This window comes from Crotalus tigris, unplaced genomic scaffold, assembly GCF_016545835.1.
Source record: "Crotalus tigris isolate CLP2741 ecotype Arizona unplaced genomic scaffold, ASM1654583v1 scf7180000023599.357617, whole genome shotgun sequence".
In the NCBI taxonomy this organism is placed as follows: Eukaryota; Metazoa; Chordata; class Lepidosauria; order Squamata; family Viperidae; genus Crotalus; species Crotalus tigris.
The window spans coordinates 1-72,089 of record NW_024100069.1 but is presented as its reverse complement, the minus strand read 5'-3'; the positions used below and the strand labels follow the sequence as shown (position 1 = coordinate 72,089).

The 72,089-nt window shown below is 39.1% G+C and overlaps 1 protein-coding gene across 1 annotated transcript; it reads right to left on the bottom strand.

The window, feature by feature from the left end:
* Positions 1-48,537: 48,537 nt before the first annotated feature.
* On the bottom strand, positions 48,538-66,112 carry LOC120297211 (E3 ubiquitin-protein ligase pellino homolog 2-like). Its single transcript, XM_039319571.1, has 5 exons — positions 65,643-66,112; positions 63,887-63,988; positions 60,054-60,251; positions 57,891-58,079; positions 48,538-56,350 (listed from the first exon to the last, which is right to left on the bottom strand). The coding sequence occupies exons 2-5, from the start codon at positions 63,893-63,895 to the stop codon at positions 55,784-55,786; spliced, it is 963 nt and encodes a 320-aa protein (XP_039175505.1). The 5' UTR covers positions 63,896-63,988; positions 65,643-66,112; the 3' UTR covers positions 48,538-55,783.
* Positions 66,113-72,089: the final 5,977 nt, after the last annotated feature.

The following is a 72,089-nucleotide window of genomic DNA, read 5'->3' as shown; positions in this document are numbered from 1 at the left end:
TATGAGACACCCTGCAAAGAAGAGACTGTGAATTAGACCTCTTCATCCGTATCAACACCGCTTGGAACCAGCTCTGAAAAAAAGGAAGAGAATCAGCCCAACACAGTGCAGCCCAGTCCCATCCCCAATCCAGGAGGTTATCATAGTTGATGGTCCATATCAAAGGCCAGTGAGAGATCAAGGAGAGCAAAGATGTGTGTTCCTCTCCTATCCCACTTTTGCTACAGATTATCCACAAGTGTGATTAGTGCCATTTTGGTCAGATGTAGAGACCTGAAATCTGACGAAAATATGTCTACGTAATCTAATTCCTTCAGGTTCTCTGAAGTTGCTATATAATAGCTTTCCATGGACTCCATGGTATTCACCGAGCCTAGTTGTTTGCTTGTACACGTTTCAATACCCAACTAGGTAATATCATCAGTGCTAGTGAATGTGAGGTTCACTCCCTGTTTATATACAGTATATTTGTTCTGCCAGAACTGGGGTTGTTTTCTTCTTGGTAATTCCTGTGATTTGGATATTGTTTTCTGCTTGTTTGTCTGCTTGCTTGTTTCCTTGGTAGTTCCTTGACTAGGGTATTGTTCTCTGCTTGATTGTTTGTCTGGTGTTAATCCCTGCTTGCCTGGGTGTTGGTTGCTGGTGAGGATGTGCTCTGCCAGTATGCTGGCTGGGTGGATTCTGGGAGTTGAAGTCTATTCATCTTAAAGTTCTCAAGTTTGAAAAGCATTATTCTAGAACAAACTTGAGTTTGCAAGGATTCCAACATTTATAAATAGACTAAAGCAGACATGTCAAACTCGCAACGTCATGTGACGTTGCGCGACGTGTTGAGACTGTTTTGCCATTGCCAGCAATGGGGTGGGTGCGGCTTCCATGTGATGCATCCAGCCCATGGGCTGGCAGTTTGACACCCCTGGACTAAAGCAATCAGGCAACTGTGCAAGATCGCAAGCATGCTTCATCAATACTTACCCTGTACACTGTCTAATTTATGTAAAAATTAAAAGGAGTAAAATTGGGAGGCAATTATGATTCGAAGCTACTTTGTGTCCCAAGAATATGTTCTCACCCAACAGGTTAAGCTATTTGTTTTTCAGAATGTCTTAGTTTTAATGTTGTAATTCTGCTTTCATTTCTATTATTGTACATTTTTAATAGCTATAGCGATAAATTATTGCTATGGAGTAGGAAAAAAATAACTGCTTTGCACTAGACTGTGACACTATCTTTGCAGTGTCCTTTGCAAGATGTGTGTGTGTGTGTACTCTATATCATACAGTACACACACATAAAAAGCATGTGTTAAATCTTGTGCAACAATCAATTCAACTCTTCAAGTTTGGCTATTCAAATTACTTTTCCAAAAGTACTTTAAAATGCATTAAGTTATTAATTGCCTGCTGGCACTTTAATCAAATGGGGAAATTGACATAGCCAGAGGCATGTGTCTTTTTGCAGAAAGGAAATTTATTTAAGAAGAACAGCAGCTCTTACTGCTTAATTTAAACAGAGAAAACTGTGGAAAATCAACTGCTATAGAAAATTAATAAAACATTTCCAGCTGCAAACAGTGACTAATTGTACAAGATGAAGACTGTCTGGAATTAATAACTTGCAATCTTCTGTGTGAAGAACCCCCTACCAGTTCAATTTACTGGGAGATTAAATTACTTCTAAGTTTGCCATATTAAAACAGAACATGAATCAAATGTTACTGAAAGCACATCTATTATTTACTGTCTGTGATATGGATATAATTATTTCCAAACAACTACAATGTAACGTGACCAGTAATATTTAAATGATGCTCAAGCAAATGTGATATGTGCCACCAAGGTCCTGGACAATCACCGCTCCAAATGGACTGCCATAGATTATTTTTCCATCTTGCCCCAGAAAGTCATTTCAAGTTTTGGAACTGTCAAGAGGACGATTTGTTGATCCTCATTACTCTCACAACAATAGAAACATAACAGAATTAACAGAGTTGGAAGGAAACCTGGAGGTCTTCTAGTCCAACCTCTGCTCAGGCAGGAAACCCTGTACCATTTCAGACAAATGGTTGTCCAATCTCTTCTTAAAGAGATTAAATTTTGTCTTGGTTGCTGGCTTGTTCCATAATACCTGGTTGATTTCAGATTGTGATGCCAGGTCTAACCTTAAGAGAAGCCATGGCATCATTGATGGATAGAAATAAAGCAAAATCAGACATTGATGAGATTATTGAGTTTGTTGAGTTACTTTGACACTGTTCCCCTGACACACACCCATGCATTTATATAATCATAATTTTCTGAATAGATCCCATTTTCTGATTTTATATAACAATGAACATTGATTTCACTCAGGCTGAACTCACAAAATCTATCAAGTTAAAATGTATTTGGCTAGAGTTTCCAAATATTAAGTGAACCCAACCATTGGGATTAGAAAAAGTAATAATTTATGATTCTCATCATGGTATAGGCTCTCCTGCTTGAGCAAGGGGCTGGACTAGAAGACCTCCAAGGTCCCTTCCAGCTCTACTCTATTCTGGTAAATTCTGGTAAATCATGGCTTATTTAATAAATCATAGTTAGTGAGGAAACTCTGGTTGAGGTTGCCTGATAGCATGGAGTGTACATTGATGACACCCAGTTTTACACCTGCAATCTGGGCTGACAAAAGGGTGTTGTGGAGGCTCTTTTTTGATGTCTGGAAGCTGTGGAAATTTGGATGAGAAAGAACCAGTAAGACTAAATGATGCTGGTTTTTAGCGTCCCCTTCTTTTGGATAGGGTTCCATTAACCCAAATTTCACCAGTGCACAATTGGGGGGGGGGGTGTCTTCCTATATCCAGGCTCTGGTTTGAGGAACAGGCAGCAGATTGGATCCTGCAACATTATCCTGAGACACATAGATTTGCCTTCATTTGTGGGTCGCAGTATCACTTATTAGTTAGACACTGTTCTGATTGTTCACTGTACAGTACCTGTAGAGGCTCTTGTTCCTGGACATTATAAACAAAATAACATTCATTTGCTCTCAGACGAACACCCATTGAATAACTGGGTTACCTGAACTAATTAAACAGGCATTTAGAAACATCAGTTGCTCAAGATCATGGCTTTATTTTCAAGTACAATTAGTTGGCTTTAAGCTGGCCTCGAATTGCCCTACAATGTGGAAATGCATCAAAAAGAAAGAAGAGTGCTCAGATTTGCATACTAATTGGTAAATACTTATTACAACGTGACTTAAAATATGTTTAAAAGAGAATCTGCAAATGTACCTGTATAAGTTGCCCATTCAGAAAGTGCACAATTGACTGAAACTACAAAAAAAAAACCCTCAATGTCTTTCACCACAGAAAGAAGCTTGTGAGCAAGTGAGCCCATCTTGGTGCCACTATGACTTTGCAGGTTGGCACCGTTGAAGGTTTCGCATTCTCTTCCCATCAGATCAGACTTGAAAGGAAGAGCGGTTCACAGATGAAACTGTCCTCATAAAGGATTCTCCTTCATGAATACATGGCCACTCCCTTTTGTAATGCTGTAAAGAAAACGTAGTCTGCATGGTCTTCTACCTGTCCTCAATCAATTTGATGCACCAGAACATGATGTCAAGGTTCCGACAGATTAAACTCTTCAAAGAACTTTGAGGCATTGTTTACCTTAAAGAATCTTTATTCAAGTTGCATGGCATCGGCACATATATGGTCGAAGCTGAAATCTGAATTCCCCTCCCCTGAGCACATAGTATCAAAGCACAATTCCCTTCTCCAATTAACAGTCATAAATCATATTCTCCAATTAGTTTGAATTGCAGGCTTTCCCTCCTGATCTCTAACCCGCCAATTCTTATCATCTCTTATTTCAAGCTCTGAATTCACATACTAGTACAATATTGTTATGTTTAACTAACTCTCACCACATTCCGCCTCTTCCCCGGTATCATCTAATTCTAAGAGTAAAGCATAAGAAAGAAAAAAGGCTGCCTCTTCATATGTCGTCAAAGCAGGGACATCCAATATTAGCAGGATTGACACGTGCTTTGAAATGTCTAAAAAGAGAAAGAGAGGAGACAATTGTGTTGGAACGCTCCTGGAGGTATTGTTCCGATACTTATTTAGTCATGGGATGGCCATGGGGAGTGTTTTATTCTACAGTTTTATTTCCATCAATTAATTAAAATGCCAAGGGGACATCCACAGGGGCAGTAAAGAAAGCCATACTGGCTGCCCACAACCACATCCATGCCCCACTTTAAATGCATCACATCATGGATGCCATCTTAGCTTTTTGATACCTCCCCCTCCTCTCCTCCCCAATGCCCCAAATTGGCTTTTTCAGCCATTTCCAACAATAAACTTTGATGAATATTTCTGCAGCATTTGAATATATTTTAAAAGCTTGAATGTTAATTCAGTAATGTGTTCCTGAGAGTTGCTATGTGCATGAGCACTTCAAATCATATTTTATCATTTATATCCAGATCTTTACAGATCACAGTGAATGCACTCAGTGTTCCGTACATCTTTGATTATATACTTTTATCTTAATGTATAAATAATCTGTCTTAATATGGATATGATTTTCAGCTGAGAATTAGGTTGCCAAATGTAGATTGGATTTGTGTATGGGTAGTTTACACTGACTAAGCAACAAATGGCTGCGTTCCCACACCAACCCCAAATCAAACTCCATCATCTTATGTTTAGCTCAATATACAAACCCAGTTTTAAAAATGTAATTGTCCTTGAAAGGACAATTGCATTTAAGTCTCTCCCCATTATTAGCATATCAAGAAAGCTGGTTTCACAGTGTCAATTGAATGAGGGTCTTGAACATCACTGTCCATTCCCTACAGGTGAGCCTGAGAGATGGGAGAATGGCCCAACCCATTCCCCATGCCAACATAATAACTAATGAGAACAAGCAGGATAAGCCCAGTCTGAGCTTTTGAACATGAAGGTCTTTCCCCTGAGATACCTTTGGAGTTCAAAAATCAAGAGAAGCCTCTCACTTTTTCATCCAACGAGCACACTGTAATCCACCCGGTGGTTTACCCAGAGGCTATGCCAGCAAGCTACTTCTCTTTGTTTCAGAAAGGACAAAATCCACCTTTGAAGCTTCCTCCCACTTGTTACAAGGGGAATTTCTTTTTTGTTTAATCCCATTTAGCCTTTAATATCCAACCTGCATTAGATCTCATTGCTCAGATCACATGGGCCTCATGCTGACCCAGGGTTAGCCTAGAGGTGCTTTCTACCTCCTGCCCAGCCTTGTTGCTTGATGTCATCCAAGCTAGAGCCCTCAGAATAATCACTTTCTCAACGTTCGGGTCATTCTTCCCTTTGAATTCACAGCCTGCCTTTTTCACGGAGTGAAAACCTGTCCAAATATCAAATGGGTATAATCTGCTTTCAGGAACCTTGGGTGGGACTTTTCTCTGTTTGATTAAAATACCAGGAAAATGTTCCGCATCCTGTACACACAGTCTCTCTCCTGGGTCACCTTGCTTTGTAATTACAGACTCAAAGTAAAGTTCTTGGCTACCACTCTCTGCTTTGGGTCCAAATCCCAGCACAATTCATTCTCAGCTGCATACTGTTGCATTTTAAGATGGTAAGAAAAAAATGGACGAAGAAAGTTTCTAGAGTTTATTCTGGAAACCCCACTTGGGTCAAAGAGATGTGTTAACGCACCAGAAGCATAAAGCTCTCACTGAAAAACCGAAATTTTAAAATATGAATTTTGGCATCATCAAAACATAAAAGAAATGTGGCTAGAGCAATATAATATGTATGTATGTATGTATGTATGTATGTATGTATGTATGTATGTATGTATGTAGGTCTTTGGTTGTTCGGGTTTTCTCCCGCGTAAAATTGGAAGTGTCTTGGCGATGTTTCGACGAAGTCCCATTCGTCATCTTCAGGCTGGTGTTTTCAGCTTCGTGCTTCCTCGAAGCACGAAGCTGAAAACTAAATATTCTATTTAGATTTTAGTGCAATGCCTTTCAGGGCAACTGAAAATGTCTATGGAGATTTTCAGTCCTCCAGGTCATGGTTGTCCCAAAGGTGACGGCTTCTTGGATGAGAAGTGAAACGTCTTCAAGGAAAAACAAAGAAAGTCCAAGAAAGCATCTTTGGAGCAATTGACAGTCCAAGAAAGCATCTTTGGGGCAATTGAAAATGTTATAAAAATGACCACAAGGTAGTTAAACCTCTACAGCAGTATTTCTCAACCTTGGGAACTGTAAGATGTGAGGACTTCAATCTCCATGCTAAACTGAAAGCTATGGGAATTTAATTCATATAACTTAAAGCAAGGCTTTTCAACCTTTTCACCCATTGTACCACTTTTAGGATATGCTAACATCCGAGTACCACCAGTCGCCTAGCAAGGTGTCAAAAACTTGATGATCCCCCCCCCAAAAAGGAAAAAAGTGATAAAGTACAGGTAGTCCTCGACTTACAACAGTTTGCTTAGTGACTGTTTGAAGTTACAATGGCACTGAAAAAAGTGCCCCCCTCCCAAGTACAGCCGAGCAAGTCACCTTCCTGCCCGCCTGGTGGCACTCTTCCTCCTGTCCGAGATTTTCATCGTTGTGAGCATTTCTGTTGAGGATTGGGAGTGGGGGTGGGGTGGGAGGTGTTTGGTTTTTATTCCCCCCATCTGCTGGGTGGTTGCAGCAAGTTTTGGTCACTTCACATGACCCTGGGACACTGTGACCATCATAAATATGAATCAGTTGCCAAGCATCTGAATGTAAATCACAAGACCCTGAAGATGCCGCAACATTCCTGCTGATTGGTGCTACTTCTGGGCTCAGCAGAAGCACCAAGATCAGCGCCGAGCTCCAGCTGGAGCCTGGCACTGATCCTGGACTTCCGCTGAGCCCTGACAGCCCTGCAGCTCCAGCCATCTCTCGCTCAGGCTTGTGCGGTGCTGCCACCAGTTCAGCTCATTTCCCTCCCCCGCTATCACTTTTCTATGATGGTCGCATACCACCTGTCAAGTGCCAATGTACCATAGGTGGTACCCATACCACTGGTTGAAAAGCCCTGACTTAAAGTTGCTAAGAGAAGCATTGATGTACAGCAGGGGTGTCAAACTCAATTTCATTGAGGGCCGCATCAGCATTGCGGTTGCCTTCAGGGGGCCGGGTGGGTATGGCCTACTGGGTGGGTGTGGATGGAGTGGGTGTGACCTACTGGGTGGGTGTGGCCAGCTCTACATCATTCGCGTCAAGGGTGCCTGTGGGGGCCTGGGCAGGAGTGGGATAGATCTGAGGGTCTCTGGCAGAAGGGGGTGGGACCAGGGCAAGTGCCAAGGCATGGTCCACTGGAGGAGCCTCACTGTTCCTTACAGGCCATGCAGGGGAGGGGCTTATGGAACTAAGACTGAATGCCTTTCAACATAGAGGGCTACCACAAAATTGTACATTGGCTCCCGGGTGGCCTGGGCCAGGGCCAAGGCAATGGGGGCCGTTCTCTCACTGTTTCCAGGATGGTTTCGCGGGCCACATGAAACCACTTTGCGGGCCGCATCCGGCCCCCGGGCCGTGTGTTTGACATGTCTGATGTACAGTATTCCATTGTTTCCTGAGCTATTATACTGACAGAGGAAAGAGGGGTAAAAGAGGGACATATACAGGGTAGAAAGTATATTTTTAAATTTGTTTATTATAGTGACCCAAGAAGTAATGGAACATCAGGAGATATTACTCCTTTTTCACTTTTGAGTCAGTTTTGATTCCTGGTGACTGCCTGGAGAAGTTCCTACGTTGTTTTTAGCAAGATTTAAAAAATTGTTTGCTATTATTTTCTTGCCTGGACTGGGAGAAAGTGACTGGCCCGAGGTCATCCAGTTGGGTTTGTGGCTCAGGCAGGATTAAATTATGGTCTCCCAGTTTCTAGACTAATGTCTTTAGACTAATACACAAAGTTTTTTTTCACTATTTCTAGGGCGTTATTAAAAGTCTTTTATTATTTCAAGCATCTGGGCATTTGAAAATCATCTGATCATATATTTTATTTTGTCTGTTATTTTATATTCAATGATTCTATTTTTTTAATGTTTATTAACATTAAATTTGAATGATTCCTTGTGACACAATCACGTAGTTTTCTCAGCAATGATATAGAAATCATTTGGCACTGCTACCTTCTGGGATATTTTTCAGCCTCCCCGTCTAATGTGTGGCTCTGGATTTCTCGTACAGTTCCCCATCCAAGTACCAGTCAGAGCCAACTCTCTTTAGCTTTCTAGGTCAGCAAAACCTAACCAACTACTGCCAACTGAAGTGGGCTTGTCTATAAGGGAGGCTTATAGACTATGAACTATGTGCAATGATACTCTCTGAAGGTGAGCTAGGCTGTACCTAAATTCCACTAAATACATAGAGACAGAGGAAAGTCGTTTGGTTGATGCTAGTTTGCCTATTGTCTGACCTGTAGGAACTCATCAAGTACAAAGGATCATTCAAGGCATTTGAGCCCACTTCTCCAAGATGAAGTTCGGATCCCATTTAGCACCGGCTGCAAAATGAAAGAAGTTAGTCCTAGAATTTCCAATGAAAAATCAGAAACCCAGTTAACTGAGTTTCAAGCCAAACTACACAAAACTTTATTTTGCCGTTGGGCTTTTGCCCTTTCCTTTCCATTTGTAATTCCAGCAGAATTCTACATCAATTCTTCTCAAAAGGAGACGTGACCGCCTCTGTTTGCGTTCTTTTAAGTCCCTCAGCTTGGCCTGCAGGAGGCATCATAAGTAAATGAAGAAGCTCCTTCTGCTGCTGTGAAATTAGTAACCCTCCATTAACTCCAGAAATAAGTCTACGATTTATGAGGGTCATTGCACCGGCATTTATCAAAATGAGCTTTTCTTCAAATTAGCATCCCCAAGCCTCCTTGACAATTGGAATTCACAACTACCGAAATAAATTTAGTAGCCACCCAGAACTTGCCATTCCTAATGCATTCTTCACAACCTGCTGGCTCATTTAAAACACACATACACACACATACATTGTCTCACTCACCCCGGCCTCCCTATTCTTAACTAAACACCTATTTTATCAATGTTTAAAATCCATTTAAGTTCATCAGGGGTGGCTTTGCCAAAGGACCTTGACTTTACTGGTGTAATTAGAGGATGCATTGCCCCCTAGTGGTGGCTCATGCTTTCAAGAGACGCTGTGACTTAAATTGGATGAACCTTTCAAAAAAGAGACAGAATTCAAAAACAGAAAGAAAAATTACATATACGCTGGGAGACGGGGATGCAGAAGCACAACCACACATGTACGTGCACCTAGATCTGATACACACACACACACACACACACACACACACACACACACACACGCTGGCAACACTCTGCAGTAAGTCAATTATCCATAAAGCTGTGATCCAACTTAGTTTATACAATTTATGACACATTTTTCCAAAAGATTGTGTAGGTGCTACTGATTTTTTCTGCAGACTAACATGACTGCCACTTTGGGAACTTTTTTTTTTTTTTTGCTGTTTACAGGTAGTCCTTAACCTATGACCACAACTGAGCCCAAAAGTTCCATTGTTAAGCAAGACAGTTGTTAAGTGACTTTGTCCCCATTTTACAGCCTTTCTTGCCATAGTTGTTAAGTGAATTATTTCACTTAACTGTGTTAAGTTAGTAAAACAGTTGTTAAATGAATCAAAATCTTGATTTTGCTTGTCAGAAGGTCGCAAAAGATGATCACATGACTCCAAGACACAGCAACCATCATAAGTACGTGCCAGTTGTCAAGTATCTGAATTTTTGATTATGTAACCATGAGGATGCTGCAGTGGTCATAAGTGTGAAAAATGGTCATAAGTCACTTTGTTCAGTGTCATTGTAACTTTGAATGGTCACTAAGTGGATGGTTATGAGGATTACTTGTACTGTTTCTAACCTCCTAAGGAAGTAAATAACAATTCTCATGGGGAGACATATTCTTGCAAAGTAATGTGGATAATGTATCTCTACTTTCTATTTTCCTATGCATGTCACCAACCAAGAAAATTAGGATGATTAAAAGATAGTTCAGTTGTTGTTGTTGTTTTTCAATTTGGATTGCTTTAAAGAAAAGTAAAAAATAAAAATGAGAAAATAATAAAGAGAGCAAAATGTAAGAAGAGAAGGAAAAATACAAAAATTGTATAACAAAAACATTTATAATGTGAAAAAAGAGAACAAATGAGGACAACGTACAAGAGAATGATTGCTGCAAAAATGAAATGAGACTAAACATTTCCAAAAAGCAGTCAGAAAGAATAAGAAACATTTAAGTTAAAAAAGGCGAAGAAAATGTGGAGCAATTTTTGATGAATTTTTTTTTTACAAATATTTTAGAAGTGGGGCAAGAGGGCTTCCGGCAGAATAAATAGAATTCCAAATAAAAGTGATAAACTTATATGGGGTGCAATGGACGTGACAGAAGGAGGGCAGGAATATTTGAAAGAACGATAATGAAATGTCAAATGGGAATTGAAAGAAATGTTATAAATGTCAGTATCTAGAAAAGATGAAAAAGAAGATTTCAGTGTGAGAATACATTGAAAAATGTTCAATCTGTAGGTGTGGACAGTGTTAAGTAGGGAATTGTGAAAGTGTGATTTATGTGTGGAGTGGCAATGCAACTTTTTAAAAAGTTGCATGAAGACCAAGTCAGTGTTTGACTATTGGGAGAAAATCCAGCAAAATCCTCTATCCAAATTAAAAGATAGCAAGGATGAATGAACAAAAGGTGGGGAGGGGGAGGAGTTAATAAAGGGTGGCTTGGAAAGTATTTAACAGAATCCTCCTTGAAAAGATACAGCAGCTGAGAATGAGTAAAATTGGGGGATTTATGCCTTTCTGCAAGTCATTGAGAAATGTATGAAAGTGAACAAGGAAGATGATTGATGTTTGTTGATGCAGAGAAAACATATGATAATAAAAAGGCTTGAATTATGGAAGTGATTATAGCTCCGTTTCATGCCTATAATTTCTTTGGCTTTGTCTGACTCCTTTTGTATATTTTACATAATGTAGCTAAATCTAAAAGGGAATAAATTGATTGCTATAGTGGAGGAGCCCCATGTTAAGTGGCAGAGTCAAACTGAAACAGGGAGGCAGATTCTGCTCTCTGAGCTCCCAACCCAGAATTCTTGGTTGGGCCATAAGAACAAATGGTGTGATAATGACTTGTCAATTTGAAGTTCTGTTTGGACCCAGTGTCACATAATGGATTCCAGAATTGATTATATTAAAGGATAGAGGGAATATTCATGAGATATGAGCTATCAGCTTGCAACTAAACTGGAAGGAATCGCTAAGCTTATTCTGGAAACAGAAACACAATTCCAGGTGATAGCAATAGCATTTAGGCTCATATACTGCCTCATAGCACTTTACTGGAAGATTTACAATGTAGAGCCATTATTTTCCTATTCCCACCAACAATCTAGGTCAGGGCTAGGCAACCTTGGCTCTTTCATGGCTGGCTCAGGAATTCTGGGAGCTGAAGTCCACGAGTCATAAAAGAGCCAAGGTTGCCTAGCCCTGATCTAGGTCCTTATTTTACTGACCTTGGAAGGATGGAAGGCTGACTCAACCTTGAATCCCATCAGGATGAAACTCCAGGTTGTGGGTAGAGTTTGCCTGCAATACTGCATTTTAACCACTGTGCCAACAGGGCTCTTTTGATTTTTGGTAAGATGGAGAGTTGGGCCCAAATGAATGCAGCAAGAGTAAATGGGGAGCATTTTCAGATAACTAAAACTCATGTTGTTATCCAAAATTTGCTAAAACAATAGAAAAATATATTAGAATGCTTGTACTTCCAGTGCCATTCTAACATTCACAGTTAGCTTCCACTTCAGGAGGTAGGGGTTATTTTATTTATTTATAAAAAAACTAAATAAAAATGTATTACCCGCCCATCTTGCCATGCTGTAACTCTGGGTGGGAAGGGTTGGTGGGAAGGATGACTGATAGAGCCTACTAAGTGCTGGATTCCCAATATTGAGCTTGGTGTACCCTCACCTCACCTCTCCACTCTAACTTGTTTTATATTTTTAAATTCAGTCAGTTAATAAAATTGATTCAAACACTGAAATTACAAAACATCATTTGAAGCATGACCAGTATTTAAACAATGTCAATGAGCCTTATTCTTGAGGTATCCTTATGAAATAAAAGAGTAGGCTACTGCAATCTAAAGCTCTATTTGTCATCTCAGATATTAATTCTTTATATCTGGCTACATTCAGGATATAGTAAAAAAAAAATTAAGATGGCAGCCATGATGGTACAATCAAAGATCTACTTGATTTTTATAAGACAACTGAATTTTGACTGCACCATCGCAGCTACCATTTTTACTTTTTAAACCATACCCTGCAAACACGTCAGCAACTGATTTCTGAGAACGCCTATAATGTGAATTTTGGAGTCTGCTTCTGTGACTGCAGTAGCTGTACATTGGTAATGCCAAGGTAGAGATCTGGAAAGCAAGATGGAGTATCAGAGAGGCATAGACACTTAAAAGGAGAGCCACAGAGTTAGTCTCCAGTAGCCCAAAATCAGATGGAGTCTGGTAGACCTTTATTCACGAACACATTTTATTTATGAGATGGGAACGATAGAATAGAATAAGAGAATTGGAAGGGACCTTGTAGGACAACCATTCCAACCTCCTGCCCAACCAGGAGACCCTACACCATTTCTGACAGATGGCAGTCTAGTCTCTTCTTAAAAGGTTCCAGTGATGAAGCTCCCACAACATCTGACGACAGTGATTGTTCTCACTGTCAGAAAATTTCTCCTTATTTCTAGGTTGAATCTCTCCTTGATCAGTTTCCATCCATTATTCCTTGTCTAGCCTTCAGGTGCTTTAGAAAATAGGTTGATTCCCTCCTCTCTGTGACAGCCCCTCAGATATTGGAACACTGTTACCATGTCTCTCCTGATCCTTCTTTTCACTAGACTAGCCATGCCCAGTTCCTGTAGCCATTCTTCATATGTTTTAGCTTCCAGATCCCTAATCATCTTTGTCGCTCTTCTCTGCATTTTTTCTAGAGTCTCAACATCTTTTTCTATAGTGTGGAGACCAAAACTGGTTGCCATATTCTAGGTGTGGTCTTACTAAGGCTTTATAGAGTGGTATTAGTACCTCATGTGACCTTGATTGAATCCCTCTGTTAATGCAACTTAGGATTGCATTGGCTTTTTTGACTACTGCCTCATACTGTTGGCTCATATTTAATTGATTGTCCACTAAGACTCCAAGATCCCTCTCACAGTTACTGCTATTAATCCTGGTTTCACCCAATCTATATGTATATTTTTGGTTTTTCTTGCCTTTTAATAGATTTTTTTTCCAATATATAGTCTATGGTCCATTACCTGGTCATATTAGAGGTAGAAGTGGTCTAGAAAAGAGGACTGAACAGTTCAGGATACACCAAGGGATTCAGGCAATTTAGGGTATGCAGGTAAAGGTTGAGGAAAATCAGCAAGCAGGCTAAAATCCATCAAGTAGAGCATCTCCCTCAGGTAATGTTTCATTACTAGCTGGAGCAGACCACTCTTCTCCTGCATCCTTATTTAACTCTGCTCTCTTTTGCCTGGGAGAATGCAAGGAAGCTCTTTGAGGAAATGGTCCAATCACCAACAAAGAAACTGTGATTATGTTCTCTGTGCTTTTAAAGTTACTTGTTTCTTTACCTCTAGGCTAAGTTAATATTTATCACTAATCTATACTGTATATTATACTCTACCCATGCTACAGTAATGTCTATACTTATGTGTGTATATAAGTTTTGATAACATAGTTCTTTGGTGCATGAGCTGTTTGATATCAGATATTAATTTAATTATGCTACCATAATTGCAACGATAAGATGGAGTTTTGCTATATAAAATGAGAGTTGGAACTATTGCATCAGTTCTCTTCGACTACCAGCATATTCAGTACAGTTACTTGAATAGATAGAAAAGAATAGAGTTGGAAGGGACCTTGGAGGTCTTGTAGTCCAGCCCCCTGCTCAAGCAGGAGAACCTATACCATTTCAGACAGGTGACTGCCTTGGGAATAAATAATTTCTGGTAGGAACAGAATTTCTAAAAAAATATAAATAGCAGATGAGTACTTGGCTGTCTGTCTGCAAATAAGAACAAAGGAGCGTTGATTAATCAATGAATTTGTAAACTGCTACATTCATACAAATCTGTGTAGTGCACAGTAGGCAGTACACAAACATGATTGAACTGATCCACGTGAAAAGAAGCTAATCAAAACACAGCATCACATCAGACAGTTTCTTTCTCTCACACAACAAGCCAAACACTTGTTGAAATAACATGCTGGAACCATTCTCCCTTTCTGCTCCATCCAACATTTGTTACTTTTTAGGTGACCACGTGGGGGAAACTTCACAATGTAGGACATGAGTGTCCAAGAAGAAAGTTCAAAAAGGTCAATACATCTGCAACCACATGACTGAAGCCCCATGCCTTGTTTACAAATGTTGCACATGTTGTGGGTGTCATTTTGATTTTTTTGTATATACATTTTGTAGGATACAACAAAAACCATCTCTGCATGCTAAAAATCCACATGCTTGGAATAAGAAATGAAAGTTCTTGTCCTTGACATATTAGCTTTTCACACTTAGGGAGGTATACTGTACTTATAAGTTGCTAAGAGTTAGTTTGGTTGGTGTGGTTTATAAGCCCAGTAAATAGTATACAATCAACATATCCAGGAAAAGCTGTACTGATTATTCGTAATGAGTAAATCATAAGTACATTCTTATTAAAGGAGACTCAAAGGTCTAGCAGCACTTCTGAAAATGTCTAAAGGCTCAGATCTCTTCTCTACAAATGGTTGCGATTTGTTGGTAATGCTTGATGTAAAGCAAGTGAAATCCAGAAGAGGGTACTCTAAGATTTCCAATGAGTTAACTCAGGAATTTTCCCAAGCATACTCCAGCTGTTTCCAACTTTTTCTTGACCGGACTACTGTTTCTCATCAAAAACATTTGCAGATCAACACCTAAGAAAGCCATTTTGTAATGTAGTCTACAGCTCCTGGAAATCAAGCCTTTATATCAAGGAACAGCTTTTCCTTGTAATTTTTATTAACCAGAGTTCCACTGGATAGCTGGGCAGTCCTATAAATGTGTTTAATAAATTCTAGATAAATAAATGGAATAAAAAAGAACCAATGGAAAGCCATTAATGGTACATTTTAATGTTTGTCACTTAAGCTGTTTCCTTCAATTTCAATTCTCAATTTCTTGATGATGATGATGATGATAGAATCGCTGCTCAACACTGTCCGTATATATAGCCAAGATATTGTTATGTAGTTTGGCTTGGACAAATGTGCCACACTTACTATCAAACAAAGAAAAGTAGTGAAAACTGAAGGAATCATGCCCCACGAAAATAACATTAAGAGTCTGGATGAGGAAGATTACTACAAATACTTGGGTATCGTTCAAGCTGACAACATCAAGCACACTAAAGTCAAGAAAAAGATTAGAGGTGAATACATCAAGAGAGTGAAGAAGATCTTAAAGTCCAAACTTAATAGAGGAAATACCATAAAGGCAATCAACACCTGGGCAATCCCAGTCATTAGGTACACAGCTGGAATAGTGGACTGGACTCAAGCAGAACTAAAAGCAATGGATAGGCAGACCAGAAAAATAATGACAATGAATCATGCCCTTCATCCATGCAGTGACATTGACAGACTTATCTACCAAGGCAAATAGGTGGGCGTGGAATGCTACAAGTACATCAGATGTTTGAAGAAGAAAAAATGGCTTTGGAAGAATATCTGAAGAACAATGATGAAGATGCACTGAAATTAGTATATCAGGAAGGCTTACTAACTACTGGAGAGACCAAACTGGCCTACAAGAAAGACCAAATGAAGAACAAAATAGAGGCATGGGAAGACAAAGCACTACATGGCCAATACATTAAAAAATAGCTGGGAAAGCAGATATTAACAAGACCTGGCAATGGCTAAGAGCAGGAAAATTGAAGAAAGAGACCGAGGGACTAATTCTGGCTGCACAAGACCAAGCCTTAAGGACAAATGCATACAAAGTCAAAACTGAGAAGACAGCAACACACAGTAAGTGCCGCCTATGCGAATAAGCTGAAGAAACAGTGGACCACTTGGTAAGCTGTTGCAAGAAGATTGCACAGACTGATTACAAGCAGCGGCATGACAAAGTAGCAACAATGGTGCATTGGAAGATCTGCAAAAAATATCATTTACCTGTAAGCAAAAACTGGTGGGATCATAAAATAGAGAAAGTCATAGAAAATGATAAAATTAAACTGCTATGGGACTTCAGAATTCAAACAGACAAGCACCTGCAACATAACACCCCAGACTTAACACTTGTCGATAAGAAAGACAAAAAAGTCTGGATAGTGGAGGTGGCAGTGCCTGGAGATAGCAGAATAGAAGAGAAAGAACTGGAGAAGATAACAAAATACAAAGATCTACAAATAGAAATAGAAAGACTGTGGCAAAAGCAAGCAAGGGTAGTACCAATAGTAATAGGCTCCTTGGGTGCAATCCAAAAACAACTGGAGCACCACTTGAACACCATTGGCATTGACAAATTCGCTATTAGTCAATTGCAAAAGGCGGCCTTACTAGGAACTGCTTCCATCCTGCGACGATATCTGTAATACCATCAAACATCCACATCTGCCTGTCCCAGGTCCTGGGTAAGGACTCGATAGGTAGACAAAATGCCAAATCCAGTCTGAACATCTGGCTATGCGATGATCCATAATAATAATAATAGAGTTGGAAGGGACCTTGGAGATCTTCTAGTCCAACCCCCTGCTCAGGCAGGAAACCCTATACCATTTCAGACAAATGGCTGTCCAGTCTCTTCTTTAAAACTTCCAGGTTTTTCTACTGATTAATTGTTCTAACTATCAGGAAATTTCTTCTTAGTTCCAGGTTGCTTCTCTCTTTGATTAGTTTCCATCCACCGCTTCTTGTCCTGCCTTCAGGTGCTTTGGAGAATAGCTTGACTCCCTCTTCTTTGTGGCAAACCCTGAGATATTGGAACACTACTATCATGTCACCCCTTGTCCTTCTCTTCATTAGACTAGACATACCCAATTCCAGCAGCCATTCCTTATATGTTTTAGCCTCCAGTCCCCTAATCATCTTTGTTGCTCTTCTCTGTACACTTCTAGAGTCTCAACATCTTTTTTTATATCGTGGTGACCAAAACTGGATGCAGTATTCCAAGTGTGGCCTTACCAAGGTGTTATAAAGTGGCATTAACGTTTCACATGATCTTGATTCTATCCCTCTGTTAATGCAGCCTAGCACTGTGTTGACTTTTTTGGCAGCTGCAGCACACTGCTGGCTCATATTTGAATGATTGACCACTAGGACTCTGAGATCCCTCTCACAGTTGCTATTATTGAGCAAGGTACCACCTGTACTGTACCTGTGTATTTGGTTTTTCTTGCCTAAATGTAGAACCTTGCTTTTTTCACCACTGAATTTCATTTTATTAGATAGCACCCAATGTTCAAGTCTGTCAAGATCCTCCTATATCTTAAGCCTGTCTTCTGGAGTGTTGGCTATTCATTCTGATCCCAAAATGAATTCTGTATCTTTCATAATAGCTCTCTTTTGAAACCCTAAATTTTAGATTTTTTTAAAAAATAAGCAGTCTATGAATGTAATAAATAAAATCCTTATAGTAGTTATTCACATCAATATATATATGATGTTATTTTTTTAAGAGATGCATATACTTTCCAGTGTTGAATTGATGTTAATAATGCACATTCCCCATCTAGAGATCACTTTTTAGAACAAATCATACTCTCCTTTTCTCCCTGGTCTTCTTACTCCTAATTCAAGGTTTAAAAATACAGTTTTTTCAACTGTTTAACTTGTTTTGTTTATTTTCATTGACCTTTCTGATCTTTAGCCAATTACTGGACCATAAGAGAACCCTTTCTCTTATCCCATGACTGCTGTTTGCTCTAGAATCCAGAGGTTTTTTTAAAAGTACTAATAAACAAAATTTCTAAACAACATCTTAGTGATATCCAAGCTCATCTTTAGCAAATTAAAATGCAAATGTTTTGAGAATAATCTGTCACATCTTTACCATCTTGCAGTGAGTCTTGCTTTGTTTTGTACGTCCCACTGGGCAGCTTAAACCTTAATTGGTTAAAACTGGTCTTCTGCTGGATTGCTGATCCTTCTATTTGTGCAAAGTACACTTGCAAGCTTGTATCTTGCAAGCAGAGTTAGACCTTTATAGAGAAACTCAATAGAATGAAAATCAGACTGACTGGATTCCTTCTCTTTTATGCCCTCTTGTCCAGGGTTTTTCAACCAGTGGTACGGGTACCACCTGTGGTACATTGGCACCTGACAGGTTGTACGTGACCATCCTAGAAAAGTGGTACCGGAGGAGGGGAATGAGCTGAACTGGTGGCAGCACCACATAAGCCTGAGCGAGAGATGGCTGGAGCTGCAGGGCTGTCAGGGCACCAGGATCAGTGCCACTTTCCAGCTGATCGGCACTTCTTTGGGGCTGTCAGGGCTCAGTGGAAGCGCCAGGATCAGCGCCAGGGTCCAGCTGGAGCTTGGTGCTGATCCTGGCGCTTCTGCTGAGCCCAGAAGAAGCACCGTTCAGCTGGAATGCTGCAGCATCTCCAGGGTCTTGTGATTTACATTCAGATGCTTGGCAACTGATTCATATTTATGACGGTCACAGTGTCCCAGGGTCATGTGAAGTGACCAAAACCTGCTGCAACCACCCAGCAGACGGGGGGGGAATAAAAACCAAACACCCCCCACCCCACCTCCACTACCAATCCTCAACAGAAATGCTCACAACAATGAAAACCTCGGACAGGAAGAAGAGCACTGCCAGGCATGCAGGCAGGTGTCTTGCTCGGCTGTGGCTTGGGGGGCACTTTTTTCAGTGCCATTGTAACTTCAAACAGTCATTAAGTGAACTGTTGTAAGTCGAGGACTACCTGTACTTTATCACTTTTTTCCTTTTTTTTCTGGTCATCAAGTTTTTGACACCTTGCTAGGCGACTGGTGGTACTCGGATATTGCCATATCCTAAAAGTGGTACAATGGGTGAAAAGTTTGAAAAGCGCTGCTCTAGTCCAACAATTTGCCTATTCTAACCACAACCCTCCTTTGTAGGAAGGGATATTATCTCAAGGCAAGTGGGGAGGTGAACACAAAGTCCATGAAAGCCTAGTTCAGAAGAAGAAGGAGATAAAAAAGGAGAGCTGGTGGAAGAGGAGAAATGTCTCCCTTCTGGGAAGTCAGTAATGAATTAACTTTCATAGTGGATAAACACGAAACCAGTGAGAATCTCTCTACTTTCTCCACAACCAAAACCATAGGGATAGCAGTTGGATTGAAGAAGCTAGAGTCTGATTACCAGAGGAATTATATGTTACTTATATGTAAGGATGTAGATCTATACTGGGGTAGGCAACCTTGGGTCTTTTATGACTCGTGGATTTCAACTCCCAGAATTCCTGATCCAGCATGTTTTAAATGTGTGTTATGTATGTGTACACTTGACAGCAAGCAACTAAATATCATTTTTAATGTGTGCCATTGTGCCCACAGGAAAAAAAATGCCAATAAAGGTTATCTGAATCTGAATCTCAGGTTTTTCACTTACAGAAAGAACCTGACAGAGAAGCTCATGGTTTAAGCATGACTAAAAAGCTTCACGATGGTGCTTTAAATCTACAAATACGGGGATAACATGCTGCTGTAAACCCTCTTGTGTGGAAAGTCTTTACAGTATATCCCCCCATTTATCTCAAGCCACAAGATTGTGGGGCTAGTCTATCTGTGTGAGAGTTACTCTTTTAAATTGGCTTCCTTTTATTTTAAGTGGTATGTCTAGAATAGCAACTCATGCTGAATCATGCATATATCAAGCATTTCTGTCAGAAACCACATACACCAAAAATATTTAAATGTCCCTAACCACTTGGTGTTTTATTTTTATAGTACAGATGCTTGACTCTCATGCTTTAGCTATTAAAAATACAAGAAAGAAGCATCAGAGATACAGGAATCGGATGGTGCATGGACGAAAAAGCCCAACAGATTGGAATTTGGAGGTTGTGGCTTCCCCAAAAGGTAGAGGGAGGAAAGGAAATGGGGAGAAAACAGAAGTTAGAAATTAAGAATCTCAGGGAGGAGATGGAATAAATGAGTTGTCAGAAGGCAGGAAATGAGGACTTGGTAGAAGATTCTCCTTCCTTCTATTGTGCCCTCCTCTCTTCTTTTGCGTCACTCTTGCCCTCCAGAAAACAACCTTCCATCCAAGGTCATTTCCTTCCTCTACTGCAATCAGCACTCTAAAAGCAATGGCATCAAACACTGCTGTGAGAGCCCTGTTGTGAGAGGCTGCGTGCCAGCATCCCAGCCCAGATCAATTGTCCCAGCTCCACCTAAACCTTGGATGATCTGAAAAGGCCATATTTGTTTAAGCTGTCTGGCTACTGGAAATTTATCAGAGTGTTTTTTTTCTCTGAGGTTCATTGAGAGAAGGGCCATTTTGATGGGATTTCCAGATTAGCTACACAGATGTTGGCAATCACCTAATGAGAAACATTTTTCCAGAAACTTGGCTTGTTCAAACCAATCTTTCCCTCACTATAATAGGCATAGCAAGAACCTTGGACCCAAAGACAAGTTTAGAATGTCTTAAAACCAGCAACTTAATGCCTATTTTCCCTATCTGCCCTACCATCTATGTCAGTTGCTAAGGTGAATACAGGTGTTTTTAGATTGCTATTTATTGTCTTTAGTATTATGTATCAAAGTCAAATTCAACAGGATTTCTAAAGGAATATGTCAATATGTCATTTCCTAAGGAATATGTCATGAGCTGGTTTGAATGCAGTATTGTAGGCTCATTCTGTCCACTGCCAGGAGTTTGATCCTCACTGGCTCAAGGCTGACTCAGCCTTCCATCCTTCTGAGGTTGGTAAAATGAGGACTCAAATTGTTGGGAGCAATGTGCTGACTCTGTAAATCACTTAGAGAGTGTTGTAAAACATGATAAAGCAATATATAAGGAAATAGCAAAACCTCAAGCATTCAGATTGGTTTGGTCCAGTTTGGAATGCATGGAAGAAGCATAGTGGACCAAACAGGCCAGATGTTCTAAACATTCACAGAACTGCTATGTTCTTAATTTCCAGAAGGAGAAATGGTACACTGAAGTCAGCTCCACAAAATGCAGAGTGGTTGGCTGAAGCAAAGAACAAAGAACTTGGGGGTAGACTGAGTATTTCTCCAGATGAGTAGAAGGTAGCAGACCGCCCAAATGCACTCCAAACAACAAGATTATAAGCCAGTGGTCCCCAGTGGATTTTAATATATAGGATGACAATGGGAATAGCCATCTTGCTTGCACCTGGTAGTAAGTTCACAAGCTTCCTTTTCTAATCACATTTGGAAATTGCTTGTTAACTACTTCTAAGCTATTACAGACATTTGAATCTCCAAGTGAATTTTCCTTTAATCCTTAATGAAAGAAAATTTAAAACGTAAGTTTAAAAATGTTTTTAAAAATCAAATAAGCAGCAAACAGTTAAATAAGACTTTGATCCTAGAAAGTTATAAATGAAGAATCTGGATAAATTTGGAATAAGATTTTCAAATTAATTATAAAGAATCTTTCCTGTGGGTAACATAATTGTCCAGATTTTGCTAGACAACGATAAGTAATTTAAAAAACTGAACACTGGAGAAAACTAAAGATTTTAGTTAAAAAAGAAACATGTACAGGCCTGATCAATTAATTAACTGGGATGTATAACATGAAGTCCTGTATAATATGTATAACAGGTAGTCCTCAACTTACAATGGTAATAGAGTAAATATTGTAAAATGTGATCATGTGACCATGAGACATTGCAAACAGCAATACGTAGGGACTGGAGGTGCGGGCTTGCCATCAAAACTTCTGAACCAAGTCAGAAGCTCTCCCAGGGAGGTCCGTCATAACTTCTAAGCAACTGGTCATAAGTTTAATTCTCTATAAGAAGGCTATAGTATTATACACACATGGAAATAAGCTTCATTAGCAGGTGCAATTCTCAGTGTTGCCTTGGTTTGATATACAGTAATCAAATGATGTCATGAAGAGGCTTACAATTAAGAAACATCTGGATTTATATGGATAATATCAATAGACAAGGAACATCTGTTTTGAACCAGAGGTTTCTATTGCGGGGGGGGGGGGAGCATTGCTTCCTGTTTTTGAAGTTTTTTCATTGGAAGGAATTGACTTATCCAACCTCTAGGTTTTTGGAATCCTGCTGAAGCAGGAGGTTCACACGCAGAATTGTTGATTTTCTACCAAAGCAAACACTGAAACATGAGGGAGAATATTTTATTATTTTCTAATGAGAATTAAGCAATGCATGCCTAGACATGGATCTGACGGGGCAAAACAAAAGCTCTGAATTATTGGTTGGCAAGCAAGCACTGACTGATAATTCTCTATGCTTATCTCTTGTTCAGAAAAGATGAGCACCGGCTGACTATACACAAGGCCTCTGGACATACAATCATACTTAGAATTCTGCAATTGAATATGAACAACTTGGATCAATCTTAGATGTTTTTTAAGCTGGAATCAGAAGAGTTGAAAATCCTGCTTGCTAGAAGTGCCTATATCAAAGGAATAGAATAGAATAGAATAGAATAGAATAGAATAGAATAGAATAGAATAGAATAGAATAGAATAGAATCTGGAAGGCACTTGGAGGTCTTTTAGTCCAGCCCCCCCACTCAAGCAGGAGAATCTATACCATCTTAGACAAGTGACTGTCTAGCCTCTTCTTAAAATTCTCCAGTGATGGAGTGCCCATGATTTCTAGAGGCAAGCTGTTCCACTGGCTAATTGTCCTCACTGTCAGAAAGTTTCTCCTTAATTCCAGGTTGCTTCTCTTGTTGGTCAGTTTGCAACTATTATTTCTGGTCCTGCCCTCTGGTGTTTTGGTGAATAACGTGACCCCCTCTTCTTTGTGGCAGCCCCTCAAATACTGGAATACTGCTTTCATGTCTCCCCTATTCTTTCCTTTAGACTAGTCAAACCCAAGTCCCACAGCCGTTCTTCATATGTTTTAGTCTCCAGGCCTTTGATCATCTTAGTTGCTCTTCTCTGAACTTCTTCCAAATTCTCAACATCTTTTTTGTTATATGGTGACCAAAATTGGCTGCAGTATTTCAGGTGTGGTCTTACTAGGGTTTTATTCACTTTTGTGTAGAGTTGCAGGAAAAAAAAATGCCTTTTCAGTTAACACTCTTCCTTAGCAGGCATGCCATTGAAAAATATTTACAGCTGACAACTTAGATTATTTTGGAAATGTCCATATGTTTGTTTGCTTAGGACTTTTTGGCTTTCACTGTATCTTTGGCTGCATCAGACCTGGAAAGTGGCCCTGGAAACCTTTCCCAGAACTCAGCTATAAAAGATTCCTTCACCCTAGTGTAAACATATAATGATGAAAACAGAGAAATCAATATTTGGATGACTTGTTTACTTGGACTTATAGGAAGACTATCCCTTTAGGGGTTGAGAGACAGAATATACACTGAAGACGTGGGAGAAGGGAAAAAATACACATTGAAATCACTTCTGATTCTGAAATGTTTGGCAGGTCTGAAGGATTACAGATAGTCCTCAACTTACAACCACAATTGTACCCTAAATTTCTGCTGCTAAGTGAGACAGTTGTTAAGGGAATTTTTCCCCATCTTACGAGCTTTCTTACCACAGTTGTTAACAGAGTGACTGGAGGTGTTAAGTTAGTAAACATGGTTGTTAAGTGAATCTGGTTCCCCAGTGACTTTGCTTGTCAGAAGGGCACAAAAGGTGATCACATGATCCCAGAACACTGTAACCGTCATAAATATGAGTCAGTTGCCAAGTGTCTGAATTTTGATCACTTGCCCACCAGAATGTTGTAAGTGTGAAAAATGGTCATGTCACTTTTTTCAGAACTACATGTATTCCCCCACAGACTTGAGAAATTAAAGCAGCAGAAGGTTTACTGGACTGGGAAATTTGGGGGGGGGGGGAGAGAAATCTACCTAGAGCAGGGGTAGGCAACCCAAAACACTCAAAGAGCCACTTGGACACGTTTCCCACCGAAAACAAAACACTGGGAGCCGCAAAACCCTTTTGATATCTAAAATGAAGATAACACTGCATATATCCTTTTTTTACCTTTAATGTATGTGTGTGTGTTTGTGTGGGTTTGTGTGTGTATATATAAAATAAAGGTTAAAAAAAGGATATATGCAGTGTTATCTTCATTTTAGATGTCAAAAGGGTCTCTCTCTGACAGTTTCCTCTCTCTTTCCTCTCTTTCTCTTTCCTCTTTCTCTCTTTCCTCTAACTTTCTCTCTCTCTTTCTCTGTCTCTCTCTTTCTTTACTCTTTCCTCTCTTTCTCTTCTTTCTTTCCTCTTTCCTCTCTTTTTTCCTTTCTCTCTTTTCTCAATCTTTTTTCTCTTTCCTCTTTTTCTCTCTTTCCTCTCCCCCTCTTTCTCTCTTTCTTCTTTCTCTCTCTTTCCTCTCCCTCTTTCTCTCTCTCCCTCTTTCCTCTTTCCTCTTTCTCTTTCCTCTTTCTCTCTCCTCTTTCTCTTTCCTCTAACTTTCTCTCTCTTTCCTCTTTCTCTTCTCTTTCTCTTTCCTCTTTCTTTCCTCTCTCTTTCTCTTTCCTCTTTCTTTCCTCTTTCTCTTATTTCTCTTTCCTCTTTCTCTCTTTCCTCTAACTTTCTCTCTCTTTTCTCTCTCTTTCTTTCCTCTCTTTTCTCAATCTTTTTTCTCTTTCCTCTTTTTCTCTTTCCTCTCCCCCTCTCTCTTTCTTTCTCTCTTTCCTCTCCCTCTTTCTCTCTCTCCCTCTTTCCTCTTTTTCTCTTTTCTCTCCCCCTCTCTTTTTCTCTCTTTCTTCTCTTTTTCTCTTTCCTCTTTCTCTTTCCTCTCTCTTTCTTTCTCTCTTTCTCTCTCTTTCCTCTTCCTCTTTCCTCTTTCTCTCTTTCTTTCTCTCTTTCTCTCTCTTTCCCCTCTTTCTCTTTCCTCTTTCTCTCTTTCCTCTAACTTTCTCTCTCTTTCCCCTCTGTTTCTCTTCTCTTCCTTTCCTCTTTCTCTCTTTCCTCTCTCTCTCTTTCTCTCTCTCTCCCTCTCCCTCCAGGTGAAGAGAGAGAGAGAGCGAAAGGCAGATGGCACCAAACGGACGGGGAGGGGGAGCAGGACAGGCGGCAGCAGCTCCCAGCCGCCCCCCCCGCTGCATCCTCAGCCAAACGGGCGAGGAGGGGGAGCAGGACGGGAGGCAGTGGCTCCCAGCTGCCCCCCACCATGTCCTCAGCCGAACAGGCGGGGAGGGGGAGCAGGATGAGAGGCAGCAGCTCCCAGCCACCATCCCCGCCGCATCCTCAGCTGAACGGGCAGGGAGGGGGAGGACGGGAGGCAGCAGCTACGGTGGCAGCGGCGGCAGCTCCAGCGGCAGCCACTGCAGCATGGTCAGGATCCCCGCTGCCCCCTGCCTGGTCCCCACCCCCGCTGCCTCTTCAGCCACTTCGCCGTTGCAAGAGGAGGGCATCAAGGCCGGGTGCACCATGGGCGGCCGCGCCGGCAACGGGGAGTGCCGCCGTGGGGACAAGGGGGATCCCGATCGCCACTGGCCCTGCCGGCCTCACAGCCCAAGGTCTCCTCCTGCAGCACTGAGGGCAGCGGTGGGGGTGGCTCCCCAAAAGCAGCCGAGGAAGGCGCCACCAATGGGGCCGAGTTGGGGCCGGGTGGTGGAGAGCCCTGCGGCAGCCAGGCAAGCTTCATGCCTGACTGCCGCGCCGCTCGGCCTGGGGAGACATGTGGCCGGCTCGGCTTTCCAGAGAGCACTGTCCCTGCTGGCCGCCGGCCCAGCCATGACTGCCGCCTGGCCTGGCTTGGGGAGACACGTGGCCAGCTCAGCTTCCTGGGGAGCGATGCCCGCGCTGGCCACTGCCCCAGCCATGACTGCCACCCAGCCCAGCCTGGGGAGACATGTGGCCAGCTCGGCTTCCCAGGGAGCGATGCCCAGGCCGGCCGCTGCCCCAGCCATGACTGCTGCCTGGCCTAGGCTGGGGAGACATGTGGCCGGCTCGGCTTCCTGGGGAGCGATGCCCAGGCCGGCCGCTACCCCAGCCATGACTGCTGCCTGGCCTGGCCTGGGGAGACATGTGGCTGGCTCGGCTTCCTGGGGAGCGATGCCCCTGCTGGCCACCGCACCAGCCATGACTGCCGCCCGGCCTGGGGAGACATGTGGCTGGCTCGGCTGCCCAGGGAGCGGTTCGGGGATGGCCCAGGAAGCGATGCCCCAACCGAGACTACCGCCTGGAACAAGTAAGCTGGGGGGGCGCCACCTGCCCTGCGGCCGCTTCATGGCAATGCTCCATGGACTCAGAGCCCCCTCCCTCCCCCCGCCACTGACCCTCTGTCTCTGACTCTGCTGCTGCTTGGCCAACGGTCGCGCCGGCTGGGCATTAGAGGGGCTGCTCTCCCTTGGGGCCGTGGTTTGTGGAAGGGCTGGCTCGCTCAGCAGAGGCTCGGGTGGGCCGCTCCCAGAGGGGATCTTGGGGCTTCCCTGCATGGCTCCCCAGCCATGTGCGCCTCAGATGGGGCCAGCCCGGGAAAGGGACTTCCTGGCCGCCCTTCTCCCAGGGGGTGGGGCACCTGGGCGCAGGGCCAGTCAGGAGCCCTGTGAGGGGGCAAGTCCACATGAGAGAGAGAAAGAGAGAGAGAAAGTGCCTCTCTCTCTCCTTGTCTCTCTCTGAAAATGGTGGGGGGAGTCTCTGGATCCGCAGGGTGGCTCAAAGAGCCGCATGCGGCTCCAGAGCCGCGGGTTGCCGACCTGTGACCTAGAGTAACAAGAAAGTTCTCCCTAGGACAGTGGTTCTCAACCTGTGGGTCGGGACCCCATTTGGGGTCGAACAACCATTTCATGGGGGTCACCAAACAAGGCTGTCCACCATTTTTTCCCCTTTTCTTTGGCCACGCCCCTGGCACCCGGTGATGTATAAGTGGTTGGGGGTCACCACAACATGGGGAACTGTATTATGGGGTCGCGGCATTAGAAAGGTTGAGAACCACTGCCCTAGGACAAGATCAGTGTTGAAGAGGTATTTAACTTCTCAGCTGAAGTGCCAACATGAGGTCCTATCAAGACAATTTACAGTATCATAGAACTATCCTTATTTCTTATTTTTGTAGCTAAGGCTTGTTATGCTCTACATGAGCATGACAAGCCTTAGCTACAAATTCTGGTTTGTGTAACTAGAGCCCATGCCATCTATCTGGATTTAAGGTTCTTGGTAAACCCAATAATTTTGTTATGTACCAGCAATTGGGGAGGGTTGTAACACAGTGGAGGTACATGGTCTTTCATGATTGTTTGATTTATTGTGTTATTAGTAGTGCAATCTATGGATTGCTGATGTGGATATGTCTCCTGATTAGAAAATAGATTAGTGATTCATGCAGAGAAAGAACAACTTCTGCTCAATTGTTGCTTCATGGGTTTAAATGGACTCATTTAATTATTCTCATTGAAAGAATTACTGGATTAGCCAATCTAACAGAAGGCTGATTGGAAGAAAGTAAGTATCTATGGAGATTCTCAGTCGTCCAGGTCATAGTTATCCCAAAGCTTCTTGGATGAGAAGCGAAACGTTTTCAAAGAAAAACAAGAAAGTCCAGTTGTCTCGTGAAAAAGCATCTTTGGGATAAGAAAGTACATAATGTATACAAAATAACACACATCAAAAAATAAAATCTAAAATTCCCCTTAGGAATACTACTATGTCAAAGTGTGGGAATTACAGAAACCCCCCACCTCCAAGCAATCTGATCAGTTGAAGCTGCAGCTTTTCTGCATATTCACTGTAATATTAACACACTTTTCCCCCCTTTCTTGTTTTCTCCACTCCCATCACCATTTTCATTGCCCCCACCCCTGGAATTTCTAGGCTTCCTTCCAAGCTCAAGTTAAAACAAAAACCATGGAGGTTTTCCTCTAAAATTAATCAGAAGGTTCTGCTTCAAATGCTTTAAATTTGATTGATATTGTGATTTTCAACCAGGCCTTTCCTCTTTTTTTAACTTTATGTTGCAGAGGAAGAAGAAGATCACCCCCAACAAATCAAAACTCCAGGAAGCGAAGTAGCAAAGGGATCTACAGATTTCAATCTCACTGATTCTTGGGGCAATCCATGCCTGTTCTTGAAGTATCATTCCCAGCTGGATGTAAGAAAGTAACAAAATTATCCTATAGTTTTACTCAAGAAGACCAAAATATATTTTAGGACAAAAAGTGCATCAATTCATGAGAGAGGCAGATATAGATAGTTCTCAAGTTGCCAAAAGTTGCTTAGTGAGCATTCAAATGAAATATGAGAGTTTTTCTCATTTCTGATGGATGCTTCTCCCCACGGTAATGTGGCTGCATTTCGGATGTCTGATAACATGACCATATTTATGGCTGTCTCAAGCATCCCGAAGTCATGTGACCATGTTTTACAAGTTTTGCTAAAAATCAGCACATCTGGTTTTGGAAAAAAACATACTATAGCACAGAATGAGTTCACTTGATGACCATGGCATTCACACTTATGACTGCCATGTTCATTATCAGCAACCACAAAAAACATAACATTTTACAATCATTATGATCTATGACTGTGATGGCCAGACTCCATTACGGTAGTAGTAACTCCAGGACTACCTGTAGAGCAGGATGGAAAATGAGGATTGATGGCTAAGCAGGGTTTATTGCTGCATTGTTGTGAGCTGCCCAAATTATGCTCTAAGATGGAAGGCCACAAAAATCTTTTAAATTAAATTAAATTAAATATGCCAGCAGTTTATTTTAATTCCCTCTTCTGTATAGTAGCTTACCAGATTATTGTTGTTTAGGAATTGAGGAAAGAGCAATTGTTTGATTTCTATCTGACATTTGTCAGTATCTCAAAGTAAATGGGATAAATATGGCCATTGTAAATTTAAAAAATTGGGAGGTAGAGCAGGACTCTGCTCCCTCTTCCGATGTTATCTCCACCATGGCCATACAAAGTTGGTCTGGGAAAGAATGGCTAACCCAATGTTTCTCAGTGTATTTCTACAGCTGTGTATGTAGAACCCGGGAAAACAAGTCTGGATTTCCCTGGTTCTACTCTGACATGAGGAATAACCACTAATAGCCTTGAATGTGGGCAGGTCTCCCAGTTGGCAGCTGTCACTACACTTGTGGTAGCAACCTCACAGTTTATGAATCATTTTCGGTTGTATTTTTTTTGCCTATACACACGTTCCAAATTCAATGTTCTTGTACAATTTTTCAAATGCCATATATACACAGTTCCCAAACTATGCACATGACACTCTGGGGAGCTGCAGCAAACTTGTAAGTTTGCCATGTGCCAAAGTTTTCTTCTTAATGGGTGTGCAAAATAAACTACGAACAGCCCTACACCCTGGCTTGGCCTCAGGAAATCATTGGCAAGTACTTCACCAGCCCTCTCAAAGAAACAATATTGGACCGTGTATGAAGAATCTGATTTTGTTGTGACAAGTTTCAATCAGGTAATAATTTGGCCTCTAAGATATAAGTCTGGGATCCATGTGAATGCCAAGGAGACAGATGATGAGTAAATTTGGTCTAGATAAGGACAACACAGCTCACAGGCTATCATGGCTATTACAGGCTATCAAGAACACTGATTTAAAACGAAACGTAACACAGTTCTTAAGAAAACACAACTTTGTTTTACCCACCATTAATTGTTTAATATTTGAGTGTCCCTGAAAAGTTTTATCCAAAAGCCAATTTTAAGGTTGTGATGTGAACTCGATGCAGCTGGAAATAGGAATTATCAGGGAGTATCTGTGTTTTAATCCTGGAAGGCACCCAAAGTTCACCAGACCACACAGTGAGCTTCATTCCATAAAGGAAGAAAGTTCTCTCTGGGAATAGGGATGTGCACAAATGAGTGAGATCATTTAAAGGAGCGGGAGGGAATTACACATGTCTAATTTATTGTATGAATCATATAATGAAGAAGTGCTGGAAAACTATTCACTGAAGTCTTCCAGTGCATATGATATTCTTGAGTATACAAAACCATGGCTGCTTTCTATATTGTGTAAATATCACTCGAGAGGTGATGATCAACATGCAGTATATTGCAGGATTCACACAGATTTCCAGAGCTTTCATATCATGAATGAAAGTAGCTTAACACCTTTTCATTTATTCTTTATAAAAAGGACAATTCATAAAATTAGATAGTACATATTGTTCATTTAACCATATAGTTTTCCCCTGTGGATACAAACATCTCTCTTCTTTTTTTGGCATCTCTCTTTCCATTTGCAGCAATTGCTTTGTATTTTTGCAAGAAGAAGAAGAAATAGTCAAATATTTTCATTGTCCTCACTTGCCTTATTTATTTACATACTTATTTACAAGGGCTTATACAGAGCTCCTATCCAAAAATATACTGAACACTTATATTGTATTCCCCTCTTACGGTAAGAATGTGAGAAAGGAAAATAAAAATGGTGTAACTGAATAAAAATGAACAATTACAATGGAAATTCCAAAGCAACTTTGGTTTCCAAGGAACAGTCAAAGATTGAACAAAAGCACATGGGTTTGTTATTTATAGCAGTTTCATTCCCAAGGTTTAAAACCTTCACACATTGGGAGCTATAGTACGTCTTACCTCAGGAGATGTACTGTTGCAAACAAGAGGGCTTGATAGAGAAGCTTGACACCATGGTGCTGTGGATGACAACACACACACCCCAATAATATCTTATTGGATGAGCAGAAGCCAGAAGGAGAAGAACCTCACATAGATATCCAGATCCTGAGTCATGTAGATTTTTAATACTCAGTTCTACAACAAGGGAGGAGGTTCAGATTCAAATATAAAATAGAATTTAAAAATGGCAGGATTCCAATTATATAATATCCAACTGAAAAATAATAGGTCTGGGGTTAAAAAAAAGTTTCAAACTGGTATCAAAGAAGACAACAAAGTCAACATCAAGTAATGCTTTCTGGGAAGAATTCTAAAGCCAAAGACCACCACCAAGAAGACTTTATCCATCCTAATGATCATCCACTTCAGTTAGGGAAGATTTATTGAGATAAATGTTGTAATAATCAAATCTGACAGCTGCTCCGAATTGTGATTTCACCCCATTCACTGCAAGTTTTGTTTTTCATCAGTTTCAGGACCACCCAGATAACTCTCACTGAAAAATTCTACAACAACATATGCCAAAGCAACAGCTGAGGTTGCCATCAAGCCCTCACTACTACAATCTCATTTTTAAAAAAGTATAAAAAAGTTATGAAAGTGAATAAAGATTAAAATTGGCCTTGGCATGCAACTGGAACAGTAAAAAAAGACACTGAAGGCTTGATTTTGGCTGCTCAAAAGCAAACTATTCAAACTAATTGCAATCAAAGCAGAACTGAAAAATCATCAAATGATTCAAAGTGCAGATTGTGCAAAGAAGAAGAAGAAACAAGAGATCATATACTCAGCTAGTGTAAGAAGATCACACAGACATACACTCTTGCTGCTGCAACATTACATCCCCAAAAATAATTCACTGCAACATCTGTAAAAATTATCATATACCAATAATAAAAAATTGCTGGGAACATATATTTGAAAAAATATAAAAAAATGAGCAGGTTTAAATATTGTGGGATTTCCAACTGTAGACAAAGTTTTGGCTCATAACCCACTAGATATAACTATAGTTGCAAAGAAGAAATTGTAGATAAATGATGAAGCAATATCAGGGGATAGTAGAAAAGAATAATTGGAAAAGTTCAGAAAGTATCAAAATCCAAAAATTGAAATTGAAAGATTATAGCATAGTCATGTTGGTCCCAGTGGTTACTGGCATACTGGGTGCCATATAAAAAAATCTTGGATGGCACTTAGAAAATCTGCACATTGACAAAATTTCCATCTGTCAGTTGCAAAATGCCCCACTGCTTGTAATTGCATACATACTATTTTGATGCATTACAACAAACTACATTCTTGAGTATGCAATGCATATATGAAGGCCAACACCAGCTAAAGAATTGGCAGCTGTGACTTCATATTGTTGTGAACAGATAACAATAATTAATAATCCACGATTTTAGATTTTTCATGTATCACTTAACCCCTCCATCATACCAAGCTCCAGCTTCAAGTTGAAAACAATTTCTTGTTGCCTGATAATGCAGATAAATGAAAGCTGTCCATGCTTGAAAATAAGGTAATGGGGGAAAAGAAATGAATTATAGAGTCCCTGAAAACACTTCCCTGTGCAATATCATCTTTTCTGATTAATAATGGAGAAGGGGTAGGCAAGGGGATGGTTTTTAAAAAATCCCCATCACAGTCCCAGATGTGACTCTCTTCTATAAAAGCCTTCTTGATGCTTTCTCCAAATATAATGGAACTGCATCTTCCCGGAATTGCAGGCCCAACACATACAGAAGGTTGCAAATAAAGGAAGAATGCCCTATAAGCTTCCTGCCAATTATAGGACATCATTAATCAATCAATGACAGGGAGATGGATTGCTGAGCCACTTGGCCACAAATAAAAGCCAAATCTATCCCCAGTTATCTCGGTACATTAACAAATAAGCTCCCTAGATTGGTCATGCACAGTAAAGCACAGAATACTGATGCCCTGAGACCAATTAAAACATACATCACTTTCTTTTGAATGGGTTTAGTCCATTTTATAAAGTGTTTTGGAACAGACAGAACTTCATAAAACAGTCATAAGCATTTGTTTAGTGCCCTTGTAACTTAAGAGTAGTCATTGACCACATGATTATACGTCGAGGACTACCTTGTCTGTTAAATCTATGATTATCTGTCTGAACTGCTCCTGCTGAAAACAGCTCATTTGGTCCAGGCTGGATATCTGCACTGATCATGGCAATTTTGCACAACTGGGGGCTGCAGCAAGACTAAACACCATGCCCTTTATTTATTTTAAATGTTGTAAATAAAAACTATAATTGAAATAAAAATAAAGATAATGATGATATATTAACAGTTCTGTCGACAACTATAAAGGCCCAATCTTTTTATAAAATCAAAGAACTGTATTTTTAATAAGTATCTATGAAATACTGGATGAGAAAGCTCATGATCTATTCTCCTGCCAATCAAGAGCACCTCTAGGTTTGAGAGGCTTTTTACTACCTTGGTATCTGCTTTTTATTTTGATGTCATGTTATGAAGTAACCCAATCTTCAGCAAATAGGTTGGAACCTGAAAATGGGGTATCATAGCTGTCTGAGGCCCAGGAACAACAATAGCACCAGTGAGTCCTGCCAGAGGCTATCCAAAGGCTGGGTTCAAACATTACACAAAGCCAAAATGTGGCTTGTTTATGGGCTGACTCCACCACTTGGGTTGTATAAATCACAGCTTATAGCTTAATGGGTTAAGTAAAGCTAGCAACAAATTATAGTTTCTTCAACAAATCACATTGAAACAAATGATAACTTAAGGCAGTGTATTTTGTATTCTTCCAGTAGCTGTTTTCCCCTTTCCTTTCAATTTCTTCCCCAAAACTTTTCTTTCCCAGCTTTGGGTTTCTTTTTTATATGCACAATCTTTATATGCAGGCTTTGTCAAGGCAAGTAAAGGAACAGCGTGGCATAGGATGTCAAAAAGTGAAGAAGGCAGAAGAGACTCTGTAAACTGTAAAACATTCTTGCCTAAAGCATTTATATCAGCGTTTCTCAACGTTTGTGTAATGGCGACCCCCGTCACACAAACATACCGTGCATGCGCGGTGCGGTGCGGCGCGCATGTGCGACGCCCCCCATGCGCGGCGCGCATGCGCGACGCCCCCCATGCGCGGCGTGCATGTGCGACGTGCCCCCATGCGTGGCGCGCATGCGCGGCGGCGCCCCCTGAGGGGGAAAAATGGCGATTGCCTTGTTTGGCGACCCCCGTAAAATGGTCGATCAACCCCAAATGGGGTTGCGACCCATAGGTTGAGAACCGCTGATTTATATCATTGCATATTTTTTAAGGTAGATTTACAAAGTAAAATAATACTCCCAATTAGGACAGCCCTTTACCTTGGAACTGAAGCTGAAAAGATGTTTTGAAGCAGACAGGAGGTGTACACTTCAGCTCTGTCAATCAAATGCACCTTTCAGGTAATCGGCAAACCAACTGCTGAGGGCAGCCACACCATTCCAGGAGAAGAGGCAGCTGATTTAAGAAGCAGTTTACTATGCTGTAAAGTAGATTTCATGCAAAGGCATGAAAGCCAGCTGTATGACTTTGGGTCAGTCTGTCTCTCCCAACTTACCACACAGGGTTGTTGTTCTGGAGAAAATAGAAGGAGGAAGGAGTATTGTGTGTTTACTACCATGAGTGGTTTGTTCTCCAAGCTTATTTCAATTTAGTTTCTGAATGTTTCATTACAAGGTAACATCATCAGCAGGATTTTCTTGTCCTATTTTCCTTAGGTCATAAATGTCTTATGTGCCAGTGTGGTCAGTTGGTTGTATGATTGATTATTTGTTTGGAGCTATTTTTAAATTCTGAGCAGCTGATTGGTTCTCTTGTTGATTGGTAGTTCTAATGGTCTGGTTTCTTACATGGTTTGCCAAAGAATCAAAGACTGCCTTTTTTCTAACCCATTTTTATTCCTGTCTCTGTAGAGACATCCATAGGAAGGATGTGGAGAGGCAAAAAAACAACAAAAATTGTTGCGCCACCATTGGCCAAGCTTAGGTCTTTACGTAGGCAGGAAGGGGTGGAGGTTGTGTCACCACAGTGCAATGCTGCTTTCACCACTTTCTTCCTACATTCATTATCTGATAACAATATCATCACAGAAAGATCAGAGCAAAGAATGTAGCACACCTTTGATCAAATTAGCCATCACCTTCTGCTTCCCAAAGGAAGACAGATGCTCTGCCCCTTTCTGTGCATGGTATTTGTCTGTACAAAGGGGTGGGGGCTTATGTCGCACCAGCACAACATTCTTTTTGTCAATCTTCATCTCACAAATTGTCTTTGCTTCATTTATGTTGTCTTTGCAAGCAAACAAAACGAAGGCCAAATGTATTACTTTCATAGACTTTCCAGACATTGCTTGCATGCTCTGAAGTTACACAAATCTACTTTGAATGCCTCTAAAAGCACATAGTATTCTTCCTGATAAGTTTTATTGCTGGTATTATTTATTTATTTATTTATTAAATAGATTCATATGACTGCCAGATCCCAACCCTGAGTGGCTAACATGTTAAAAACAATAGTGGTGGTGGGGGGGGAAATCAACACATGTTCAGCGGCTACTGAGCATAAGCCCAAACAAAACAACAGAAAACTCTCAGCAAGTCATCTAACCTTCAGATCCCAGGCCCTGCAGCACATCCTGGCCTTCAGTGCTTTGTCTAACCATGAGACATTGTGTAACAGTAGCAATAACAAAAGGAGGGAACTATTAATGCGCAGATCCTTTGGTTTCCTGCATGACTAATTGTATGTTTTGTAAAAAGATTCTTCCCCCAGGAGGTGGAGGATGAAATGAACGTGACTAAAAGCGTGAGTGGAAAATAGAATAAACCTGGCTACTACAAACATTTTTTGTAGTCAACTATCAGCCAAGCTGACTGTTTTAGATATTTCTTTTCAAAAAATGTCTATGAATATGTTTCCTCTTTAGTGGATATAGAATCGTAAAAGCATAAGGCTGGAAGGCCCCTCAGAGGTCTTCTTGTCCAACCCCTGCTCAAGACAGGAGTCTTATACCTTCCAGTCAAATGATTGTCTAGTCTAGTCTATGTTTCAATACCTCCAGTGATGAAGTTCCCACAACCCAGGAGGCAAGCTATTCCATTGATTTATTACTCTCATAGTCAGAAAATTTCTCCTTACTTCTAGGTTGAATCTCTCTTTGACATGCTTCCACCCATTATTTCTTGTCCTGCCCTCTGGTGCCCTAGAGAATAAATCAGCCCTCTCTTCTTTGTGACAGAGAACATAGAGCAGGGCTTTTCAACCAGTGGTACGGGTACCACCTGTGGTACATTGGCATCTGGCAGGTGGTACACAACCATCATAGAAAAGTGGTAGCGGGGGAGGGGAATGAGTTGAACTGGTGGCAGCACCGCACAAGCCTGAGCAAGAGATGGCTGGAGCTGCAGGGCTGTCAGGGCTCAGCGGAAGCACCAGGATCAGCGCTTCGGGGCTGTCAGGGCTCAGTGGAAATGCCAGGATCAGCGCCAGGCTCCAGCTGGAGCTCAGCATTGATCCTGGCGCTTCTGCTGAGCCCAGAAGAAACGCCCATCAGCTGGAATGTTGTAGCATCTCCAGGGTCTTGTGATTTACATTCAGATGCTTGGCAACTGATTCATATTTATGATGGTCACAGTGTCCCAGGGTCATGTGAAGTGACCAAAACCTGCTGCAACTACTCAGCAGACGGGGGGAATAAAAACCAAACACCCCCCCAACTCTACCCCTGCTGCCAATCCTCAACAGAAATGCTCACAACAATGAAAACCTCGGACAGGAAGAAGAGCGCCACTGGGTGGGCAGGCAGGTGTCTTGCTTGGCTGTGGCTTGGGGGGCACTTTTTTTAGTGCCATTGTAACTTCAAACACTCACTAAGCGAATTGTTGTAAGTTGAGGACTATTTATACAGGACTTTATCACTTTTTTTCCTTTTTTTTTTCTTTTGGTCATCAAGTTTTTGACACCTTGCTGGCCAACTGGTGGTACTCGCATATTGCCATATCCTAAAAGTGGTACAATGGGTGAAAAGGTTGAAAAGCCTGACATAGAGAACCTCAGAAAAGCTATCTTGTGTGCCACTATCTTGGCTTGTGTGCCACTGAAAAAATATGCCACAAATACGTCAGAACCTCTACATGATTACAACAAGATTACTGCCTCCAGCATTGGACTTCCAGTCATACTATCAGCTTTGCCCTTTTATGGCTTGTCTAGGCATCAGGAATTGCCCTGCATACAAATCTTCACAAGATTTAGTATCCTCACCTATGATCTCATAAAATGTTGCTCAAGTCATCCTAATCTGAGATTTTTGAAAAATTTTGAACTGCATTTAATTTTAAGGGAGCATAAGCAACGGACATCCTAGCATACACTAATACCTTACTGTGAATTAACTGTAGATATATTTATTTTTAAAAACCGTCCACAACTCCTGCATATGTTTTTGCACATAATGCATTCTTTTATACATCTCTGGTTAGTACCATCTAAGGATATCGAAAATGTACTCAAATCAACCTTTTCCAACATAATGCCTTTTAGATATTTTGTATTAAAACTTTTTATCTTTCAGGTCACACAGAGGTTATAGAAGAGGTAGTCCAGCCTTTATAAGACAGGAATAAATGAAATGAAATATTTACTTTGAATACTTATATAAAAATAGAAAGTTTTTTTTAATGTGGTCTAAGTTTAGCAGTAGCAGAATGACATCATTCTGAAGGCTCAGAATAAGTTGTTCAGCAAATATTTGGCCAGTTTAGCAAATGTGACAGATGACTAACAAGTTGTCTGCTTAGATCAGTGTTTTGCAGGCTAATTTTCTATCATTAAGAACCAGAAAAACCACACTGGGTATACTCCTAAGTTATGAGCTATGCTACAATTTGACTGAAGCGAATCATATAGACACGAGGGCAAAATTATTGCATTAACAAAATGGACTCAAAAGCAAAATGAAAATTTTAAAAGTGGGATGCAGTTCAACCTTCTCTAATTTATTGCCATTCAGGTGTGTTGAACTATGACTCTTGTCATGCCCAACAACGACTAACTTCCTCCTCAGAAAACTAAGCCGACACCAGTGACAATTTAAGACTGTGCAAAGTCTTTAAAAGATGTGAGTACTTACTGACACAACTGCTTCGCTAGCCTTTGATATACAGAAGACATTTCTGCTGTCACTTTTGACTGGGAAAAGTAAAAAGTCCCATCTTGATGCTTCCCGCTGAAAGATTTTAAAAAAGAAACATCTCAATTCTTTGAGAGGAGATGCTGCCTCAAAAGAGATTGCTACAGCAATGAATGACACAGTGGTGCCTCTTATAAGTAAGTGATCAACCTTTCTTTCGCCATCTTTATCATATATTTATTTATTAAATTTATATGCTGCCCCCCTCTTCTTTTTGCTGTTTCCCATTAAGTTATTAAAGGGGACAAGAAGAAGGGGAAAGATGGCCAAGTGTGGTAGGACACACAAGGAATTTGTCTCCTTGAAAAGAGCAACTTTGTATGAACATTTTATTTATTTGTTCATATGTTCATATTAGTAAAGTTGGAAGGGACCTTGGAGGTCATCTAGTCCAACCCCCTGCTCGGGCAGGAAACCCTACACCATTTCGGACAAGTGGCTGTCCAGTCTCTTCTTAAAAACTTCCAGTGTTGGAGCATTTACTGCTTCTGGAGGCAAGCTGTTCCACTGATTAATTGTTCTCACTGTCAGGAAGTTTCTCCTTAGTTCTAGGTTGCTTCTCTCCTTGATTAGTTTCCACCCGTTGCTTCTTGTCCTGCCTTCAGGTGCTTTGGAAAATAGCTTAATTCCCTCTTCTTTATGGCAGCCCCTGAGATATTGGAATACTGCTATCATGTCCCCCCTTGTCCTTCTCTTCGTTAAACTAGACATACCCAATTCTAGCAACCGTTCCTTATATGTTTTAGCCTCCAGTCCCCTAATCATCTTTGTTGCTCTACTCTGTACTCTTTCTAGAGTCTCAACATCTTTTTTGCATCGTGGTGACCAAAACTGGATGCAGTATTCCAAGTGTGGCCTTACCAAGGCATTGAAGAGTGGTATTAATACTTCACGTGATCTTGATTCTATCCCTCTGTTAATGCAGCCTAGCACTGTGTTGGCCTTTTTGGCAGCTGCAGCACACTGCTGGCTCATATTTAGGTGATTGTCTACTACTCTACTAGGACTCCGAGGTCCCTCTCACAGTTACTACTATTGAGCATGGTGCCACTTATGCTGTACTTGTGCATTTGGTTTTTCTTCACTTGGTTTTGTTCACTTATTTAATAAATACCAAAACTGGGGACTTATTTTCAGGGTATGCATGCTGTTTTAAATCATTTCTTCAACACCACTTCTGTCAAAGGAGGATACATCAACAACTATATTAAGCTGTGAAAGTCAGGTTATTTTAGAAAGCAAACTGAAAGCTTTATTCCCTCCCCCAGCGTAAATTGCTTTGTTAGGATGAGACAGCCAACTGCCCATGACTTCAAAGCCAGCTGCATACTTCATGCAGCATTGCAACAAAATGCAAACCAGTATAGAAACTCTGGTGGCCAGGAAAAGTTTATTTTAAAAAATGCAAAAGGGCCAAGGTTCATAATCAAACTTGCCTTTAGGGCATTTGATCCCACTCAACTGAGACTGGTCTAAAGGACAAAATCAAATATGCCACCAGCTGACAAATACAACTTTGTCTCAGTTAATTAAACTGGATGTTCAGATAAAAGCCCCACTAGGGTTTATTTTATTTTTAAAAAGGTCTTTTCCTAGCCTGGCTTTTTTGACAGACGCTTATGCAAACATCCTTTAAGCAGTACATTAAGGCAATTACACCCTGCTCAATACCTCTCCCCCCCCAAAAAAAACCATACACAAACTGGTATTTGCTGTTTCATAAAAATGCAGGAGACAAACATACACTTTTGATATTTTGCGGTCTTGTGATTTGAAGGCAGTCCTTGATGTCTATGTTTCTCTACAAATCTGAAGGAACTTGTTACAGTAACAGCAGAAAAATGGGACAGCTCGAACTATGCATAAAAATATTCAATATGTAACATGACAAAAATCTAGTGATATGAGTCCCACACTTTTTTGTAACAAAGTTTTAATAAAGTTTTGGAAGACTAAAGGCTGGTGAATTACTTTTTTCTCTGGGTAAAAAAGAATCTCACCCTACATGCTCTGGTGGCAACCTGCCAATCAGTTGCCAGTTGGTAGAACATAGTAGGTGTTCTAGGTGTTGTCTCCACTACATGAAGAAGTAAACCCTGCCTCCCTCTTCATAGATAGATAGATAGATAGATAGATAGATAGATAGATAGATAGATAGATAGATAGATAGATAGATAGATAGATGATAGATAGATAATAGATAGATAGATAGATAGATAGATAGATAGATAGATAGATAGATAGACAGACAATCTTTATTTATTTTATTTATTTAGAAAATTTATATTGCCGCCTACTCGCACATGGCGATTAAAGGTGGCTTACATAAATAGAAAAACACCCTATAAAAATATAAAATAACAAGAGGAAAAATAAAATAATATAATAATCCCCCATTCCCCCACCTCAACGACAACACACATTAAACTAGCTTTTGATGGGCTCTATCCTGCTCTAGGTTCCCCAAGCCCGCTGGTAGAACCAGATCTTCAGTGCCTTCTGAAAGAGTGTTAGACTCTTTAATCTCTGAGGGAATGATGTTCCAGAGACAGGGAGCCACCACAGAAAAGGCCGTTCTTCTGAGTCCCGTCACTCAATGCATCTCCTTAGGCAACAGGGCCCGCAACATTCCTTGCCTCCCTGCTCTAGTATCTTGTAGTAACAGCAAAAGTAATTCTTTTAAAATTACCACAGAATAAGTTGCATCCAGCCCCAGAGATATTATTAGGTACATCCCTTGATTTGTAGGCAATTAACAGGGTCTTCAATTTATTCTTTTTAATACAGTATTTGTAACTGCTTGATCCTACTATATCAATGGAAATTCAAGGATGTCCACAAGATATATCAAAATAGAATCATGACAGTGCAATGTAAAAACTGCTTTTTTTAATGTGACGCAGCACACCCGTTTTGGGTCCTCTGATTTGTCCCACCCACTTTACAAGGTCATGCTTTGTCTCCAAGTTCCCCAGGCACATTTGAGAATGTACCTTTGCTGCTTACTTTGCCCATTTTGGTGAGCTTCCCTATCTAAACCTTAACTTTATAGGTTTTTCTCTGAAATCACATTCTTTTGCCATGTTAGATTTCTTATCAGGTGGAGATGAACAATAAGAGCTTAAAACAGCTTTCATTTATTTTTCCCTAAATTTGAATCTGGCACAGTTTGCACAACAATGTGGTTGCTTTGTCATGTACCTGGTTTCCATGTTATATTTTGTATTTATTCATTGTATTTGTTTATTGCTATATGGTAGACTTTTTTCCTCTTTTCTGATTTTTTTTAAAGCTGTTCAAGGCCTATACTTATTAACTTAGATTCAGGATTTAGCAAATTGTGTGAGTTCAGTCTTACTATTTCCTAAAACTACAAAGCTACGTGTATATTTTAAACAGAATTTCTTCCTTCTTTTTTGCCCCAAGAAATTAGAGTCACTAAATCAACTAATATAATCTTCCCCAGTGTTCTTGTCTGATTTCTTTGGACTATTACTAAGATTTTACATAATAATCCTGTTAACAGAAGTGATAGGCAGCTTAACGCAATGTGGGATCATCCACACTAGAAGAGTAAGTCCAGTATTAGTTAATCATTAAAAGAGAGCAAATGAAAACTCAGATCTTACCACACCCCCAAAGTTCCTACTTGATCAAGTGTGGAATGATTAATATAAAAGATGCTAACAGACACAGATTCTTAGGAGAGTGAATTACAGTGACAATTTTACTGCTTTGCTGCAACGGTAACTGAAGAATTCAATAACCAGGACCCTGAGTATTCCCCACATTTACAAATATGGATTATTAGCATAAGTCATTGTATGGAAAAACTTCAGAATAGTGGTAAGACCCTCATAAGGCCATTAGGTAGGGAAAGGTTTGACTATAGAAGACTCTGTCCTTATGTTGCTTCAGCCCCTAGTCACTTTACCTTCTCTGAAGTTCTAGGGCAGCTTTTCCTAGACTGGCCTTCTCCAGGTTGGGACTATTTCCAGCCAGTTGGAGTGTTGCTTTTTGTGAGATGGGCAGTTATAGAAATTTAATGAATAAAATAAAAACTAACATACACAGTCACATTTTCATAGAAGCTAAGTGAATCCCCCATATGAAACCAGAGAATGCACTCAAACTTAAGACCTTTAAAATCCCTATATAAGAGGGCCACTGGGCATTGTAGAAAGAATGTTTATGGTTGATGATGGGCACATCTGAAAGGGCCCATTCTAAGTATTTCCTTGATGGAATCAGTGACCAGTCATTGCAGGATGCAAATATGTCTGACTGCCTTCGCAGTGTTTATTGCTTTTATACAGGTATTCCAAGTAGCATAAAGTAACATGGCATCAGCATAGCAACGACAGTTCTATTGGTGAAACTCCTTGCCAATCCTTAAGAATATACCAGCTAGGAGGCCCCAGACAGGGAGCAGTTTGCTGCAACATCCTGTTGATGTAACCTAGCTGATATCATGTGAACCAGGTGAATAATGTACCAGCCTGGGGTATTTCCCTACATCACCATGGCAATGTGAACAGATGAGATCACGTAGAGAGAAGAGGCATGCAGGCTTTGGAGGGGCAGTTTGCTGCTCACGACCTCTACCTGACCTCTATCTCCACATTTTCTTAGAATCATACAACCACAGAAATGAAATAGACCTTAGATGCCGTATAATCCAACTCCCTGCCCAGTTGAGGATCCACTATAATACCTCAGATAATTGACTCTCCAGCCTTTGTCTGAAGACTTAGACCTAAAGAAGGAGAACCAATCACTTAACACGGCAGCTTGATGCACTGGCTGACAGCTCATCTAGTCATTCCTCCAGATGTCTAATCTGAACTTTGTACCAATGCCTGGTTTGAATCAGTAATTTTAATCCATTAGCTCTGCCCCTGCCCCCTGGGACAATGCTATAGAGAATATGTGCATTCCTTCTGTGTGACAATTCTCCTAAAGGTTATTACTTAGTCATCCATATTGGCCATTTTAGATTTTTCCCATGTTTCTTTTTTGAGGGGAGTTTGCAGCTGTACTTTCAGAATCCAATTTCAGAAAATTTCCCATTCTTCCTGGACTCTTTTCTCCTTCAGTGTTTCAAGCTATTGAACTCCTGGAGTTCATTTCCTCCTTTCAATCCCTATACATGTTAGAATAACTGAAACCGCTGATTATCATTTCATGCTTCGTTAACACTGGTTTGATTCAGAAAGGCCTCTTAAATATCTCCTACCCATGAGGTGGTCTATTATAAATTCCCTAAATGGTGTCACTTTTGTCTCTTTCTCCTTTTATTTTTCCCTAAATAGAACCTCAATGAGATTTCCATGCTCTCTTGGATTTAGTACAACTATTCTTCCTATAATGTGCTTGTAGTCTTCCAATAATGCCTATATCATTGGTCTAGTTAAGATTTCTAGTTCTCCTTCTGTTTATTCTGTGCATTAGTGTAGAAACCTTTAAGGTTTTAAATACCACCTACTCATCCTGTTTCAGTATCTGATAAAATTATAGGTTCCCATGGTGACTGTCCCATGATTGCTTGAATATACATTTCTGGTCTTTGGCCACCTTTTTGCTCTCGTTTAAAGCTTTCGTTTAAAGCTTTCCAGAAGAGAGTGATAAGGCTTTTGCCAAATATCTCTTCAAAATGGCTTTCTTAAAGAAAGTTTGCCATGGTGTGCTTACAAATTGATAAATGCTTGCTATTGGAGGCATGAGCCGTCACAGAGTATTTTTTTATTAAAAGGCAAATAAATGAAATTGCTTACTATTGCCTTCTCTAGTTTGCAAGATGTTTTCTACAAACCCAGTTTATCTTTGTCATTTTGGAAGGGGAGGCAGGTGAACGTATTTCAAAACAATCCATTGAACTGCAATGGATACATCGTTTTCAAAAAATGGCTATGAAGCATATCTAATTTCAAGGATGATTTTTTTTTCTTTTGAAAATAAAGATGGTGTTAGAAAATTAATGATTACAGAAATTTCCAATTTAATTTTTGTTTTAATTAAACAAAAACAGTAGCATATAAACTGCATAGAACAATGGATGTGGCTAAAGCTTGTAAATTAATCTACTCCTCTAGGTTATTGAAAAGTTCTGTATGAACATCTTAATCAATCAAAGTCTTATTGGATGGTGGAGATTACCATCTATGGACACATCCAAAATGATCATGGAATACAGATGTAATGGAATGCAGTACAGAGGTCGATTTCCAGGAGGAAGGGGGTGCATCCCAAAGAATTAAGACCAGATATTATGTGTGAAAGAGGGTGAGAACAGTTCCTCCCAATAGTTCACAGAGTATATTGTAGATGCAGTTAGTAGAGTGCTCTAAAATCTGGCAAGATTTTATCTATAGGTATGAAACAATAAAGAACTCAGCTTGGAAGAATTGTCACATGTCTTTCTTGGTTTTGGGCTCCACAATATACCAACTTGAAATGTAAGAAGAGTGTAGGCTAGAGCATGAATCATGAATGAAAGCAAGCAGCTATGTTCTCTTGAAATTAATAAAAAGAATATGTACTACAAACAAAGGTGGAGCATTTAGTACACACATGGAAGTGGAAAAAAGGTTTAATTATGAATGGCATGAGTGTGAATTGATATTGTTGTTGTTGTTAGTTGCGAAGTCATGTCCGACCGATCGCGACCCCATGGACAACATTCCTCCAGGTCTTCCTGCCCTCTACCATCTTCTGGAGTCCATTTAAGCTCACACCTACTGCTTCATTGACTCCATCCAGCCACCCCATTCTCTGTCGTCCCCTTGTTCTATTGCCCTCAATCTTTCCTAGCATTAGGCTCTTCTCCAGTGAGTCCTTCCTTCTCATTAGGTGGCCAAAGTATTTGAGTTTCAACTTCAGGATCTGGCCTTCTAAAGAGTAGTCGTGGTTGATCTCTTCTAAGACTGACCGGTTTGAATGCCTTGCAGTCCAGCACCAAAGGCCTCAATTCTTTGGTGCTCAGCCTTTCTTATGGTCCAACTTTCACAGCCATACATTGCAACTGGGAAAACCATGGCTTTGACTATACACACTTTTGTTGGCAGGGTGATGTCTCTGCTTTTTAGTATGCTGTCTAGATTTGCCATAGCTTTTCTCCCCAGGAGCGACTTTTAATTTCTTGGCTGCAGTCCCCATCTGCGGTGATCATGGAGTCCAGGAAAATAAAATCTGTCACTACCTCCATTTCTTCCCCATCTATTTGCCAGGAATTGAGAGGGCTGGATGCCACGATCTTGATTTTCTTAATGTTGAGTTTCAAGCCAACTTTTGCACTCTCCTTCTTCACCCGCATCAAGAGGCTCTTTAGTTCCTCTTCACTTTCTGCCATTAGAGTGGTATCATCTGCATATTTATTTTATTTATTTATTTATTTATGAGACTTATATACCGCTTTAAGTGCAAGCACTCTCTAAGCGGTGTACACCAGTAAGCAATGTATATATATATTTTACATTGCCCCCAACAATCTGGGTCCTCATTTTACCTACCCCGGAAGGATGGAAGGCTGAGTCAACCTTGAGCCGGTGAGATTTGAACCGCTGACCTGCTGAACACAGTCAGCTAAAGTGGCCTGCAGTACTCCACTCTAACTGCTGCGCCATCTCGGCTCTTGATCTTAGGTTGTTAATATTTCTCCCGGCAATCTTAATTCCAACTAGCCAACTAACTAATTCATCTAGCCCTGCCTTTCTCATGATGTGCTCTGCATATAAGTTAAATAGGCAGGGCGAGAGTATACAGCCTTGCTGGACTCCTTTCCCAATTTTGAACCAATCAGTGGTTCCATGTCCAGTTCTCACCGTTGCTTCTTGACCCACATATAGGTTTCTCAAGAGACAAATAAGATGGTACTCTCATCACTTTAAGAATTTGCCACAATTTGTTGTGATCCACACAATCAAAGGCTTTAGTATAGTCAATGAAGCAGAAGTAGATGTTTTTCTGGAACTCCCTAGCTTTCTCCATGATCCAGTGTATGTTGGCAATTTGATCTCTAGTTCCTCTGCCTCTTCAAAATCCTGCCTGTACTTCTGGTAGTTCTCGATCTACATACTGCTGGAGTCTAGCTTGTAGGATTTTAAGCATAACTTTACTAGCATGTGAAATGAGTGCAATGGTGTGACAGTTTGAACATTCTTTGGCATTGCCTTTCTTTGGAATTGGAATGTAAACTGACCTTTTCCAATCCTGTGGCCATTGTGGAGTTTTCCAAATTTGCTGGCAAATTGAGTGTAGCACTGTCTATGGGGTTTTCATGGCAAAGATACTGGAGTGGGTTGCCATTTCCTTCTCCAGTGGATCACATTTTGTCAGAACTCTCTGCTATGACCTGCCCATCTTGGGTGGCCCTGCACGGCATAGTTCATAGCTTCATTGAGTTACGCAAGCCCCTTCACCATGACAAGGCAGTAATCCATGAAGGAGGAATTGATATTAAGCAGGTAATTATGGGTGTATATAAAAATAGGCATTCAGAAGTTGGTGGTAGTTTCATGTTTTGAACCGGGGAATAATGAAAAAAACCCATGATTATTCTTTTAGGTGACAAAAGTAGGTGGCAACTGAAACAAGATATAGAAAAAGTGATTGAGCTACCCAAGATAAATGATAGAAGTAAAGCATGTGTAAGAATAAGTAGAATCATCAGTGAACAGTTCAACAATAATTAAGTGTGGATGTACTTTTTATGCAGACAATGCTATATTGTTAGGGGTATGTTTCTGAATTATGTAATGTAAACAGGACGATAGATCAGAATATTAATGTATCAAAGAGCTAAGTAACTTGAGGAAAATGGAATGGAAGATTGCAAGTTTTCCATAAATGGAAAAAATGACAGTAAATAGATGAATTTGTATACCCAGGCAGTATGTTTACTAAGATGAGAAAAATCAAACATTTTAAGATGTGTCAACTTTGATAGAGGTATAGGGGTAATAGCGTCTATTGTGAGGAATAAAAATCTTACCAAAAGAAGCAAAAATATCTACATTTCTAGCCACTTTATGGAGAAGGGAGGTATATATTATAAGAAATATTAAAGGTTAATACAGTGAGAATTTGTTATTTAAGAAGTGTCTGTGGTAAAAGATATAGGAACAAAAAAAGAATGGCTAATGAATTGTTTAAAATGAATTGAATAAAAAAGTGGCCTGTACAAAATAAATACTTTGAGGTTGTTTGATCATATAGAGCAGTGGTTCTCAACCTGTGGGTCGGGACCCCATTTGGGGTCTAACGACCATTTCACGGGGGTCTCCAAACAAGGCTGTCGGCCATTTTTTTCCTTTTCTGTGGCCACGCCCCTGGCACCCGGTGATGTATAAGTGGTTGGGGGTCACCACAACATGGGGAACTATATCATGGGGTCGCAGCATTAGAAAGGTTGAGAACCACTGATATAGAGAAAATAGTAAGAACTTAAACAAATATAGGAATGCAGAGTGAATAGATCAAGAGAAATGGGGAGATTGAGAAAATGATGGTTGCACCTGATTAAATTCTTCAGAAAGAGGAACTGACAGGCAGGGAATAATGTATTAAGGATGGCTTGAATGGCGTAAAGACACAGAGAGGTGCAAATAGTATTACACTTGGTGCAAACAATATTTATTTTCCTCTTTATTTCTTGCTTTAGGGGGGAGAGTTATTATTCTTTACTATTTTTCTACATTTTGTGTAACATTACTTACCCCCAAAAGAACAGTATGATTAAGTTTGGAGGGAGACTGAAGACAGATATTTGTGAACAAAATGGCCCCCATGGAAACTGGACTCCTCACTTCTGTTCTGAGGATTTATTTGGCACAAGGCTTTTTCTTTCATTCACAATTGTAATTTTGTAAAATACCACAAAATCTGACTTCTCTTAAAACTCAACTCTTAAATCACCTGGCTTATATTCTTAAGAACAATCACATTAAATATTTTTATGTCTTGAACATTATAATAAATTTTCACTTCTAGTATTTGAAAGTACATGCAAAACTATATGCAATAAACATTTTGAATGGCCTGTTTAATCTTATTCTGGCAGTTGGAGAAAATTCTGAGGTGAAAAGGAGCAGTTATAGTAAGATGTAAAATTTTTCTGCTGCTTTTTCTTAACATACATCTGTTATTAACAGCCTTTATGGTAGATTTCACTGCTGTACTGTTTTTATCTTGAAATCTCACACATAAGAACTTCCACCATTAATGTATTCCTTTCCAGAATTCTTAATGGCAATGGGTCCAATTTGCTCTAAAGGACTAACACAGTGCTAAGATTCAGATCTCCATGCACCAAGGGTTATAATAACCATTCTAATAATCAGTCTTAAAAAGTAATACTGACTTTAATTCACAAACCAAACACTGGATTCATATAACAGCTTTGAAATATGAAGAATAAAAAAGGAGTCAAGAGATAATACTGGAATACTATTTTATTTCCTCCCCTCCTGTAAAATGGCTTGTACTTCCAAAACATACAATAGTTAAATTATGTTAATATTCATTCACACTGTTGTACAAAAGGCCAATTTCACAAATATAATTCAGAACATTAACAGCTGATAACACTCTGAAGTCACTATTTCCTTTTCCATCTTTCAAGTGGATTTGTCCAAAATAAGATCTCTAGGAATGGTTTTGATTAATGAGTTCCATCTATGCTCCTTACAATTTAGTCTTACTAAGCAATGTATTACCTAACATAGGAAATATATTACATTAAAAAAATAAATTGGATAATTATTTGAATAACTTATTTTACCAGGATGAGTTTCTTGCATATTTGTTTTACCAAGCCTGATCAAAGCTAAACAATAGTTTCAATATGCTGTTCCTATAAAGCTAAGAGACTCCCCTACATGTATTACTAAGAGGTGGTGTTTTTTTTTAGTAAGATGCCAAATGAGTGCTTGTTCATCATTACTGATATCCCTCCTCCAACTTCTAAGTTGGCAATCTTGATTATATTTTAGGGCAGGAGTGGAAAATGTGGCTGAGCTCCAACTTGCATTATCCCTCTCCACTACAGATGTGGACTGATTAAAGCATTATATAGTAACAGATAATAGTGAGCTGATGATACCATTTAAGAGAGGCCCAGATTCCTATCAAGATTCCAGGGAACACTGTTTTCATGGGATAGAATGCCCCAAGTCTGGCTAACACCCAAACCAATCAATATAGACTGGTGGCTTTCAGTAGTTATTTCTAGGTGAAGAGGGTTATCAGGAAACTTGTAATTAGATAAATTCAACATATTGAAATAACGTATAAAAGGGTCTCCAAATCTAAAGTATCACTATACAGGTACCTAATATGTCTACCATAAATTTGTTTTTTATTTTAATTTTATGGAATAAACCAACAATATACATTTTGCCTATTCTAAATCATTTAAAGATATAGGACTTAGAATCATTTAAGACTCTAAGGTTACTATAATGGTTGCCTGCATAGAATGAATTTTCTCTAGGCATGTGCAAACTGTTCCATGCATGGAACTGTGTTGGGTAGCCAGTATTCAAAGTGAACCATGCATGCTTGGTAATCTTGGACTGTATATAGTACAAAACAATGTTGTTCTACACAGTAGTTTGTGGAAGAGTAAGAGGGAAATTGGAGGCAGGCAGGCTGTTGGGAGTATGACACCCAGAGCCATTAGAAGAGGGCCTTATCCTAATCACCTCATAACATCATTCCTGGATCTTTATCGGTTCCTTCTAGTGTTGTTTCATCCAAAATCCACAACAATGAAAACTTTCAAACAACATATTTTCTATTTCACACTTATCTGAGGTTTGATCTGATTTTGGTATCATCTGTTACTTGCCCATTTTCAGGTTCTTGAAACTATTTTTTAGTCACCATTTTGTAAGAATACAGACCCAGATTCAATCTATGACACTCCTATTCAAAATATTTTTAACACCGGGAGTTTGAAAAAGACATCCAGAAATGTCAAAATTACTGTAAACAAGACTGTGCATTTAAAAGAAGTATTACTGACTACTGATATTCACATGGAAGGGAACCAGTGAAAAATATTTCTTTTTCTTCTGAACAACTTCTTGATAATTATCCCAGCTGTTGATACAATCTTTCATCAGTCATATTTTCACTTTGAGTCAGGGCAAGAATTCATTCTGATCACTTACCAGCCATATCCCGATTGTTATTAAAATAACATAATGCCAATAACACTACTTAAATCACAGATGTCCCACATGTCCTACATATCAAGCACCGCCTCCTTTTATGTCCTCTAGTTCCTGTGTATGTGCTTGCTAGATGTACTCACTAAAACTAAAACATGCCCTCAGTGAAGCAAAGATTTATTTTTTTTTGTATAAGATACCTTAGCAACCTAGGTTGTTTTATTAAAGAACAGCTTTCTAACTAATTAAAAATATCACCTTAAGAACAATTTAGGACTATTTAAGATCTTTTTTAATGAAAGAAATTTACTATCCTATTTCAATGTTTCAGAGATATTTGATTATAGAATTAACCTGTCATTTTTTAAATAATTTTTGAAATGAATGCCAAGTAAGATGAACAACTAACTATCAATTTCTCCAATCAGATTCAGATCTGTAAACGCACATGTACTGGAGGGAATCATCTGAATTTGCTTGAAGCAATCTCCATGCGACAGTCTGCCTTCTTAAATCCATCACAGGGAACTGAATGGCTTAACATTCATAATATCTTTATAGAAATTATTAACTGTTCCTGTGCTATTGCCTGGAAACTATAAGATATAAGCATAAACAAGAAAATGGACACACAGCTCAAATATCTGAAGTCATTGAGACAGTAATGAATTAGTGCAGTAAAAATGGATAATCGCATTGCTTTTAGTGCAAATCGCGTAGGCAAATCCATCAGCTGACAAACAATTATTGCTGTTATGGAATAATGAATCCTTTCAATGGTATAAAAAAAATCTGAGGTTTTGCAATTTCTAAACTGGCACTATTTAATGACCCATGGTACTGATAACTATATATGAATATAATAAAATGTTCTTATTTACTTAACAAAAGGGAGGGCAAAAACATATATCTTGACTTATTTGCACAGGTCAACCTGTTCAAATGTATTTTTGTATTTGCAATTTGCTTGACGGATAGGGATTCTTAAAAGCCTCATGAAATTTCATAAAAATCTATCATACTTTTTCCTGAAATTCAAATTGCAGGGACAACTAAGACTTCAGAAAGCCCGCTGTTTATAAATAACAAAGTACACCAGCAATGAAATAAATTGAGTTCTAGAGCAGAGAAGCTAATACAAATACACAGAAATATTTTCTCACTGAACTAAGAGGAGAAATTATCCAGAGACTGAGAAGATTCTGAGTTAATATTTTATATAGACATTAGTGGATCTCCCAACACAGGTTAGCATGATTTGCATTGACTTTTGAATAAATATTTTTCAAGGTAGTACTTGGCTATTGGAAGAAGCAGGGAAGAGAAAGTTTGCACATGCTTCAAGAATTTCGAATTCATTTTATAGGGCATTTTTTCTCAACTTGGCATTCTTTAGAAGTATCAGAACTACAATTTCCCAAAATCTTTGTAACCTCAAGGATTGAGAATCTAGGGGTTAAAGCCCCAACCCACCTAGAAGCATCAGATTTAATAAACTGTTTTAGGATAAAAGCTCCAATTTATTTCAAAACATATAAATTTGTAAGTTTTAATTTAGAGAAAACACATTGGAAAGCTTCGCATAGATGAATTTAAGATATCTCAACCAATTCCTGTATATACTTTGAATCTATGTGCAACAGAGTGGGGTGAGATGTTGACATCATGCAAGTATTAAAACAAAAGCATATCAACTTCCCCAAACATATTTTGAAACAAAGATCAGACTTGTGTTTATCTTCTTAAAGTACCAAAATATTTCTAAACTACTCCATGACCAAGGAATGAGTTAAAATTTCTCAATCTAACATTAAGAAATTACAGAAAAAGGTTGATGACTGCAAGCACCACTGTAAACATTCAAAAAGGTGCACAGAAAATGTTGAGGAGTAATATTGTTTGAGTTTGCATGACACATGAAATTCTAAAGTACTTAACCACATTTTAGTTTAGATTTGTGCAATTTAATCTGTGTTACTACTTTCAGGTGAGCCCTATATACCCATAGAGTTAGGTGAAGCATCTCACACAAATATGTCTATTTAAGTAAAATATAGACTGAAAATGACTGATTTAAAGAGTACACTAACAAATTCATAGCTCTTTGGGGAAAAGTTCAACATGAAATGAGAGAGTCATTTAAAACAAGCAAAAAAGCCACTTAGTGGCTTGCGTTGCACTAGAGTTGGCTTGTTCTTACAAATGCACATAATTTTCAATGCTCCCTTTCACCACTTCAACCTGGAATCCAAAATAAATATTTTCTATCCATGACTGGCAAGCCTGAGGCACTGAAGAACTATCATTGGATGGTTTAGATTGGAAAGAATTAAAGGATTACTAAACAAGAATTACATTTCAGAGGAAAAACATGAACATGTAGATTACAGGCTTATTATAAGCAAAAAAATGTTTTCCTATATGAGGAATGACAGAGTTGTATAATATGTGAGCCAATAAACAAAATTTAAAATAAGACACAAAGCACACTTTGAAGTAAGTTTGTACAACAAGAGTTTTAAATTCTATTCAGACAACATTGACAAAGAGACTGCTTCAGAAATTTTAACTTGTAGATAAAATATTATTGCTGACAGAATTCAGAAAAATATCCAAAATAATTTTAAAAATTCCAAAAACTTAAAAGAGGAAGAGACTGAGAATGCTCCTTTAATGAATTATACTGGCAAATTGTATAGGGAATTTTTCATATAGCCAATAGAAGCCCTCTGAAACAGAAAGAGGAGTCAAATCAAATTCTGTAAAGTATAGGGAAAAATGGGATTCAGAATTCCTTCCAGTATGAGGAAATATGGGACTGTTTCTATACATGCTGCTCAGCTTACAAAAAGATTCAGAACTTTAGAATGAGTGGATTCATATGACCCATAAAAAGAAAAAAAAAATTCTGGAGCAACTTTCATTGCTGGAATAATTAGTATAGTATAGGATCTCTATATAACCTTGTATATGAAACGGTCAAATGTGGCCGCCATGTTTCTTTTTTCGCCTTTTAAAGTAACAAGGAGAATCATTTTTTTAACTTTGATTTTATAGCATTTCACCAATTAACAGGAAGTCATTAAAAGGACTAAAAGTATCTGTATTAAAAGATAACCGCTAATCAAGATTTGAGTTATATGTTTTATCATGAAATCAGAGCAAGGTGCTATCTCATTTAGAAGGCACTAAGACGAAATATTTTGAAAAAAACTGGCTTTCCCAAACTATCACATGGGCTAGATAAGCTACAGAGTATGGTATTTGATGCAAAATACTGTCAAGTAAGTAAAATTCTTTCAGACAAATGTTTCAAATTAAAAAAAACTTTTTATACAGGAAAACTGTATTAAACATCAGCAAATAAAAACAAACATGCCAATGGGCATGGACATGTGAAGTGTTTAAATGGTTAACTTACTATAAAGTAATACGTTTTAACTATGAACAAGCCAATTCAAGTGTATGTGTGTATATGCATGTATGTTAATATATTAAAATCATATAACCTATATATTTAAACAAAGGACAAAGTAAACCAATGGACTGTTCTGCATTTTAACAGGTGATCCAAACTGCAAGATTTACTTCAAGATATGCAATTAATTTTGCTCTGGTAAGGACTAATTTTTCAAGGCAATATGAAAAATTGAATAAATTTGATAGCATGAGTATAAAACAAAACAAAAATGGAATTTCTATCACAAAACAACAATAAAGTACATGTAAAATAATTGTCAAAATTGGCAGTAATTTGTCCTATTTCCTATCCACCATTTCTCCCATGCTAAATCAAGAATTCCAAGTTACTTAAGATATGACTTGAACCTAAACATTTAAAAGGGCTTTTTTTTCAGATGTGACGTCTAAATTAAATTAATGCTAGAAGGAAGAAAATAAAAAAAACTAATCAAAAATTAACAAGTCAACAGTATTATTAGACAAGATTTGCACATTAAGGGAAAAATCAAAGAAGCAAGTGCTACAAAAGCACCTATTTTAAATTATTTCAAAATGATTACCAAGAATTTAAACATGTGAATTATGCAGAATTTTCTGCAGTTGGTTAAGACTGAAGAGGGCATTAAACTGATTATAAGATCAAGGAAATGTGTTATGTTCCACAAAAAATAATGCAAAACCTCCAGCTAGTGTAGAAAGTGAAACTACTGAAAAAAACAGATTAATAACAAGTTGCTACATTTTCATTTGCTCACAGGTCCCAGACATGCAAGGGCAAATTAATACAAGTAAAGCCAAAGGCAGAATTAGAAAGAGATAAAACTGTTAAAATGGTATAAATAGGTAGATATGCATGAAAATTACAAATGACACCAGATGCAGAATTGAAAAAGACTTGTCATACATTGTGACTTACAACCACTGAATTTAAATGATATATATTTAGCATCACTACATTGGTGAGAAAACCACTTTGCTTCAGGCCATGGTGCTGCAAGAACACCCTAAAAGAATTAGACCTAAGCAGGACCAACCGAGCAAGGAAGAACATGCATGAAAGATTATTAGCACATGGTAGAGCCAAGGATACTATGGAAAAACAGTTCATGTGCTACTCTGATAATTGGCCTAATGCTAATCCTTACAGGACCATTCTATGCTGTGTTAATTTAATAAAATATAGGGGGAGAATGATGGTACAGTCCCTGCTAGATAATAGAGTTGGCTCAGAAGAGGCATAAGCACAAAAAGAAATGCTCATTTGCACACACTGTCTTAAACTTAGGTTGGATCAAATAACCTGTTCCTCAAACTTCCCCTATTAGTTTAACATAGGAACATTGTGTTAGCATTGTTTAACACAGGAACTTTTATATTAAGAAAAGAAAAATAACACAGAAAGTCACCCACAGCCAGAGATCCCCAACTTTCAAGTAACTATGTCTCTTGGACAGCTATATTAAACAACACTGCAGAATTTCATAATATTTTGTGCTATGTTGATAAGCCAACCTTTTATGTTCACTCTATGTTCAATGTATTAAGTGAATATTCACCTAGTTTTACTCAAACATTTGATACATCCTCTTTGAGAATGAATTATTCAAGTTAACTATATTGCAAATTAAAAAGAGAGGACAAATTACATTCTCTATGCTTCTTTTAGATTGAAAAAATATGTGTTTAAAGGCTTGTCATTCAAAGTGTAGAAGAAAACATTTCTGTTAAAAAATCCAATATTAAAAAAATCATTAAGACACTGGTATTTTTCTTCTAATCTTACAAATCTTACAAATATACTACAGCTTAACCAAAAAAAGATGTCATCATGAGCATGCTGCTGTTTAGCATGCAATGCCACTGATAACTGTTTGGTTCCAGATATCAAAATAACTTCAATTCCCCAGCTGCTAATCCCACTTCAAAGCCCTCATTAATAACATTTTTAAAAAAGGTAAAATCTAGAGTTAGTGGCAATTCTTTATCTTCACAGTAAATTGTTAACAAAGTGAGCTGTATAATGGTCATCTGTAAAATGGCATCATCAGTCAATTGGACCCTGAAAAATAAGTTTGATGCAGTTCTGGTCTCCAGATAGCTGGGTAGCACAAAAAGGGCAGGCAGCATGGAATGCGTGAGTACCATGTGGCAATGGGATCTGAGACCAATATTTGGCAGATTTTTCTGAGCATACATGCCCGCAAGGGGTGAAAGCATACGTTGGTGGACCAGCATCAACATAAAAGCCTGCCTCACACCCAAGCCAAAGAGGAACATAGGGACCAACAGTTCTGCACATAGGGCATTCACGCTCATTGGCTTCTGTATCACTGCGGTGTCCCCAGTTATGATAACCATGGACATGGCCACAGCTGAGGTAAGCCCACGGTTGTTTTTCTTCTACCACTTCTTTACGGTTAATGCTAGGAAAAGCCAGTGTATTCAGTCCCACAGGGCACTGGGGCCTTGCAGCATTGATTTCTTGTCGTAGAGCCTCAATGTGTTTCTGAGTTGGTGTGTGAAATAAGCCATCTGCTGTTCTCCACAAGAGAGTGGCCCCACATAGATCAATGAGAGAACCATCTTGTAGGATGTTGGTTTCATTTTCCACCTAAAATGCCAGGCAGAAAAGAAGAAGAATTTGAAATCAATTCCTTTCTCAATGTTCCTCACAGTTCTGGAATCAAAGAAATTTTTATTTTCCCTTTAAATTTTTTTTATTATGATGACCCAGCCTTTTCTTTTTTTCCTGTGTAGAACACTGAGATAATGGCATCAGTACAATAAATACCTGAATAAGAGCTAGAGCAACAGACAATTATTATTTGTTATTATTTTAGCAGTCTTTTCTAACTCCTGCATTTTTAAGAGGTGTGAGTTCATCTACCAGAATTTCCTAGCCAACAAAATTCCCTATATCCATATCCATCTGATTTATAAGCTGCCCCATTACCCAAGTCTAATAATTAGTCACAAACATATTCAAATAATAAAATAAATAGAAAAATGCTTGTCTGAGGGCCAGTTGAAAGAGCCACGTTCCAAGGCTTGCATAAACAACAACAGTGCTATAGCTGTGTGGACTTTGGAGGAGTGAATAGATAATATTATCTCATATAGGGCAGATAGAGGTACAGGAAAGTACTAAGATCTGACAGCATTTGAATGATGGAACCTGAAGCATCCCACTATACTAATTTTATAGGATGGGCAAACATAAATGGAAGAGATGTTTCCATAGATCATCAGACCTCAAGCCACAAAGAACTTTTTACACCCACTTTTTGTTTAGCAATTTCAGTTAGCAACCATTTGCAATATGATAGTAATCAAAATCATTTTCCAGCCAATGCAGCATTTACTATCAAATTTCATGCCCTGACAACACATAGAGAAAATCTGACTGACATGTCAGCAATCAGTGATCTTCATGGAGTTTCTCTCTCTCTCTCAGGTGTTCACCCTTTCTTTAATTTGGTCGTCGGAATGGAACTCCGTCGCTAAATGAGGACTGGATGTAAATGATGACCAGCACTTTGAATTCCACCTACTTACCAATTACCAGCCAGTATAGATTGTGGAGCAGAAGTGAACCTAGAATGTTTCAAGGTATACCCATATCCACTCACAACTCCACAATCATGGCCAAATGTGGCTACCAATTAGTCTTCAAGGGCAGCCCACATACAACACACTGCAACAGTCCAACTTTGTGTAGTATCTCCCAATTCAGGAAAGATTCTAAGTATATCTTTATGTATCTTTGTGAGCTGATTTCCAATCTGTCTCTGGGTGCAACTCAAGGTGCTAGTTATCACCCACAAGACCCAAGGTAATGTAATTTGCAGGATTACTCAACTCTTATGGTTCCCATCCATTTCACCAGATCCAGCAGGTTAGGTATCCTCAAAGTCCCTTTTGTTAAGCTGGATTTCTTTCCCCCCAAATCCCTGTGTGGCTTCTCATTCGGGAGGTAAAATGGTTCTGTTGTAAGATGGATTCATGTTTATTTACCTTTGCAGAGTTTTTATGTTGTCATGTTCTTTAAGCTTCTTTTGAATAATATTTACTGTTTCTTTAACTAAGAACCACTTTAATGTTCTTTAATGGCTAGAAATAATTTTAAATCATGTTTTTCATCATTAACTTACTAGCTTGCCTCTTTGTTGAGCAGATCTTGTTTCCCGTAGAGTATATACATCACCGCAGACTGAAATTTCTCGCCAAACACCAGGTTTAGATTCTTCAGTGAACCCCCCTTTAGGATGCATGACTAGAACGCCATTAGTTGTTAATCCATCCATGTGCCCATCTGGATTCTTCCATTTTGCTGCTTTTTCCTAAACAAAATGCCACAGCAAAAAAATTAAAAAAAAATATTCAGGCTTGCATTACCAAGTGCTTAATACAGCCAAGTATTAGCAGCCACACATCAGAGGATAAATAGAAGAACAAGAATACAGCTTGGAATCAAAAACAGATTATCAGTAACTTGGACTAATGCTGTGCAACTAAGTACTATTTTTGCTAACGGATTTCCTTTATCCATTTCAAATAGAAAATAAGTTTGTCTTAATTACGGCCCTTCCAATAGATCATACACAGCAGCTTTCTTTGGCTTTATCTCTAAAATACTTTAACATTTATTAAGAGAGATGCAGAAATAAATAATAGTCAATAAATAATATGTAAGTGGAACTAATTACCTGGGATTAATAGGGAAAGGAAAGGAGAAGATGAAGTCTATTTTGAGATATATAGCAATTAAAAAAGAAACCGAATAGTGTTTTCAGAGAAAGAATGGACAAATTCTGACCAAACATTCAAAGCAAGCACTGTTTTAGTTAGTCAAACTCAGTTCTCATTTCTTGCTTCATTTTTTTTACAAAAATAAAAATGCTGCTCCTTTGTGCCACTACCATTGCTAAATGATCTTATTATATTATTGACTGCGTTCTTTGATTATTAACTCTACATACAAACTAAACATACATAAGGTGCTCTAAGTTGGCAGTGATGGGAGCAGCATATAAACATAGCAAAAACAAAACAAAACAGAGGAAGTAAACAAGCAGGCCAGCCAAGCCAGCAAACTATCTACTTCTATCTGACGTTCTGGAGAATTGCTACTAGTTTAAAGCCCATAATATTGGATAAGACGATTAAGCATTCTAGAGCACTGTGCATGGGTTGCGTTTGAAGGCCACCCAGAAGGTTCAACTGATGCAAAATGCAGCAACCTTAGTGCTCATGGGTGCTTGCTATTGGACACATGTTATACTTATTTTGGAAACCTGCAATGGATTCCTATCAGCTTCCAAGTGCAACTTAAATTAATTTATAAAGCTTTCTATGGCTTGTTGTGTTATCTTCCTGTCCGCATCTCTCTGAAATCAGCACAACCATTTTGATCATGCTGGGAGAAGCAATTGGTTGGCTCTCATTTTTGGTATTTCAAAGAGACTGAGGCCCATTTGCACAGTTTTTACCACCAGCTCAACTCTCTGGAAGTGCTTTTAGGAAGCTTCTTAAAACACAGTTTTTCTGGTGGTGTTTGGGAGCTGATGCCAGATGCTTTTTGGACGGTAGGTTACTCTATTTTCACTGTTGGCTTTATTTTCATTATTATTGCTGGTTTTATCTTGTGAGTTGCCAAGAGTTAGTGTGTGATTGTAATTGGATGATAATGTGATATATAAATACATATATGTATATAAAACATATAAGGAACGGTTGCTGGAATTGGGTATGTCTATTTTAACAAAGAGAAGGACGAGGGGAGACATGATAGCAGTGTTCCAATATCTCAGGGGCTGCCACAAAGAAGAGGGAGTCAAGCTATTTTCCAAAGCACCTGAAGGCAGGACAAGGAGCAACGGGTGGAAACTAACCAAAGAGAGAAGCAACCTAGAACTAAGGAGAAACTTCCTGACAGTTAGAACAATTAACCAGTGGAACAACCTGCCTCCAGAAGCGGTGAATGCTCCAACACTGGAAGTTTTTAAGAAGAGACTGGACAGCCATTTGTCCGAAATGGTCTAGGGTTTCCTGCCTGAGCAGGGGGTTGGACTAGATGACCTCCAAGGTCCCTTCCAACTTTATTATTATTATTATTATTATTATTATTATTATTATTATTATTATTATTATATACAATACGACTATTCTCAGAACTCTTTATTCCTTTTTTTTATAAAATGGATGGATTTGCAAGAAACAGTCATCACTCTGAGAGAAGCTATTATATGAAGCAGCCCTTCATCATATGACACAGAGGTCATGTCCTGACTTATATGAAAATTTGGCATACTCACCCCAAGGAATATGTTTTTGGAAGAGTCAAATCCTGCAGCAAAAATTCTGGCTGTGTATGGTGCATTCCGGTCACAGACAATGCGGCATGCAAACCTGGAAATAGTACTTTGGGTGATCTGAGTTTCATCACTGTTTTGGCTGCCTGAAATTGTATCTGTTACAACAAAATCTATGGGGCTCTCTGTTGATCTGCCAACCTGAAAGAGTTAATAGTATATAAACAAAAAATCCCATAAGTGAACTCCTGTGAACAAATCAAAGTGCACAGTTTAACTGTTCTTCACAAGCCCTCCCCACTAGAAAAGGGCATAGTTTAAGTCAGCGTTTCTCAACCTTGGCAACTTTAAGATATGTGGACTTCATCTCCCAGAATGCCCCAGCCAGCACGGGGAATGCTGCTTCAGGATGCAGATCATCCTATATTCAATCACAGTTTGGAGGATCTGAGGTAACTGAATAGAAAACTGCCTGAGGCTTGAAAATTACAGGTAGTCCTTGACTTACAACTATTCACCTAGTGACTGTTCAAAATTACAATGGCACTGAAAAAAGTGACATATGGCTGTTTTTCACACTTACAACCATTGTATGCCCACAGTCATGTGATCAAAATTCAGATGCTTGGCGACTGGCTCATATTTCTGACGATTGCAGGCTCCTGGGGTCATGAGATCACCTTTTGCAACCGTCTGACAAGCGAAGTCAATGGGGAAGCCAGAGTCACTTAACAGCCATGTTGCGGACTTAACAGCTTAATAGTTGTACCAAGAAAGGTTGTAAAATGAGGCAAAATTCACTTAACTATTTCACTTTGCAACAGAAATTTTGAGCTCAATTGTGGTCGTAAGTCGAGAACTACCTGTATTACATTCAAGTTAAATAACACTACACTAGATGTACTGTTAGATGCACTCAGGAATTTCTTATTTTCACAATAAATATCGCTTACCAGAAGATATCTGCATACAGGTAGTCCTCAACTTATGACCATTCATTTAATGCCAGTTTGAATTAATGATGGCCTTGGAAATGATGCAAAAGTTTTCATGCACACACACACACACACACACCAGTCACATGACCACAGTCTGGGTGCTTGGCAACCTCTTTGAACTTATGACAAGTTGCCAAGCACCCCATAATCATGTGATCATCATTTGCAATCTTTGCTGGCTTCCCCAGAAAGTCAATGGGGAAGCTGGCTGGGAATGTTCAAGCTGCTGCTACTCGTTGAGAAGATTCCTTCTAGTCTCTGGAGGGTGGCTGAAAGAACTCCTGTTTATCAACTATTAAATGATTTATGTTTTAAAAAATCAATAAAATATATGGGGGAAAAATACCAGCTGAGTTCAGGAAGCATTAGGGAAGCAGTGGTGGGCAACACTCGCTTTCTAGCAGCAAAGGAATGGAGCTCCTATTGTGCTCATCTATAAACAGAAATTCAATATTGTACCGTATTTTCCGGCGTATAAGATGACTTTCTAAACCCTGAAAATCTTCTCAAAAGTTGGGGGTCGTCTTATATGCCCAGTCATCTTATACGCCGGAATATACGGGTATTACTATCTAGATCCATTTTTTAAAAATTCATCTAGGCAATTCTCTGGGTAAAGTAGCTTATTAGGTTACAGGAAAACATTTAAAACCTATTGCTGAAAAAAATTCAATTGTATTTTTTAAAAAAATCAACATTTGCCAGATGAGTTACTGAAACACCACTACATTTCCAATTTCATGCATTATTTGCCATTCAGACATGACACTACTTTATCTGATAGCTTTCATTCTAATAGGGGAAAAAAGTGGAACATATTGCCAAATCCAGTGTTTTTCTCCCACTTGAATATCCATCTGACTTACTTTGTCAACTACGAGACCAGTGTTAGAAATATGCTCCAAAAAACAACTAGGCTGCTAACAGGCAGGAAGGAGGGGACAATCCCCTCCTATCTGTAGCCAACACAGAAATTCAGGATATTTTTTAATGGCCTTCTGTCAAGCAAACTGGTGAAAAAGTGGAACAATCTGTCCCTCTCATCAGCCCATTACATTTCCATGCTAATTATGGAGGAAGAGGCTTCCTGTCCTAGTATGGAAATAAAGTGCACTGGCAAAGAGGGGATGGAGCAATCCAATCTGTTCATTTGCCTCAAAGCAATTCCTGGTTGTCCAGGCTACCAAAGGAGGCTTAAATACCAGGCTGTATCAGATAGTTGCCATAGTGAATATATGTCACTCAGGGCTGAGTTGCTGGGTTCTTGGCATTCCCTGTGCTTGCTTTTCTTCCTGCAGACATTTCATTACCAAGCTAGGTAACATTTTCAGTGCACAGGGAAATGGAGATTACTGATTGTGTAGATGAAGTAGCTTGTCCTACCAGCCTTCTTCACTAAGGCATCGCTTCTTCCTGGATTGCTTCTGAGTTAGATATTGTTTCTTCTTTGATTTTTCTTGTTTACATGGGTTTTGTGTCAGATACTATCAACTACCTCAAGACTATAATTTTAGCAAGCATTAACACTCTCAGAAAGTCCAAGCTGGTTCAGGACTGCTTATCTTGTGGTATAAACACTTACATTTTTTACATTCTAGAGTCAATGTATAGGAAGCATTTAATTGCTGAACAATAGTGAAGACACGGAGATACGACATGATTAATTTCTAGATGGGAGACCTTGTCATATGAAACCAGTCTGAGCTTTTCAAAAAATAAATAGGATATCAATTTAACAAATAGCACTACATGTTCTGGCTTGGAAAATCACTGAAGTAGGAAAAATCATTAAAAAAAATCCAAAGAAAAAATTGAATTAATCTACTTCCAAACAAATCTTGAAAATTAACTAAGGCCTGTCCAGATGGAGTGGGGAGTTGAGGCACTTCTGTGGACCTGTTATACTGAACATGATGTACACAGTGCATGGACATATTTTCAAAATAATTTTGAGAAGATCAAAATATAAACAACGCAGCTACCACTAGTTCTTACTGAGAGAGCTTTCAAAAATGCCTGAATAAGATCCATCCAAGTTCAGGAATATTTTTCTAAGGCACTGCTCATGTGTCACCCAACTACTTTTCAAAAGCATGCTCTATTAAGAAAATAACAGGAAATATATGTATTAATTGTTCAAAAGATCTGCTATAAAAGGATGTTTTAAATATTCCACATGAAAAACTTTTCAGTGACAGAAAATACATGGAACTGCTGTTACATATCACTATCTTGAAAATATTTTGTTGCATGCATTTAAGCTAGGAAACCACACAACTAACCACAGATTCCTAGCGTACATTCATGTAACTAGTAAGATAACTATGAAATAGTTGCAATCTACAGTTTGCAATCTATAGTATGCAATCTATACATAAAATGTATATTTTTCTGTACAAAGCCATAAACTGGACAGAGAAGCAATTAGCATTCTTCTTCAGCAATTGTAATACTTTAATTATACAGATTATTTCAGACCAACTTTGGAAAATCTGAGAACAATGCAATACTAGGATCAATGGCTACTAGCCTTAAAGGCAGTGTGACTGCCTCTAAAGGCCATGTACTAGGAGGCCAGTAGGCTTCCTTGTGTAATTGATTGGCCCTATGAGAACAAATTGCTGGATTAGATGGGCCAGGGGTCAGATCCAGCATGGTAGTATGTATGTTCTTAATATAAAAGACAGAGACAGGACAGAGCATAAAAGCTTGCTGAAAATTACTTTTCATATGACAAATTTCCAAACCCAAAGGACACATATGATACATTAAAATATCTAGGAAGTCTATTTTATGATACCACAAGCAACTACTTTTATGTAATGTTAGTACACTTACCTGAAACATATCAGTATCTTTATCATGTGTATATTCAACTACAACGGTCTGATTTCGTGACAAGGTGTAGGAGATACTGTGTTGGCCCTTACAACTGATGGCCTGTAGAATAAAACATTCTCTGCTTTATTTAAATAACATTTCTGCCAGGGAAAGAACAGTATAAAAACACTTGTAAATGCACTTACAAACATGACTATACGCTTCAAATGGAGTTTTTAATTTTATGTACAGTACAGCATATACTGCAGTTATTAAGTGTAATCATAACAAATTAAATAAAAATATTCTTTTGGGAAACCAAGAATAATCTCTCATGTAAGATATAATCATTTATGAGTTTCTGAATGGGACAGGAGGTAGAAAATACTGAAATCTACACTTCAGGAAAAGTCAGGAAAAGAACGTGCCTTCCTCTGATTTCAATTCTTCTGTTTTTTGTTTTATATCTTTTTACATTGGAAATACTGCTTGATGAAAATTTTCTAGAGGAAATTGATATTTTTATATGAAAACCTATTTTACAGATGTATTCAACATTTTATTTCAGTTTTTAAACCCTAGTACTACAATATAGCATTTTCTGTCACAAGAAACTTTATAGATACATTTCTTCTTTTTACTCTGTGGCCAGAATGACTATACACCAAGGCGCACGGAACACTCTTACTGCCCACCAAAGTGGTACCTATTTGCATTAGTATGCTTTCAAACTGCTACATGGGCAGGAGCTGGGGCAAGTAGCGGGAGTTCACTCCATCACACAGTACTTTGGTCTTGAACCCAGGCTGATCCATCACACCCCCATGTTTGGGTATATTGATTACATGTATTATTAAATACCACTTCTCAAATTAAACATTAATTTTAGTGTGATTAACAATAATAAATCGGTGGATAGTATTTTTAAATGTTCCTATTTTGTTAAGATTCCATTTATTAGATATGTCTTTTTGAATACCACATGTATGCCTGTCCATACAGAGACACACACACACACACACACATACACACACACACACAGAGAGAGAGAGAGTCATTTTGTTTCAGACAACAGAAATCTGGGAAGATTCAAACCACACAGAAAATGCATTCTGAGTAATTACCTCATATTTTTAATACCTCTATTACCTGTAAATTGAATTAACATTTTCATGGGTGAAATACCACAAAACTAATTCACAGTTTATAGTTAGATTATCTCTCATTCTTTATAAGAATTGTAAATTAACAATAATAAGAGCTTTTTATCAGAAAGACCTTTTAACATACAGGGGCATTTGCAAGGGGCATTAAAAAAAATCAAGATGGCAGTTTGAGTCATGAGACAACTCTGCCTCATGTATCATAATTGCCATATGAACCTTTTGACATGTACCCCCCCCAATCATCCAGCTCTATGGATGCCTCTATATACTACTAAATACCTATACTACTAAAATTCTCATTATGGGCAAGATGGGCAGCATACATGTTGAATAAAAAAAAATAAAATGATCTTTAACTAAGTGAAATGGTGCCTCATAGAGCAACCATTTTTGAACCAAGGAAAGTCAAATGGGTTAACATATAGACTGTGTCCAAAATCTGATGCAGTCATGTGATCATTTTCAACTTTTCATGATAGTTTCCCAGCAAGTTTTGCAATCCCTTACTTCTTCCCCCACCCAGCAAGAAGTAAGGAAACGAGGGAACTCAGTGGAAAAGGTAACAAGAAGTCAGAAGTTGGTTCTGCTCCCACTGCTTTTTTGCTTACCTATGACATTCATTTTCTCTGTTTAGATGAGGAAATATCGCTGAAATGATAAGCCAACATGGGTTGTCTAGTATATTATACAACCAAAATCCAAAGCTTGCATTTAACTGGCATTCCAAACAGAATAATCTGTCAGAAAAAAACTTGTCAAAGGAGCAACTAAGAAATACAAACTAAGGAACAAATGTTTCCCATTATTCTAAGAGTGCAACTTCCAACTGACTGACAGTCAGACTAGACTCTGTGCAGCATATTAAAGGCAACATTCCAAAAGTGGATGGAACCAGTCCATGCTGGATTTTATTATGTAACAAGAAACATTTTAAATTGTTTTTATAGGATTTTATTAATAATTTGTGTTTGGAACTCTGTACTTTGATATGGCCTATGGGCTAATCAATTAACTGAACTATAGAACTATGTAACAAGAAAGAAGATGTGTAAAAGATATTAATAAACTGCCTAGTCCAGGGGTAGGCAACTTTGGCTCTTTTATGACTCGCGGACCTCAACTTCCTGGCTCAGGAATTCTGGGAGTTGAAGTCCAAGTCCACGAGTCATAAAAGAGCCAAGGTTGCCTACCCCTGGCCTAATCATATTTATCTATGTAGATTCCCAGTCATCCAGGTCATGGTTGTCTCAAAGGTGTTTTTTCAAAAGTCAACTGGACTATGTTTTTTCCCTTGAGGAAGAAAAAGATATTTTGTTTCTCATCCAAGAAGCTTCATCAGTTCGGGCTGATGAAATGTCATCTTCTTCCTCAAGGGAAAAAATATGGTCCAATTGCCTTTTGAAAAAGCACCTTTGAGACTGCCTAGTCATAAAGGTCCTGCAAGCCGCCTTGAGTCACCATATGTGAGTAGGTGGTAATATAAATTTTCTAAATAAATAAAGTAATCTCCTAAATATTTCTTAAATTCAAACTACCACGTGCTTAGCCACTGATAGATAATGTTTAACATATATTTGTTCTGCAGATATGCTTAAGAATTCAGGTACAGCTGAAAAACATTCAGCCATTTCCAGTCAAATAATTAGAATTAAGGATATGTTTGAAAGGTTATTTGGAAATAGTTGATTACAGACTACAAGTTAACCCCAGCTTCATAGGTTGGCATTCTGAAATATCCTTTAGCAATTCTGTTTTTTTACTTCTATTTTCTACTAGGTAAATTATACATATGTTCCTCCCACATAGATACAGGGTGTCCTTAGTTTGTAATTACAGAAATTAATGTCCTGTATTTTTAAAACAACTATTCATTTAGTACTACTTGTACTTAATCTTATTTCACTGAAACCATTTGTACAATTTGAAAAGCACATTCACAGGAGTTTGGTGCCTTTATCAAGTTTCTTTCAACATTTCTTTCTAAATACAAAACATTAAAGGGCCTAAGAGCCAGATAATTCATTATTCTTGATGATTAAATTAACATTCTTTAAAATGGAAGTTCAGTAGCTATTAAGAAGAAAATAAATACGAATTATTCATAGCTTTATAAGGAGTTTCAGTTATCTTCTATAAATATATAGAAGGCTTTTAGTGTTCGAATAGTACCAAGACAGGTGCAGAAACCAGAACCTAACAAATAGGCAAAGCTAACAAACTTTTTTTTGTTATTATATGGACCACTGGATCCTAGCCAATTCCTCCTAGCTTACCTACATCCCAAACTGAATATAGAAGATGCAAAAAGCCTTGCACCTCGTATAAGTTAAGCATACAAGTTTTGCCTCTATCCTACACTACTTGGCAAAGTATATTTGTCAATGCTGCTAATATTGAATATTCTTGCTTTGACAAAATATGTAGAACTGTCTGGTACTTTTAGAGTTAATTCAGATGAGAAACAGAGAGGAGAGAAAAGCCCAGGGAAGGGAAGGGAAGTGAATCTTTGTCCTCCAGGTTAATTGGAAGATGTGAATCATAATCCCAAAATAGGGGAGGGGAAATGCCTGGAATGTTATATGCAAAGGAAGGGAAATTCAGATCTTGGCACTCTCCATGCCGTGCTGATATTCCTTTTACACTAATAAAGGCTTTTTAGGTTAAACCATGCCTGAAAGATCTTTGAAGTGTTTCATTAGTCAGACTCATGACAATATTGCTGCTTGCCAACTCCTGCTCTGATCACAGAATGGAGAAAGAATGAACATTGCACAGTTAGTAGGGATATTATCACCTCATTTACAGAAATAGTGTTGTTTACTTTGTTTCCTATCTCTTTCTCTGTTTTTGATCATTTATCTCTATGTATCAATTGAAAAGAAGAGCCAATATAATGTTAACGCATCAGGCTACAAGCCAGGAGACTGAATTATAGTCCTGTGTTAGGGACATAGTGAGCTGAATGACCTTAGGCCAGTTACTTTCTTGCAGCCCTGGAAAGAAGGCAATGGTAAACCACTTCTGAAATCTTGCCAGGAAAATTGCAGGAACTAGTCCGGACAGTTCCCAGGCGTCAGGACAGACTGAAAGACACAAACATCAAAAAAAAAAACCCTACCACAAGTTAAAGAAGTATTGCTGTATTTCCTAGCAATGCTGAATGCTTAGCAAAAGTTTAAAGTGCTAAAAAGATAGGAGTGTCACACTGCCTTTTTATCCAATTATCAAAATCACAATGGGAGATAATGCTACACACAATATTAGAGAAGATACTACACTGATTTATGTTACAAGTTACATATTGGTCCATAATTCTCACTACAGCAAGGATAGAAACTACAACGTAACTTTAGGAAATGCATTATTTTCCTTGTGGGATAATATACTATGCTTTAGACTTGTCTCATTCAATTATTATAAGAACTATTGAGATAATATTCCCAAAGTGTTATGTTAATACTCTGCATCATAAATAGCATTCTTTAAATTATAAGTTATTAAAATGCAAATGTCTCTCTAAAAAAAGACAGCGGAAGGTTTATTTAAATGTACAAATGACCACTGAAAAAGAAAAACCACAAGTACAGTTTGGCAACTTGTTCTCTCCTTCGCTATGGTTTCTCTGTAACATCTGAATGGAGGAAAACAGCTAGGTATAATTACAAGCAATGCAGAGGACAATGAAACACAAACAAGAGTATATGTTATCTAAAAAAACAGCACCTGCTTTGATCTTACTGTCTAGATAATAGATGTTTCAGACCAAATGGCAGCATAATAAATACTTTGCAGGTCTGCTGTCAACATTACAGATGCTATAGTACAGGGCTTTTCAACCTTTTCACCCATTGTACCACTTTTAGGATATGGCAATATCCGAGTACCACCAGTCGCCTAGCAAGGTGTCAAAAACTTGATGACCAGAAAAAAAAGGAAAAAAGTGATAAAGTACAGGTAGTCCTCGACTTACAACAGTTCACTTAATGACTGTTCGAAGTTACAATGGCACTGAAAAAAGAGCCCCCCAAGCCACAGCCGAGCAAGACACCTGCCCACCCGGTGGCACTCTTCTTCCTGAGGTTTTCACATTTCTGTTGAGGATTGGTAGCGGAGGTGGGGTGGGGGGTGTTTGGTTTTTATTCCCCCTGTCTGCTGGGTGGTTGCAGCAGATTTTGGTCACTTCACATGACCCTGGGACACTGTACCGTCATAAATATGAATCAGTTGCCAAGCATCTGAATGTAAATCACAAGATCCTGGAGATGCTGCAACATTCCAGCTGATCGGCGCTTCTTCTGGGCTCAGCAGAAGCGCCAGGATCAGTGCTGCTTTCCAGCTGATTGGTGCTTCTTCAGGCCTCACTTCAGAAGTAGCTAAACACACATAGGATCTATCCATTAAAACAGAAAAAACAACTTCTACATACTGGTAAATAAGACAGGCCAAATTTCTTGATATTAAAACTATTCTATTAGGAAGGGAATCAATTTATAAACAAAAACTGAAATCTTATGTGAAGTTGGCTATATTCTCACACTAATCAAACTGACACCATGTATCCCAAATGCTGTTGAAGATTATGAATGCAGAGAAACAAATCTGTAAATAGTCATAAAAGTGAAGTGACTGATATAGAGGCTTTCCACTAGAAGAAAAAATGACTTTGCAGGGAGTCCAATATGTCCCCACGAAATAGAATTTACATTAAAAGCAAATGAGACATTTTGAGATCCAGAGCTGAGAAATGAATGATCAGTGTATTATACACACTGAAAAGCAGTTAGTCTTATAAAGGTACAGAAGTAACCAAATTATTGCAATACAGAAAAATCTGTCATTCTTGAATACACAGATAAACTACACTGACTTTTTTTGTCTGAACAATCTAAAATGATTATTCTGTTCTCATCTGTTCCAGACAAATTTATGACATGTTCTTGCAATTATAGAACTGTATTCTCACAATTACATGATCAGAGGATATATTATACTGCAGGACAAGAAAAGATGACAGCTAGACTAAAATATTATTGAAATTGATTTTATTAATGAAAGAAGTTGATAGAAATCAATTATTAGAAAAAAATGAAACACTTTCAGTGCAAATCAAACATATACCAATTTCCTTTTATGGCAGAATAAAGAACACTTCATTGGCTTCTGGTTGCTTTTTTGTAAAAATGCACATAGTCAAAATTCATAAAGATCAGGACATTACAAAATGAATAAATACTGCAAACAAACAATTCTACAAGCCCATCTGCCTTCAAATAAACAAGTTAAATCAAAAGAGAAAGGGAATACAAATTGTTAATTGGGAAGGACAATGCTTCCAGGGAAAGCTACATACAAGCAAGAGTACATTCCAGAACTAACAAAATGTAAATGTATTTTCATATAGATTTATTACGCACAGAGTTAGCATCAATAGAAACATATTGTTTGGGATAATGAAAAAAGTTTCAGTGGCACTGCTATTATCTATTTAGTAGATTACAGATTGGAAATTGGAAGCTTTTCAAAAATAAAGCAACAGTAATTGGTAAGAGTTAGCCATGCCTTTACCACCTCTAGAAAACAGTAAAGCATTCTACTTAGGACTGTCTTTAAAGGAAAGGGGCGTTGACTTACCTGAACGCCTTTTCTCAGCACGGAGATGGATAATCCACGCAGTGGGTTGAGACTGTATTCCTGGCCAATCAGATCAGTCAGCCAAAGTTGCCACGCCCCGTCTTGGACCATGATCCTTTAGTCTTGACTCGAGCGCAGCCATTGACTGACAGTAAGACGTTTTGGCTCCACTAAATATACCCTATTATTCTAGCCTATAAGGGTGGGTGTGGATTATCCATCTCCGTGCTGAGAAAAGGCGTTCAGGTAAGTCAACGCCCCTTCTCCAGCACTGGAGATGGATAATCCACGCAGTGGGACATACCAAAGCCTATTGTCCCGTGGGTTGGGGAATAGACTGGTCCCGTGTGCAACTTTGGTCTAGCACCTGCTGGAGAACCCTCCTACCGAAGGAGGCCTCTGCAGAGGAGTACCTGTCAATTTTGTCATGACGAATGAATGGAGAGGGCGAGGCCCAAGTGGCTGCCCTGCATACCTCTTCAATAGAAGCCTGCATGGCCCATGCTGCTGAGGTGGCAGCACTCCTTGTGGAATGGGCTGTGATATGCTTGGGGACTTGCAAGGACTCCGCCTGGTATGCCCCTGTGATGCACGCCCTAATCCACCTACCGATGGTAGAGGACGAGACCTTCCGGCCCCTAGTAGCAGGGTGGAAGGATATGAAAAGCGCTTCCGAGCGTCGGAATTCCGCTGTGCGTGAAATGTAATGTCTTAGTGCCCTGCGTACGTCCAAGGTGTGCCATTGTTGTTCCAGGGGATGAGCTGGGTGTGGACAGAAGTCTGGTAGGACTATTTCCTGTGATCTGTGAAAAAGGGAGTTGACCTTTGGAATGAATGAAGGGTCTATTCTTAGGACGACCTTGTCCCTGTGAAAATGGCACAGGTCCTTCCTCATTGAGAGAGAAGCTAACTCGGATATCCGCCGAGCTGACGTGATGGCTACCAAGAATGCTACCTTATGGGTCAGCTAGCGAATGTCACATGTTTTGAGTGGTTCGAAGGGCGCTCTGGTAAGAGCTTGTAGTACTCGTGGTAGTTCCCACGATGGATCCCTGTGCACGGTTGGCGGTCTGATGTTTGCAGCCCCCTTGAGGAAGGATCGTATTAAGGGATGCTTGCCCAAGGATTCACCGGGGCTGGCAGAAAGTATAGTTGAGAGGGCGGCAATTTGCCTGCGCAGTGTGTTTGGCGAGAGGTCCCTCTCTAGGCCATCTAGAAAAAATTCTAGGATCTTGGGAAGTGTGATCCCTTCGAGTAACAATTCCTGTTTAGAGCACCATGATTGGAAGCTTCTCCACGTGGCCTCGTAGATACGGTTCGTGGAGGGGCGCCTTGATGCCTGTATGACCCTAATTACACCCTGTGAGCAAGCCACCTTGGCTAAAATTGACCGTTCAAGAGCCAGACGGCTAGTTGTAGCCATT

What these genes read in the sequence shown, in the direction of transcription:
- LOC120297211 (XM_039319571.1), bottom strand. An exon ending in CCAAAAACATATTCCTTGGG is followed by an intron (nt 58,080 to 60,053) that starts GTGAGTATGCCA and finishes CATTTTGTTTAG; the next exon opens with GAAAAAGCAGCAAAATGGAA. An exon ending in CTCAACAAAGAGGCAAGCTA is followed by an intron (nt 56,351 to 57,890) that starts GTAAGTTAATGA and finishes CTGGCATTTTAG; the next exon opens with GTGGAAAATGAAACCAACAT.